This window comes from Rhodamnia argentea, chromosome 7 (genome assembly GCF_020921035.1).
Source record: "Rhodamnia argentea isolate NSW1041297 chromosome 7, ASM2092103v1, whole genome shotgun sequence".
NCBI classification, from domain to species: Eukaryota; Viridiplantae; Streptophyta; class Magnoliopsida; order Myrtales; family Myrtaceae; genus Rhodamnia; species Rhodamnia argentea.
The window spans coordinates 16,399,262-16,471,350 of NC_063156.1; the positions used below are offsets into that span (position 1 = coordinate 16,399,262).

The 72,089-nt window shown below is 38.8% G+C and overlaps 2 protein-coding genes and 1 long non-coding RNA gene across 3 annotated transcripts; 2 read left to right on the forward strand and 1 right to left on the reverse strand.

Annotated features, from left to right (window-relative positions):
- Positions 1 to 11,159: 11,159 nt before the first annotated feature.
- On the reverse strand, positions 11,160 to 11,705 carry LOC125315988. Its single transcript, XM_048282626.1, has one exon. The coding sequence runs from the start codon at positions 11,703 to 11,705 to the stop codon at positions 11,160 to 11,162; it is 546 nt and encodes a 181-aa protein (XP_048138583.1).
- A 14,800-nt stretch (positions 11,706 to 26,505) lies between these two features.
- Positions 26,506 to 27,718, forward strand: LOC115748675 (aquaporin TIP1-1). The gene is made up of 2 exons (XM_030685244.2): positions 26,506 to 26,983; positions 27,093 to 27,718. Exons 1-2 carry the CDS (start codon positions 26,600 to 26,602, stop codon positions 27,465 to 27,467), a joined length of 759 nt encoding a protein of 252 aa, XP_030541104.1. The 5' UTR covers positions 26,506 to 26,599; the 3' UTR covers positions 27,468 to 27,718.
- A 9,145-nt stretch (positions 27,719 to 36,863) lies between these two features.
- On the forward strand, positions 36,864 to 55,507 carry LOC125315947. Its single transcript, XR_007199275.1, has 3 exons — positions 36,864 to 36,874; positions 47,111 to 47,115; positions 55,349 to 55,507. It is a non-coding gene; the product is annotated as an uncharacterized LOC125315947 (long non-coding RNA).
- The last annotated feature ends 16,582 nt before the right edge of the window (positions 55,508 to 72,089 follow it).

Consider the following 72,089-nt stretch of genomic DNA (forward strand, 5'->3'; position numbering starts at 1 on the left):
ATCTCGGGATGGACTGAAATCTGAAATCAAGGATCGAGTTGGTGCTCTGAATCTCAAGGATTATAATGAGTTGTATGAGAGGGCCCCGCTTGTGGAAAGGAATGTGGCCAAAAGGACAATCGCATCCGGATCGCGATTTACACCTCCCGATAAGGATAGTTATCAGTTCAGGAAAAGGCCAATGATAGAAGAAAAGCATCCCATTCTACCTAATTAGAGGAACGCTGTGGGGAAGCCGGCATACAACACTAATAGTGAGTGTCGTTTACGTAAGCAGAGACATGAAACAACCCGGTGCCCTTTTAGGATGGGAACCTGCTTTAGGTGTGGTTAACATGGCCACCATGTGAGAGATTGACTGTGAAGACCAATTGGAGTGCAAGTACCGCCACCACAAGGAGGACAACTGCGAGGGAACGCTCCGCGAGACAACTTAAATCGATTCCTAGTGCAAGAGCGGATGTATGCTGTCACCCAAGAAAAGGCGAGGGACTCATCGACCGTTACAAGTGTGGTCTTCTTGCACGATCACGTAGCTTATGTATTGTTTGATCCGGGAGCTACGCATTCGTTTGTTGTCGAACAATTTGTCAAGTTAGTAGGGTTAAGTCCAAAACCATTAGGAACGGTTTTTATGATTTCTACCCCGCTAAAAGATAGTGTATTGTTTGCGATAGGATGTCCCAATTGTAAGTTGATTATAGGTGGTCACGAGGAAAAGATAGATTTGATTGTGCTTGCGATGTATGACTTTGATGTCATCATTGGTATGGATTAGCTCATCGAGCAACAAACTGCTATCGTAAGGCGATTCGGTTTAACCCGTTGGATGAAGTTAGCTTCGAGTTTGTTGGAAACCGAGGGGGAACCTCAACTCCTTTGATTTCGTCGCGTGAGGCGACTTGTTTGTTGGATAGTGGTTGTCAAGGTTATTTAGTGACCGTGATTGATACGTTGGTTGAGGAACCAAGGATGGAGGACATTGTTGTGGTGTATGAGTTTTTTGATATCTTTCCGCAAGCTATAGGTCTATAGAGATTCTATGCTCATCATCTTATAGACACAAGGGGAGTTGAAAACAAAAGATTCCAAGCTTATTCCTTATCACAAGTTCCTAGAAGAACCAATTAAACGATTCAATGAAATTTTGTTTGAATACACGATGAGAAGTTGAACCATTATGCAGATGCTTTGGCCACACTATCATTCATGTTGCAAGTACAAAATGGCATTGATATTGAGCCCCGGAAAATGGATATCCTAGATCAACCGGTATCTTGCATGGTGGTTGAAGAAGGGTTTGATGATGAACCCTTGTGTTATAACATTAAGAATTACCTCCCGAAAGGTGAGTTCCTACATAACAATCAACCGGAAGATAAAAAATACATTACCAAGATGGCTTCCAAGTTTTTCCTCGGCGGACAGATTCTATACAAGAGATCCTTTGACTCAATCTTACTAAGATGCATAGATGCCAAGGAAACCAATCTAATCATGAAAGAAATCGACGAGGGAGAATGTGGACCATACATGAATGGTCACCTCTTCGCTAAAAAGATCATGAAATTCGATTATTCTTGGTTGACCATAGAGTCAGATTGTAATCAACATGTGAGATCCTGTCACCAATGCCAAGTATATGGCGATAGAATTAATGCACCTCCTAACGAGCTACATCAAATGTCCGAGGCCTAGCCATTCTCTATTGGGGCATTGACATTATTGGGCCAATTAATCCGAAGGCTTCAAATGAACATTACTTTATTCTAGTGGCAATTAATTATTTCACCAAGTGGATTAAGACCAATTCATATGCTAATGTCACCGCTAATAATGTGGCAAAGTTTATCAAGCGAGACATCATCTCAAGATATGGAGTTCCCCAAGTGTGACGCCATGGAAATGCGACCTCTTGTTGATAATACAATTTAGTTTATGGATTGTCTGTGAATTGCGGTTTATTTCCTAAGATTGAATCTCGAGGGATTAGGTAATGGAAATTGATAATTTTCTGAATCGTCGATCGAATTAGTTTAGGATTCGATCGATTGATCGTTTCATTTTAGGATTGAAATTCCTAAACTTAGATTTCATTCTAACCTAATTGACTTGAGATTTGACGAGAATACCGTCCTTAGAATTGCCAATTGCCTAAATTGCCCTTGGAATGACAACTAACTAAAAAACCATTGACATTTTAGGAAAATGATGATTTTGCCCCTAGGCTTTATGAACTAGGAGACAAAGCATTAAATGAAGTGGGCCCCACCTTATCAAGTGAACCCTCTCTAGTCAAAAAGGGGTAGCCGATCACCTTATCTCTTCCCCCTCCTCAACTACCTCTCCCTTCCTCTCAATATCCCTCTCTGTTCACTCTCTCTCTTGCTCACTATCTCTGTCTCACTCTCGATTTCTACTGAATTGAACGTCCACCTCCACCAACCCTTCTCTGATCCCCCGAGCTTCCGTCGAACACCCTTGCACCACCGCACGCCACCAACATCACTCCGGAACCGCCGGAAAAGCCTCAATGCCTAATTCTGCTCCCCTACCACTACCGCTGCTGCTCCTTTGGTTTTGCAGCTGCTGCGCTGTGTTCCGGCATGCGCCGACCACTACCGGCCACCCATAACCTTCACCAACCTTCCTCTGATGCCTCTAGCCACCGCTGACCACCGGAGAGGCCCGGAATAACCCCGCAAAGCCGCCTCGGCCCGCTGTTCGCTTCGCCATCATTCCCAATTTCTGTTTGAGAAACCGTAGCTGCTACCACGCGCCTTTGTTGCCCCCTTGGAGTTCCTTGCACTTATTCTAACCTCCCTAGACTACCAAGGAGCCTCGCCTTAGCACGTAGGCACCTAAATAGCCCCGATTAAGTAAGGACAGCTTTGTGTGATTCTGTTTTGATTCTATTTTGGTCCTATTTGGCCTAGAATTGAGTGGTTATTACTCGTTTGAACTCTGCAATGACTCTATCGACTCTAGCAACCCTTTATTAGGTCTTGATTATGAGCTGTAGCTGTCATTGAACGGAATTAACATCCATTGTTCGCTGAATCGCAGCAGAGAATCTGAGAACTCGCCGAAGACCGACATAATTGTTCTAAGCTTATTTAATAGTGAGTTGACCTCTAATCCCTAATTGAGTCGCTAATTGCATTCAGAATTAGTGTGATTAGATTATTTAGGGGTTTAGGTAGATCGATTAGGGTCGGTTTAAGTTAAAAATTAGACTTAGGCTAAATGGCCCTAACCGAGGAGGTTAGTTGATTGCGATTGCTTGAGACTTGATTGCTCGAGTTCGGGACACTTCTATATGAATGAAATTAGTCCTCAAAGTGCTTATGTTTGCTATGGAATTAGCTATTCTTGTTATTTGCTTGATTGTCTCGATTATGCAATTATGTGATTGATTGATTTAGGATCGGTTGAATGATCATTTGGTGCTTATTGGCCCTATACATTCTTGCTATGTGTAGTGATTGCTAGTATACATTTACATGATCTCGAATGATGCAAGATGCATGTTTTAGTAGGAAAATGGCCGAGGGCCTAGTCTGTGAGCACAAATGTATGAGCATCCAACTTAAATTAAAGATAAGAATGAAATGATTGTTAGGTGAGTTGATTGATCACATAATGGAATGATGATGTGTAGCCTAGCAAGTTCGTATCGTGCCTATAGTGCGAACCACACAACTCGTCAATTGCCCGACCTTTTATGTTGTGTTATGAATTGTTGGATGCCGGTCGCAGCTTGTGACAGGCCGATACTCCTTAGGAAATGCCTACTTGAGATATTAGGTTATCACTTGTGGTTGCCATCACCGAGAGGAAATAAGACGCTGCCTGGCTTATCGGATGACGACCACAACATTGTGTTGCATAGATCCTATTAATAGATTCCAGCATTGTGTTGCATGGATTTAACCGTATCAACCATGCGAATCATCGTTAATAAATGGACTCATGTGGTGTCGAAGTTCTAATTGGTGCTATTATAACTTATGATTATTCGAGTACCTTGATGGTCGATTTGAATCAATGCAACTATATACCACATTCACTTTGCATTATGTGTGGCACCCCGATGGGTAAGTTACCTGTGGCTGATATGTATATGTTTTGCGATATATGATTAATTGATAGGATACTTTGGACGAATCAATGCCTTAGACGGGCTTAGGCGTTGACTTAATGAGATTATATCTTACCCCTTTGTGATTCCCACTTTTCAAGTTCAAGATAAAAAGGTCAAATCAACCGCATCCGGTTAGGTTGGGATCCCATCTTACATCGAAATTCAGGTTAACCGCCACCCGATACCTGGCACAAATAAGGTTTGGGAAGAACGTATCACGATCGTCTACGTGGAGGAGGAAATGGAGGATTTGGTACCTCATCCCTTCAAAGCGTGGGTTCCTCATAACGGCGATTGCATTTTTGGCTCGTGCTGGGATCGTTCTAGTTTTGTGGGTAACCCCGACGGCGAGATAGCAGATCCTAATCCTAAATACGACCCAGCTAATGATGACGTAGTTGAAGTTTCTTCTTATCAAGACCCCTCAATCTGATTGTTGGAGTTCGTAGTTTCTAGAGGTATATCTTTTGGACTAAATGAACAACTAACCTTGCCTGACGTTTGACCACTTTTTGAGGGCCTTAGTGAGCCACCCCGAAGTGTAGGGCTATATCTCGACTAGGCTCGTAGGATTGAATATGACCTACTTTTAGTATTATATTAATAATTATGTATTTTGATATCCTACTGTTATAGGTGTTTATATTTGACTATCCATGTTGTCTTACTTGTCCGGGATTTTACATGTTTTTGCATGCGAATTATACTAACATGGGTCGATACGTCACTGGGACGTTATCCATTATAACCTGAGGTGATTTAGGAGGGATGACGCGTCCTCGAGAGTCGGGGCATGACATCTTCGGCTAAAGTGGTATCTACGCAAGGTCGGACTGATCCACCCGATCATAGGTCCGGAGTACTAAGGAGCGATGGGAAATGGGATAGTTAGTGGGATTATAAACATTATGCATGTGATTGTTGTTTGTGTTTTAATGTTTTTGAGTTGTTTTCTTATTGCGATTTGCTATGGGGTGAGCGGGACTTTGTATAATACCCGTATAATAAGCAAACGCAGTAGGAGAGCACCTCGAGATAGGAATGTTAGATAGGATCTAAGGGTTAATGAAACTTGAGCAGGTGAAGGAATGTCCCATGGACTTCCTTGAAGGGATCCAAGGATGATAGATGATATCCTTGAAGCACTTGGAGATCTAGTAGGTCAACGAGCAAGGAATCAGAATGTTGCCGTTGCTAAAACACCTTAAGCAAGCCCTTTAGCCGTGAATGTGAATGAAGTCGTGTAGATGCAAAAGTTAGTGGAATCATTCTTGAAGTTGAAGCCACCTAAATTCAAGGGAGAAAGAAACCTCGAGGCTGCTACCCAATAGATTAAGGAACTTGAGAAGATATTTGCCTTATTGAGGTACACCGATAAAGATAAGGTCACTCCGGCCATCTATCGGATGCAAGGTAACGCTAGTACTTGGTGAGACGCATCTAAGGGATGGGATCTTCCCAAAAGGCACGGCCCCAAAGTAGGATGCTTTTGTAAAGGCCGTTAATACCAAGTATTCCTCGGATTGTGCGCAAGAACAGAAGCTAAATGAATTCATGAGCTTACAACAGAATCAAATGATTGGAGACCAGCTCGGCAAACCCTAAAACTAACGCTATATGACACGATTAGAAGAATTCCTTGCCTTCAATCCGAAAAGCTACCGTTGCCGTGCTTTTTCATCCATGTTCTGTCCCCGTGAATCTGCTTGCTCTTCTTCTTCACTTCCGTACGTCGAGAGTGGAGAGGGAAGAAAGAGATGAAGAGACCCCAAAACTCTTCCAATCTCTCATACTCATATATATATATATAGGGATGGGAGGTGAGAGAATGATGTGATACTAGGCCTAACCGGTGGCGGTTTGCATGTAAAATATTTAGTTAATTTCTACCAAGTGTCATTACTCTTTAAGCATACAATTCTCCTCATCTCCTTCTCATGCTACTTGTCCTAACTCTTGGGGCTAATGATTACCCCTCCACCCACTCCTTTTCCAATATTGTGTCTAGCCCTTTCGTCCGCCCACCTTTGTAGGCGTACCATGCAGATGAAGGAGATTATAGTACGTGACCATGTACATACACGATCACATCTTAGTCCCATTTGGCCCAAATTTATCACTCTCATTAGCTATGATTTTTATTGGTCGCTCCAAGTCCTACTTGCTTCATTACATTGGCTCCCACTTAATTTATTAAACCCTTGTTGAGTTAGTTTCTTGTGGGATTAGTAGTATCAACTTCAAATTGTTGGACCACATTAGCCTCCATCTCGAGCGGTTGATTTCTTGTCCACTTTCCTCATATTTCCAATCATATGTGATACATTTATATAATTCGAATTTCCCCTTTTATTAGCACTCTAGTAACGCAAGTCCTTCCGTCATTAGTCGACTTTCCAATCCATTTCGCCCTTCCCCGACCGTTTAAATTCTATAAAAAGTGAGATGTGACAGTTTCTCCCCACCTTAAGAAATTTCGTCCTCAAAATTTGAGTATGGTTCTCATGTTAGAGGTAAGTCGGAAAATCTCTTCCTTGCAGATGAGCCCGTTGGTGTATTGGCGGTGTTGCCATGTACGTTTATCAAGCGGTTCTTGATATCCCCACTAAAAGTTCCCTCATACATTCCATAAGTACTCTTTTACTATAACCAAAGTACTTTGTAAAATAACAAAAATATACGTTGCACTGCTACAAAAATATTTTTATTCTTATTATATTTACAAGATATGTCCAACCACCTTCTCCGGGGTTCAATCTTGCGACCACCACCTCGGACCATGTCATTCCCGCATACCACTTGGCTAATGTCTTGGTGGTGACTACTAGGTCCTTTTATTTTCCCTTTAATGATCTTTTAACGCTAGTTTCGATAGGTTAACATATTCTAATTTTCCCCATGATAGCCAATAAAAGAGATATTGTAATGCAAATCAACTATAGAAATGAACAGTGGATTGCCGGGTAATTTTGTACTTAAGTCTTCATGATGAAGAAGAAAGCATTGCAATGAAAATGTAGCATGTCTAGTCAATAGTCAAAGGACTAAGTTGTGTTTCCAAACAGATGAGGGTACCATGGGTTCATCAATTCCTTGAGCTCCCAAGTGGCTTCCTCTATACCATGATGATGCCACAATACCTTAATCAACGGAATGGCCCTGTTCCTTAAGACTTGCTCCTTACGATCTAGCATTCGCACGGGCTCCCCTATATACTTAACTTTCTCATCCACCTCTATAGTCTCATAGTCCAATATGTGATCTAGATTGGGTTGATACTTCCTTAACATGAATACATGAAATACATCATGTATGTTGAATAACTTCGATGGCAAGTCTATCCGATATGCCATATCTCCTACCCTTTCCAAGATCTCGAAAGGTCCAACATATCTGGGACTTAACTTCCCTTTCCTTTCGAATTTGGATATGCCTCTTATTGGTGAGACTTTTAGGAATACATGGTCGCCTACTGCGAACTCAAGAGGCTTTCGACGTTTATCCGCATAACTTTTCTGACGACTTTAGGCGGGTTTAAGCTTATCTTACACTACCTATATCGCCTCCGTTGTTACTTGCACGAGTTCCGGTCCCGTCATTTTTTGTTCTCCTACTTCATCCCAACATATAGGCGCCCCGCACTTCCACCAATACTGTGCTTCAAATGGTGTCATATTGATGCTTTGTCGATAGTCGTTATTATAAGCAAATTCCGCCAAGTGTAACTTTTCATCCCGATTACCTTTAAAATCCAGATTCAGGCTCGTAATATATCATCCAGGATATGTATAACCTTTCTGTTTACCCATCCGTTTGAGGATGAAAGGCGGTCTTGAACTGAAGTTTAGTTCCTAAAGCATCATGTAGACTCCTCCAAAACTTTGCCGTAAACCTTGGATCTCTGTGCGAGGTGATACTCACGGGAACTCCATGCGGTCTTACTATATGCCAAATGTATAGGCCCTCTAATTTCTCCAAGGAATAATTTGTCCTCACAGCTAGGAAGTGCGCGAATTTAGTTAAACGGTCGACTATAACCCAAATTGAGCATGACCCTCGAGGTTCTTGACAATCCTTGTATGAAATCCATAGTAATATGTTTCCACTTCCATTCGAAAATTTCCAAGGGTTTCAACATTCCTACCGGCCTAAGGTGCTCTACTTTCACTTGTTGAAAATTCAAACATTTGGAAACATACCGGCAAGTATCTCTCTTCATTCCGTTCCACTAGTAGTGTTGTTGAAGATTTCGATACATTTTAGTACTTCCGGGGTGAATACTATAGTTACTTTGATGAGCTTCTATCAGAATTTCCTTCTTCGGACCTCCGCCTTCAAGAATGCAAAGGCATCCTCGAAACCCGACAATTCCATCTTCAAATATAGAGAAATCTAGTCTCTTACCCTCTATAACCTTATCCCAAATCTTAGAAATCTCGGAGTCCGCCTGCTGTAACTCCTTGTCCCTTTGTATCAATTCGGGTTCGATCCTAAGCATAGAAAGGATACTCGCGAGTTCCTCCACTTCAACCTTAAACTCCTTGTTTGAGATTTCATTTAGCACTTCCCACTCCATACTCATTAAACTTGCCTTATGTAATGTAGATTTTTTGCTAAGAGCATTCGCTATTTTGTTTGCCTTGCTAGGGTGATATAATATCTCGCAGTCGTAATCCTTTATTAGCTCTATCTATCGCCATTGCCTCATATTCAGTTCCTTTTACAATAATAGATATTTCAAACTCTTATGATCTGTATATATTTGAAACTTTTCTCATTAGAGATAGTACCTCCACATCTTCAATACGAAATAACAGCCGCCAACTCCAAGTCATGTGTCGGATAGTTCAACTCATAGGGTCTTAGTTGTCTTGAGGCATACGCAACCACTTTCTCGTGTTGCATCAATACGCAGCCCAAACCTTTATGTGATGCATCGCTATATACCACGAATCCTCTAGATCCCGATGGTATCGTTAGTACGAGGGTAGTAGTTAACCTTTTCTTAAGCTCTTGAAAACTTTGCTCGAATTTCTCTGTCTATTCAAACTTGACTCCCCTTCACATCGGTTGAGTTAATGGACTGGCGATATAAGAAAATCCCTCTACAAACCTTCGATAATATCCTGCCGGACCAAGAAAGCTTTGAATTTCGGTAAGAGTCATTGGTCGTACCCAGTTCATTATAGCTTCAATCTTGGGTGGGTCAACAGAGATTCCTTCATCGGTGACCATATAACCAGGGAATATAACCCGACCAAACCAAAACTCACACCTACTAAATTTGGCATATAACTTATGGTCTCGTAGCCTTTGCAACGCCATCCTCAAGGGTTCTTCATGTTCTTTAGGCCCGTTTGAATATACCAGGATATCATCAATAAAAACTATTATGAACTGATCCATGTAAGGCTTGAACAACCTATTCATTAAATCCATGAATGCCGCTAGAGCATTCGTCAAACCAAATGGCATAACTACGAATTCATAGTGACCATACCTAGTCCGAAAGGCCATCCTAGGGATATCCTCCTCCTTGACTCTCAACCGATGATTGCCTAATCTCAAATCAATCTTCAAAAAGACCGATGCTCCTTGCAACCGATTAAATAGGTCATCGATCCGTGGTAGAGGATATTTATTCTTTATAGTCACCTGGTTCATTTGTCTATAATCAATACAAAGACAAAGGGATCCATCCTTCTTTTTGACATATAGTACAGGCACACCCCATGGTGACGTACTTAGCCTAATGAGACCTTTGTTTAACAATTCCTGTGGTTGTACCTTCAATTCCATGAGTCCGTCCATGCCATCCTATACGGGGCTTTAGAAATTGGTTCGGTTCCCGGAGCTAACTCAATTGTGAACTCAACTTCTCGTTTATGAGGTAAACCTGGCAATTTCTCGGGAAAGACATCCAGAAATTCTTGGACTACTGGAATCTCCTCTATCCCGACTTCCTTTTTAGTCAAGCCTTTAATATATGCTAGATAGCCTTGACATCCATTGCCAAGAAGTTCATGAGCTTCAATGACGGAAAAGAGAGGTACAACTACACTTGCTCCGGTCCCTAAGAATTCGAAGCTATTCCTATATGAAGGATTAAATTGAATCACCCTCTTGAAGTAATCTACATTGGCTCGCAACTCGCGTAGCCAATCTATTCCTATGATTACATCAAAATCAGACAAATCCATAACTATAAGGTTGATCCCCCAATCTTGCTCGCCTATAGTAATCTTACAATTCTTGCATACTAAAGAATGACTACCCTATCCTTCAAAGGCGTAGACACACTAAGCAGTACTTCTAGTAATTCGGGCTTTAATCCACATAAGTCGGCAAATCTTGTAGATATGAGGGAATGAGTTACTCTGGTGTCAAATAATACATAGGCATCCTTATCACACGTAAGAACCGTACCTGTAATGGTGGTCTTGGAAGTCTCAACCTCTTCTTGCATCATAGCTTGAATTTTTCCTTAAGCTGGGAGCCTCTATTGAGCTTCGGGAAATCTTGTTCCACTGCCTTGAAATGGTTGGGTCGGTGGGGCATGTTGAGGTTGTTGCCGTTTTTATGGACAATCTCTTATCGGGTATTCCACATGTCCACAATCAAAACATTACCTCCATATAATACATGGTGCATTACCATATGCTCTTCCACATCGACAAGCAAATTCCATTCGACGCTTAGCTTGTCCGGTCGTCCGACCACTTCTAGTCCCTCAGTAATTCCCAAAATTATGTCTCTTATTAAAAGTATTAAATGGTATGCCAAACTGTCTCGGCCTTTTGTTATCACACCTCTCATTATCCCGTGAGACTTGGCAACTCAATCCCACCTTCTCTTCAGCTTCATTCTTCTCCTTCATAAGTACTTGCTCCACCGGTTGAGCTCGTTCATAGAGTTCGGAGTAGTTCCCAATCCTCAAAGGCGCCAACCGCTTCTGAATGTCAATCTTGAGGCCACTTAGAAACCTCTTACACTTGCATTATTGAGTTTCAATTAACTACGGTGCAAACTTGGATAACTCGAAAAATTTCTCTTCATATTGATCCACAGTCTTGTCACTTTGAATCAAGTTCATAAACTCAGCTATCTTTTGATCTCTCACACAATCGGAGAAATATTGTCCATAAAAGGCATTAACAAAATCCTCCCAAGTTACCTCAATTCCATTAGGAAATACTATTTCCTTACTCGCATTCCACCAATGCCGAGCATTGTCTTCCAGTTGATATTTAGCCAGGGCTACTCTATCCACATCGTTACAGTTTACTAATCTAAAAATCTTCTCCATGCTCTTAATCAATTTTTCGGCTTCTTCGGGTTCTCTTAATCCCGTGAACTTCAATGGTTTCAGCTTCGGAAATTGCTCGACTAATCTTTGTAAATGGCGGTCGCCTCCTCCAGCATTAGCACCAACTTGAGGTTGTTGTGCTTGGTCTCCTAATACTGCACCCAAATGAGCCAGAGCTTGTAGAACCTCATCAATCCGATTATTCGCCCCTGCATTCATGCCTTCGCTAGATGATAATCCTCCAGTGCTCCTCATTGTAAACTATAGCTTTTGCGTATCAATCCATATTCACTCAAGATCAATACAATCAGCTTTAACAAATGTTACCCAAAACCTATAAGTAACCAAATGGTTCTTGGTTTCACTATCAAGAAGACAATCACAAGCATTAGGGTTTTATCACGCATGCTCTAACACATCAATTCCTAACGCACCTTATCACTCCATGTATCTTGTGCTTTGATACCAAACAAAGTTGTGGTGTCCCAGGTCACCACTTCTATCGAATATAGGCTTTCTTGACGTTGGTATAATTATTTATTATTGTAATCAAGCATAAAACCATCTATACAACTTCGAAAGCATGAATCAGCACAAGAGCAACTCAATCTCAACAAGAAAACTTAAGCATCAATTCGGCCATGTAAGTAAAGACTAACTACCCTTTAATTATTCACTACATTGGCCGTGATTGGGTTTTCCTTTTACATATAAAATATAGTCATGGACTAGCATAGCAATCACTCTTGGTCTTGAACCATTGAGCCCGAACCAATCGGATCGAATTAAAAGGTGCAATTCCCAACTTAAACTAGAGTAAAGAGGGACATCGGAGGATTAATACCGCTAGTACCATTCACCAAAAGATCATTCAGCCCACATGTACACATGCATGAGTTTTTGTACCCCAATTAGGTCAATGAATTGGGAGGGTTTTAAAGTTCCTACTCCCCATCTAACAAAAATCGCACATTCCAAAAAGTGTTGTAAATCGACTTCCCAATCTTCAGTCATCGTCCAAAAAGTTAGTCTTCAAGTCGTGCTCCACGTCGCCTAGTCCTCGGATGGATTGGTCATGGTCAGCTCCTCCTCTCCATTTGGTTCGGATGGTGCAATGGGCTCCATAAGCGCGTCGAAGATATGCTCGAGAAAGGGGCCTACAAGCTGCTCCCCTACTCAAATATATAAAGCATACCAACGATACAAAATCACTCCTAATTGAGCTCCCTCATCTACCCTCAACGTAGATACATACATAACCAACTCGATATGGTAAACGTCTAAGTGTATCAAGTCATGATATTCGATAACATAGTCAACGGGAACACCGTAACGCGTAACTGGAGCTGTTGCCATTTACACTTACACTAATCTAAAAATGTAAACCACAATGTGGGTTAGCGTAAAGCTTAGCAAGGAAAACATCCAATCGCGTCACCCCTAATCTGGCTCACTAAAGTCACTAGCATCAGCACAAAGTTACATGTTAGGGAAAACATCAAATAGGTTACTATAACAATTAGATGTACTCATTGGCAATGAACTATGTTAATAATCCACAAACAATAAGAAACACCTCGAGAACAGACATGGTAGGCAAAATGTACATATGAACAACATACACATGTTATGCATAGTTTAATCAATCAACTTTATTGCACCGGTCCCATTGACCCAAAATCAGCTTTGCTTGTCATTCCTCTACTACGAGGCTCCACAAGTGTAGACCGTCACATTTGCCTTGCACACAACTCGGGGGTCCCATCTTCTCTTTCGGGACATAAGCAAGCTTATACAAATTCTCATTTACATGTTAACAACTTGTATTATGCTTGCCGTGAATGATAAACTTTGCAATGTCAATTTATTGCACATAACAATCCAGCATGCAACCGTAGACGTGCCATTGAGCAATGAGTGTTAACGGCGTCAAGACAACAAGTACGTAACTACAACGTGAGGACTTCATTATAATGTGTCAATCATGTTCGCATACTTCTCGATTCAGCCTTAGCAAGGTAATGTGCAATACTAATTAGATTCCCAAACACTTCAAGGAAAGACCACATATCGATAAGCATGAACATCACTAAACCATTTCGAGACATACTTGCATGTTAAACTAGGATTAACCAATCGATTAGCTTAAACAACATGAAACTTAGTCTAGAACTCCCTTGACATCTCGGTGACACCAATCAAGGTCACGGCCGGTAATGCTCGCTCTCAATTATTCCCGAAATGCTTGCGTTCCTACTCTACAATATCATCCAATCCTAGTATTTCTCAACCAAACCCACGTCCACCTACTCGGATTATATTCCATTTAGCTTAAAGAGATTTAATTCATCTCTAGTAACTCGTTATCCTAGGATTTCACCAACCCAAACAGTTTCTACCTTGCTTTGAAAAACTAGAGCACTTTCCCCATGCATACCAAACGAACTCTCGGTCCCCCTTCCACCATGAACCCTCACGACCAAAACACCCTTCTCTCTTTGACCAATTACATTCGTGCATTCTCTAAACTGAGTTCGAAACAACCGCACCACTCATCAACCCTAATTTCCTTATTTGCACAACCTCTAGTTAGATCACCATAACCACAACACCAAAGTGCACGACAATTCAGTCTAAAACTTAGGAGACTAGCTCGACAAACCCTAAAACTAACGGTATATGACACGATTGGAAGAATTCCTTGCCTTTCAATCCGAAAAACTATTGTTGCTATGCATTTTCATCCCTGTTCCGTCGCCGTAAGTCTGTTACTCTTCTTCTTCAGCTTTTGTTCGCCGAGAATGAAGAGGGAAGAAGGAGATGAAGAGACCCCAAAACTCTTCCAATCTCCCATGCTTATGTATGTATGTATGTATGTATGTATGTAGGGTTGGGAGGAGAGAGAATGATGTGATTCTAGGCCTAACAAGTAGCGGTTTACATGTAAAATATTTGGTTAATTTCTGTTAAGTGTCATTACTCTTTAAGCATACAATTCCCCTCCTCCCCTTCTCACACCACTTGTCCTAATTCTTGGGGCTAATGATTACCCCTCCACATAATCCTTTTCCAATATTGTGTCTAGCCCTTTCGTCCGCCCACCTTTGTAGGTGTACCATGCAGATGAAGGAGATTATAGTACGTGACCATGCACACACATGATCATATCTTAGTCCCATTATGCCTAAATTTATCACTCTCGTTAGCTAGGATTTTTATTGGTCGCTCCAAGTCCTACTTGCTGCATTACATTAGCTCCCACTTAATTTATGAAACCCTTGCCAAGTTGGTTTCTTTTGGGATTGGCTGAATCAACTTCAAATTGTTGCACTACATTGACCTCCATCTCAAACGGTTGATTTCTTGTCCACTTCCTCATATTTCCAATCATATGTGATACATTTATATAATTCGAATTTCCCCTTTTATTGGCACTCTTGTAACGCAAGTGCTTCCATCGTTAGTCGGCTTTCCAATTCCTTTCGGACTTCCCTAATGTTTAAATTCTATAAATAAATAAATAAAAAGTGGGATGTGACACTGTTTCTGTCCTTAAGAGATAGTCATAGGCTGCCTCTGTCCTTAAGAGTCATTTTATGGTCGGACCTACCATACGGGTCAAATTTTTAATTCACCTTAGGTATTCTTATAACGAATCCTTAGGTTTTCCTCATTATGGTCGGATCCACCATACGGATCAAATTTTTAATGCACCTTAGGTATTCTTATAATGAATCCTTAGGTTTTCCTCATTATGGTCGGACCCACCATATGGGTCAAATTTTCAATCCACCTTAGGTATTCTTTTAACAAATCCTTAGGTTTTCATTCTACTTTCACAAATCAAAATCATTCGAACAGGCGGCAGGTAAGTTTCGGGTAAATTTCTCTCTCTATCTTTCTCTCTTATATAAAAAAGGAGGGAAAAGTACACTAGAAGTGTCATAACTTTTGTACGGCGTTCACTTGAGTGCCATAACTTTCAAAACGTTCACTTAAGTGCCATAACTTTTAAAAATCGTTCACTTGAATGCCATGTTGACGTGGCAGCCGGAAAAGCCGACGTGGCAGCCGGAAAAGTTCTTGTAGAGGCCGGAAAAGTTATTGTAGCACACCGGAAAAGTTACTGTAGACGTCGGAAAGGCGACGTGTCACGCCGGAAAAGTTCTTGTAGCACTCAAGTGAACGATTTTGCTCCGACGTAGCACTCAAGTGAACGATTTTTGAAAGTGATGGCACTTAAGTGAACGTTTTGAAAGTTATGGCACTCAAGTGAACGCCGTACACAAATTATGGCACTTCTAGTGTACTTTTCCCTCAAAAAGGAACATAATGCAATCTCCCTTGAACTACGAACTTTAATCGAAAAGGTATGTGAGGTAAATGTCATGACTTGTTTTTACTTTTCCCCCAGTAGAGTCGATTGAAACTCGGTTATCACCTTGTCTTTGAGAGTAACCTTTATCGAGATCCCTCTCAAAAAGGGGCAACTTTTGACACCCGATTTTTAATCAATTAGTTTTTAGAAAATTCGTAAAAAAATTCATAAAAAGTAAAAAAAAAAAAAATACAAAATCAAACTTTGGAAACCTTGGCCAAGCCAAAGGAAGCATTTTTGGACAAAAATAATTTTTTTATATTTTTTACATTTTTAAATATTTTTCAAAAATATAAAAATGCTTGGAAAATCAAGAAAAATAGCATTTGAGGCCACAAAAATATACGAAAATAGTCAATATTTTTATTTTAATTTCCTTTTCATTTTGGCCTCTTGATATTTGAAAAATTCAATTCAGGACTATGGGCTACTTCATTGAACATAATTCTGAATTAGTTGAAAAATACATTTTGAGTCATTTAAATTTCATTTTTCTAGTTTTTACAAGTTGTGACATTTTTTCAAGTCCTTTACATTCATTTCCACCCCAAAAATGTCATGAAATTATACAATTGCACGGATTGGGCTTAATTGCATAAAAATCTTTCAATTTAGTCTCTGGATCTTGTTTAAACTAAAATTAATCAAAATCGAGGGATCGACATAGCAAAATAGGCCCACTACCCTATAGTTTTTGACCTGCTGAATCGATTGGTGGGGGTAGATTGAACCGATTATGCTATTTAGGGTTTGACTTCGCCAATTTACTTTATCAGGTCAAAATGAGAATTTGGGATTTTTATATAATTTCACACGAACTCTTGGGGAAAATACATTTTTAAATAAAATTCATGTCCCTGAATCCAATTTTGTGATTTAATTTGAAAAATTTTAAAGTCTTGAGGGTCAATTTGGGAATTATAATTCGGTCGAGTGCATTCGGTCGGACAAGATCCGACCCAACAATCCAACGACCCTTCTTCCCCAATTACCATTTCACGCGCAGGTTCAAACGCTCGAAATGGAGTCGAACCTTCATGTCAAAATTGGTGACTCTCTTGGCCGTGATCGGAGCTTCCACGGGGTAGGCATTAAAGCCCCCGACGGTCCGAACCCATCGCCGCCACTCTCACCGCTTGGGACCACCGTTGCCTGGGACCACCGGAGTGGCGCCGGCGAGCTCGATCAATGTCATGGAGATGGAAAAGTTAACATTTGCTAGAACTATCCAAATTGGATGTTAATTCTCACACGCCGGAGACACTAATGGAGTTGGACGGAATCTCACCGATTGTCGGCACCATTTGGACCATTTCGTACGTGAGATCACATGCGAAGTAAGGTCGGCTAAGCCTCGTGCACGCGCGAATTTGGATTCAAATTGGGTATACATGCTTCACACGTTTTTGGACGAAGGGAGGGCTCATTTTTTATTCATAGACAAAACAGAATAGAGAGAAAAAGAGAGAGAAGGAGAGAGAAGCTCTCGCGAGCACCCTATTTCGCCATAGCCAAAGCTTCGAGCTTGGACTATGCATCTTCGTCCTAAGCATTCCAGATCAAACCGAAGCTCTAAATCACATTCAAAAGCCTCATAGAAGCTTCGGGAAGCGGTCGCACCAGCTCGCGCCGTCCGCAACCTTCAAAAAAGGTGAGTTACGGTTTCAAGTTTCTTCTTGTGCTCGCATGGTATCTCGCATTCCCGATCATGATTCTTGAATATTTTTTAGGCAATTTATTCCTTGAGCATCATCGCACTCTATTTTTGCATCGATTTCGTGAGAAAACCCCAAGTCGATACCTTCGCTATAGCTGAACCTGTCGAGCCTTGGCCGCCCAAATCTGGCAATCGCAAGCTTAATCAAAGCTTGAGGTAAGTCTCCTAAACTTCTTGTGATGCTATTCTATGAGTTAATTGCTTGGATTTGACCTTGATCACATGATTGAGTTGCTAATCTTGAGTTACGTGGGAGCTCGGTTAGACTAGTTCATGTTGATACTTGTGGCTAGAATTCATATATATTAAACTAGAGGATCGGGCAATTAGAACAAGATACGTTTCAAGTCATTTGGCCAAGGTTTCGCCGTTGATTGGCACCGAAGAAACCTCGGCCATCCATTTAATCGTATGCTTCGCAAAGAAAATGAAGCCGAGTTGGCATGTTGACGGGTCGGAGGTATGACGTGGTGCCACGTAGCTTGGCGGTAGCGAGCCACATTAGCAAGTCCGTTAATTCTGTTTCTAGTATAAATAAAAAATAAAAATGATCGGACAACTAAGGTGATGCCATGTATCGAGATCCGGGTATTTTTTAAAATTAAAAATGAATTTTTTGAATAATAAAACTGTTTTCAGAAATTAAAAAATAAATTTTTTTATCGGACGGTCGAGAATTAGTCTCACCGTCTGATCTTGGCCATCCATTTTAGTAATTAGATCGGACGATCTAGGATTAGTCTTTGCTAGATCCGAGTTGTTCATTTTAGTAATTAGATTTGAGGGTCGGGTTGCTATCACGTGGTTCAATAGGAATCGAAGGATCTGTAATTAGAATTTTAAAATTCTGGGAAATAGATAAAAACTCAAAAAAAATTAAAAATATATATAATTAGAAACGGTGTCGTCTAGGTCGCGTTCAAGTCGAGTCGGATCCGGGTGAAGCACCGGTTTGAGTGGACCAGGTTGACCGGGTCCAAAAAATATTTAAAATATTAATATATATATAAATATAAAATAAGGAAAATTTAGAAAATCAATAAAAAAAATTAAGCAAATCATAGAAAATTCCAAAAAAACTTGGAAAAAATGAAAAAAAAAATCAGAAAAATTTCAAAAAATCACAAAAAAAATGGGAACTGGCCACATTCAACCGGCCCAACCCTAATTTTTTATTTTTGGATTCCCGAGCCTTCAAAAAATGATCATTTTACTCCTCTGGACACTTGATCCTAAATTTTTTTCCGAACTAACCCCAAACTTTAATGGGTCATTCTCTAAGCCTTTAGGGCTATACTAGGCATACCATGTGACCAATTGATTAATTTCTTGATGTGTTTTATGAATGTGTTACTGATTCCTTAATATGTGCACTTTCAAAATTGATTGTGATTGATAGAATAGAAAATTCTCTTCTGCATGAAACCCCCATAGATCGTTAGACCTACCTCATCTCCAAATGCATATGTATGAATTCTTAGATTAGGAAATCACTCAACTTATGTACTGAAAGGGCGTCAATGACAATCTTGACGTAACCAAGTCCCCGAATCCACTTCTCTGATTTTCGTACAATCGAACGGACTCTCCCAACAACTTGATAGGGTTTCCAATCATACCCTCCAAAAAATGATTGCTGGCGGCTCCGTTAGCATGCACACTATGTACATGTCACCCAACCACACTAAGGTCGATCCCGATTTTAATTCCTTCCTCCGTTGTGATTTGTGGGCCTTGAGAGCGACCCACGTCTAAAATCCATATCATTACGAGTATGGACAATGACGACCCATTAACCCACTTCGAACTCAACATCCAATTCTGTTCGGGAGGGTTACGACACATGTTCGACCTTATCATATATAAATCATATACTTCATCTTGATTCTAATCAAGGCGACATAAATATATTATGTACCGAATTTGCTCTTTCAGCATCTTTCATACATACCGTCTCATCTCAACTCGCTTACAACAGCACTTGTGATGATTGCTCGTATGAGCAAGCCAATCATTGCTTGATGGCATACCTTTCAATAACATATGTGTGTACGTGATAGTGTGATAAAAAATTATACTAGAGAATGAAACATCAATTCATTTAATAATAAGTATAGTATATATACACGATGTAACAATCCTTAACAAGATACATATCATATTCAACGCAACCCTAGGGACATCATGTGCGTCAAGAATACGTATCTAGGAACAGCCTTAATGAATGGATTAGCAACCAGCTTGTTTATAGAAATATATTGTACAACCGCTTCCTTTTGTGCTATTACATCCCTAATGAAGTTATTCTTTATATCAATATGCTTCTTCCTACCATGATACTTAGGATCTTTTACATGGGCAATGGCTGCTTGACTATCGTAATAAACTGTCATTGGTCTTGGAACATCGGTAGCTATAACTAAATTTTCAAAGAAACGTTTTAGTGATACTGCTTCTTGCACCGCAACCGAGCATACAATAAATTCAGCTTCCACTATAGATAGAGATGTGCATGTCTATGTTTTGCTACTTTAAGGAATTGCACCTTCATTAAGCAAGAACGCATATCCGGATGTTGACTTGCGCTCATCAAAGTCTCCTCCCCAATCGGTATCAGAGTAATCAATTAAGCGTAAATTACCTCCTTAATAACAGAGTCGATAGTCCATCATGCCTTTCGGGTATCTCGGGATCCTCTTCACTGTTTTCCAGTCTTCTTGGCCAAGATTTGACCAGTAGCAACTCACTATCCCCACATTTCGACATATGTCAAGTTAAGTACACATCATAGCATACTCTGATATTCCCAATAGCACTAGAGTAAGGAACAATTTCCATTTCCTTCTTTTCTTTTGGAATCTTAGGACACATCTTAGAGCTCAGGCGTCACCTTGATGATAAGGATAACAATGGGATTACAATGCTGCATATTGAATCATTCAAGAATCTTTTTAATACAAGACTCTTGAGATAAAGCAAGAAGGTATCATGACCGATCTCTTTCTATCTTTACTTCCAATATATAAGCATCTTTTTCCACGTCCTTCATTTCAAAAGTGGAAGACAACCATTCTTTTATGGTGATAACTAAACCCTTATCATTCCTAGCTAACAGAATATCATCCACATAGAGTGATAAAATCACAAATTTATCCTCAGACCGTTTGACATACACATAGTGGTCTTCTTCAATCCTCATAAACCCAAAAGAAGTTATAGCTCGATGAAAATGAAAGTACCACTGTCTAGTTGATTGCTTAAGGCCATATATTGAACATGAAGCTTGCAAACTTTTCACTCTTAGCCTTTAGTTATGAAACCTATCGATAGTTTGCCATTGAGAAATGTTGTTTTTACATCCATTTGATATAATTCCAAATCTAAATTTGCGTCTATAGCTAGGATAAGGTGTATAGGGGCAAACCTTACAACAGGTGAAAAGTTTTCTCCATAATATATACCTTCTAGTTGAATATAACCTTTTGCCACAAGGCAAGCCTTATACTTTTCAATGGATCCATCCGCCCTACGCATGATCTCCAAAATCCATTTATTTCCAATCGCTTTGTGTCTGGGTGGTAGATCAACAAGTCCCAAATATGGTTTGTTCTCATCGACTCCATTTCATCTTTCAAAGCATTTTTCCATTCTTCTTTATCAAGAGATGAGAGAGCCTCTTCAACTGTTTTAGGCTCAGTATCGTCTTGTGAAGTAATCATAACCGTTTCCCCTTCAATCTCGGTACGATTACGGGGAATGCTTGTACGATTACTCGGAATGCTTGTACGATTACTCTTACGTAACGGAACTCCTTGTGAGTTCGGTTCACTAGACGATGCAACACTCCCACTAAGTCCGCAGTGTTGAGGTAAATCATTATTTTCCTCATCAACGTTAGTGAGTGTGTTATCGGGATCTCCCATCTCATATAATCAAAAATCCTTATTGATTTCACTCTTGCGAGGAAAATCGTTCTCTAAGAACGTGACATCTCGTGACTCCATTTCGATCACACTTCCATCAGCCTGTTCACTTATGAACATAAACCCTTTGGAGTGTTCAGAGTATCTAATAAAAATAAATTTCTTCTCTCTAGGACCTAATTTTTCATATTTATAGGAAGAGTCATGAACATATCCCGCACATCCCCAAGGTCGTAGTTTGTCTAAATTTGATTTTGTACTAGTCCATAATTCAAAAGGAGTGGAAGTGACCGACTTAGAGGGTTTCCAAAATCTTTTGCTCTTCAAGGATGTCTTGAACCTTTTGGTGCCAAATATCATAATTGTTACCGTTTAGTTTTTCACCCTTATTGAGATCGACCACAATGGTCTTAGATGCAGAAGTCATAGTCAATGACAATTCTATATTGACAAAATAAGCGTAGAATTAATACCAACACATCTTTCACATTAACACATATGATTAATTTTGTAGCAAAAAGCAACATAAATAAATGATAAATCGACAAAAGGCACTAAAATGAAAGTTCACTATGTTCCCAATCGGATTACGTGCTACAATCGTCTCACTATGACGCATTTAGTTCATTTCACGCAAAATTTAAGTTCTAGGTGAGAATTCCATTTAATTCTACCAACCTATGAACTCCCACTAGAAAAGATAATCAAGATACATGATCCATTGATCATGTCCTATTATAGCCATAAAAACATAGCATGATGCGAATCCATCTACAAGTAATTCATGCATCGTTCATAATCAAATGCGGAATACAAGATAACATAATCTCTTACCATTGTTCAAGTTTGTTTTGAATTGAATTTGTAAGCACGTAAACTCTTATATATGCTCTCTATGGATCATGCAATACATTATCATAAAGTGGTCATTTACATGTAAGCAATATTCTGTGTTTCAAAAACCATAAGAAAATACAGCTAAAAATGCAATAACACCCAAAAAGTACGTGTATTTAGGGTTTTTATATGCATTGTATACCTTTAAAAATTTAAAATATATAAAATATATATACCATAAAGTAGAGCATTTCAATACGAACACGCAAGTACCAAGAACATCCCAATCGGAGCTCCCATGTGCTCGTATGCACGATCTTAAGGCTAGGGTCAGAATAGTAAAATTCGACCGACTAGGGACAAATTGGGAAAATCACCTTGCTGGGCAAAAAAATTAACAAATTAAATTAAATAGGCCCTCGCGCGCGTGCTGAGCATGTGCCTCAAAGGTTCTCCGCTGGCGCATATCGATGCGCCCATAGTGCACGCGGGTGCGTGCACTGCACGTGCTTGATCTGCACATTAGCGCGTGCACGACACACCCTGCGTCTCTTTCCATGTGACGTTTCAATCTTTTTTTTTTCTTCGCAGCTTCTGGCCGCGCGTGGAAGCGCATACGGCGTCACTCGGAGGCCTATCACCAATCACTTTTCTCGTCTTGATGAGATCTATCACACCATGTGATTAAAAACAATTTTCACCAGACCAAAAATTCATGAAACACACCAAACATAACTATTTTCTATAACCGCAAGAGGTATCTCTTTGCACCCGACTCGTATGCATTCATTCATATACAAATATTGTCGTATTAAATATGCAGAAGGTTCGGGAAAAACGATTTCCAAAAACTCTATGGAAAACAAGACAAGGATACTAACCAAGGCTCTGATACCAATGGTAAAATTTAACATTGAGAAGTACGAGTAACCTCTATCGACGTTCGATTGCAGATAATGTCGTTAAATCACCGACGCGCCTTCGATCAAATCTTCAACCCACGATAGTCCGAATATAATCGCAGTAGAAGATATTCACATTTCACAATGTAAATGCCGATCGATTCTCAAAATAACAATGGATTGCCCTTCAATTTGTTTTGTATGTTCTTGAGAGACAGCAAGAGAGGAGAAGTAACGTACGTTCCTTTTCTGACATTATTCAACGTTCAATGTCACCCTTGTACCCTTCGGGTCCTATCCATATCTTTGATAGATAAAAAGGCAATCGTTCGAAAGGCACCTCTTCGTGGGGCCCTCTCAAACACACCTCTTCATCAACGCAGCACATCATATACGTAAATATAACACGTCCTTTACCATTAACGGATTCTCTCCTTTGCCAATGCTCTTTTCCCTCATAACGAAAACCTCTGTGCCAAACACACAAGTATCGTCCATGAGATACCCATTGATTTAGTCCCTCTCTAGACTATGATCTTCGTTGGTGCCTTTTTTAATTGATGTTAGTGCTCGGTAGGACCGGTTCTATGGATCCAATCGGGAACCGATGGCTCGAGTCTTGGGTAGATCCATAAAACGAGCAGGTAGCTCACGGTTTGTATTTTGCGGAGCTGGTACTTAGTAGACTGTTCTCTGTTCTAGGGTGTGTACCACCTATCCTGGAACCGATCACCTCTATCAGCGATTTTCTATCAAAATTAGCCGGATGAAATGAATTGGTATAAATGTAAAAAGGTTTAGGATTAAATTGATCTAATTAAAAATTTTAAGACTAAATTAGTATCAATGCAATAAATTTATAACTTTTTTTGCATTTTTCCCCGTAAATCTAAGGTATACGACTTATGGTAGAAATTACATGTATACCATTAGCAGCAGTGTTTTCTTCTCTACTTTAACATGAAAATTATATATATTGATGCCGTTAGCAGTAAAAAAGCTCTTGTAATTTTCTCTATTAGACTCTATAACTCCATCATACAATTACGTCATGCGTAAGTACTTAAAAATAACAAACTAAGCAAACTGCAAAGAGCACATTGGAACGTACATTTAGTAGTAGAGAAGGTACGATTAGGGCTAGCTTTATCAAGCAACCTCGATGCAAATCGTGAGCGTTTGCCTTGTTTGGGTGTCCAGGACCTATGGTGCCAATCCCTTGTCATGCTTTCGTTTATTTAAGCTTTTTTGAAATGAAACGTTAATCTCGCTGGACATTCTTAAGTCGATCTATCCACACAATACATGAAACCGTCCACTGTCTATTTTGCCCAATCAACTAAAGTCAAAAATTGATAGAGGCACACATGGTTCATCCCACGTTTGGCCCCCACAGAACTCATCCATTGCGATGATTATAAAAATCAAAATGGCTCGATGTACTTAATTAAACTTGCAATATTTTCACCTTCTTATTGACTCTTGACACCCCACCAATCAGATTGAATTGACTACATTTTCCCATGAGAGTCTTATGTTAATCAAGATTATTTCTTACGTTTTTTGTTCTTCTTTTTTCACTTTTGCTAATAGGCAAGACTAGCCACATCCCGTTTAGACAACTCTTACCCGCCTCTTCTACTCATTTCATTTCCTCCATGTCTGGCTTCTTCCGAACTTATTCTTCATTGTTATAATTTGAGCAAGCGCTAATGATATATCCAAATACATAAAGGTTAGTTTTATTTGCAAATTGTTCGCTTTATTTCCTTAGATTATTTTCACGATAGTGAATTTTTTTACTATGATTTTGTTACAAATTTATGAATTTACTCAAAGATTGACTATTGTGGTTCATGTATGCATTATCCACAATTTACTCATCTTTGATTGCATTGTTTTAAAATGTATATGTTGACGATGAAACTACGAATGGAGAAAATAGCAATCAATCATCTCAACAAGTTCATTTGAAACTTTAATAGGTAATTTTCTAACACAAGAGGATCTTTTGAATAATGTGCGAATATATCTTCGTGCTCAAGGTTATTTTGTCCCTCTAAAAAGGTTAAAGAGAGACAAGTATGTTTTTCTTAGTTGTAATATGGGAGGTAGTTATCATGATCGACATATATTTCTATTGCACTCCACAGAAGGAAACCGGATCTCAAATGGATATGCTTTGCTATTTTTTTTTTTTTTTTTGGTAGGATATACTTTGCTTAAAAAGAAGAAAATAAGTCATCCAATAATAATTAAAAATTGGACTATTAGATTCACCGAATAAAATGACAGTTGAGTAGTTAAATACACCGATTATGGCGTAATGACATACATCAGAGTTGTAATTAAACGAAATGCGTAATAAAAGTGGTAGACGATTGTTTCCGCTCTTACTTGTGCTTAAGTTAGTTTTAAAATAATAGTTTCCTAGTACAGAAAAAAAAAATACAAGTTTTTGACAAATTAATTAGCTTTTTTTTTACGAAACACAATAACCGCTAGCTATTTACCAAATAAACTATTTTTGGGAAAAGAGTTAAACCAATTTTGTTATAAATGGAGAAATAAAAAGGAAAAAAAATAAGAAAAAAAACAAAAGAAATGGTTTCAAATAAAAAATGGGCCCCACATTTATCTTTATAAACGTTGCTTGGGAAGATCATGTAGAGTTTCGTTTTTAGTAAAATTGAAATAACAAAAAGAAAAGGACAAAAATGGTAAAAGAATAAATTCAAATGTGGGATCAGAGATAATGTAATCAATTCACTCTAAAAAGGGAATTTTTCAAGGGCCGATAAGTGAAAAAAAAAAAAAAAGAGGAACAAACCAAAAAATGAAGAAAAAAAAGGAAAGTAATGATCTTCCTCTTAATTATTTTCCCAAAACAATGATTTTCCTAACGTCAATGCTTATCAGGAATCATCCAATTCTCTCGATGACGATTCCGATCTTTCCAGAGAACAAAGGCAACCAGACGAAAAACAAAAACACTACAGGTGCATCCGACGTGGCCCTTATCCTCAGCGACCACGTGTCATGTCATCCAGCCTTTTAGTCACTGACTGCTTCGCTGTATGGGCTCTCCACAGTAATGACTGGGAGATGTCCTTACCCACGATCGCCAGAAAATTGCAAAATAATTCTATTTATATTATTATCCTTTCAAGTTCCAACCTGTCCGCCAATCACGATCCAATATATGTCCTCGATCCCTAACTGGCTACCGGCAATAGCCGGTTCCACTCCCCCTCACGAGTTCAATATAAGCGGTCTCTCTCCAGTGAAATGTGGAGACCAGTCCTTGGTGGAGATTTGTGAGCGAAGCCGTAAACACTTGCCCAAGCCAAACCAAAAGCGCCACCACAACCACCGTCCGTACGCCGGGAAAGATGCCGATCAGGAACATTGCCGTCGGCCGGCCCGAGGAGGCCTACCACCCCGACGCCCTGAAGGCGGCGCTGGCCGAGTTCTTCTCCACCCTCATCTTCGTGTTCGCTGGTGAGGGCTCCGGCATGGCCTTCAACAAACTCACGGACAACGGCTCCACCACCCCAGCTGGCCTCGTCGCCGCGGCGCTCGCCCACGGGTTCGGCCTCTTCGTCGCCGTCTCCGTCGGAGCCAACATCTCGGGCGGCCACGTCAACCCCGCCGTCACCTTCGGCGCCTTCGTTGGCGGCAACATCTCCCTCCTCCGCGGGATCCTCTACTGGATCGGCCAGCTCCTCGGGTCCACCGTCGCTTGCTTGCTCCTCAAGTTCGCCACCGGCGGATTGGTAAGAGATTTTCCTTCCCCATATATGCTCACGAATTTTCTGAACGCGATTTTGGTATTGGCCGGTGCCTCGAAATGAGCGGTGCGTCTCGCTGTTGTTGTATGTGCAGACCACGTCGGCGTTCTCGCTGTCGTCGGGGGTGAGCGTGTGGAACGCGTTCGTGCTGGAGATTGTGATGACGTTCGGCCTGGTTTACACCGTGTACGCCACGGCGATCGACCCGAAGAAGGGCAACGTTGGGATCATCGCCCCGATCGCCATCGGCTTCATCGTGGGCGCCAACATCTTGGCCGGGGGCGCCTTCGACGGGGCGTCGATGAACCCGGCCGTGTCGTTCGGGCCCGCACTGGTGAGCTGGACCTGGGACAACCACTGGGTCTACTGGGCAGGGCCCCTGGTCGGCGGCGGGCTCGCCGGGCTCATCTACGATGTCTTCTTCATCAGCCACACCGGCCACGAGCAGTTGCCCACCGCCGACTACTAGAGGAAGTCCGTTGCTCGCGTCGCTTCGGACAGTCTCGACGGCTTCTTCTTCTTCTTCTTCTTTTCTGGGTGTATTTAATTTTTCCCATGTCTTTCTGAGGATCTTTCTTCTGTGTCTGGTCGTCGCTTCGTCTTCGTCATGACCGCCGTTTGTTTCCCCCTTGAAATGCTTTTTCTGTGAGTCAGTCGCTCTAAAGGCAAGGGGGTGTGGATTTGTCTTATTTTGTTCTAGTTGGTTCATTTCTTCCTTCACAACCTCCTCCTCCTCTTCTCCTCCTCATCCTTGTGCCAGTCTCAGGTGTGTTCCAGTATGGAAGTTTGACCCTTTTTCGCATAAAAAAACGTACAATATTTCAAATCTTATAGAAAAATTATTAAGAATTACTTATTTTTTTCAACTTAATCGTCCATAAAAAGGCCTAGAACCTAGAGGAATCTACTCATCAGACAAAGATGTAAATATGGAAAGACGTAGATATGGAAGTCATTAGACAGAAACTAAAGCGACTGTAGAGAGTGGTGGGTACAGTAATAAGAGTCATTCCGGAGGGTCTGCAGAAGTGAAAGGGCCGGAACAGACAGTTGTCTATTTTGGTAGCATGTGCCGAAAGATCATCTGAATATCGGGCAAAGTAGCAGGCAGATTTTACTTTAGCAGGCAGATTTTGCATCAAATCAAATAGTACCTAACTTATCATGTTCACATAAATTTTCACTGTAGCACGAGGTGGTTATTTACTGTTTTTGCACTTATCTTTAATTTTGTCCAGAGAGCTGTAACTGTATCTTTCACAAGAAAAGGGAAAGAAAAATTATCTTCCGCCATTTTTCGGGGATCTGCTCTTCAGTGAAACCTTCAAGCCTCGTCCATCCTATGAAGAGTTTCTAAAATCAACTTTTTTCTAAGAGATAATGTTGTGTTATTTTGATGTTGCAACAACGTAATAACAATAATGATAGGAGGATTTCACCAGTCGAAAATAATGCTTAGCTCATAATTTGGGTCGGAGATCCGATAAAAATTCATGATGGGACATATCTATGATGGTATTTCAAATTGAAAGGATCCTATTATTATTATTGTTTTGTTAGCAAGAAAATTCTCATTTCGTACTAAAAGAATTCCGTAATTTCAAGATAAATATACAAATCTAATAAAGTAAGTAAATTTGAAAGATAAATCAATTAAGTATCGTTTGTAAAGATATCCATTCATTCCAAAAAAACGAATCTTTCGTCGTACCAAAGTCTAACGGCCGATTACCGAATCTCGCGTCAATATCCGTGAGGAGCACATACCGAAATTTTCCTCTCCAATAGCTATGGTTTTACCAAAATTTGGTGAGCGCTTAGATACGGCGTTATGACCTATTATGGTGGGTTCTTGTTTGGAGGAAATTTTCTTTAGTAGTAATAACTCTTATTGCGATTTTACAAGATATGGACATTATGTACGGGAAAATTACTTAATAAGTCCAACAAACCTATTATATGGCCGTTAATTTAATTCTGAATTTTTCAATTTTGTCAAATAAATCTTAAACATTTGCGTGAAATTTTAATATGGTTCTTTACGTTAATTTTGTCAAAATCACTAGCATGGTGATTCAGTCATAGCTAACTGTTTTATGTGTTACACCGCCACGTCATTCATTCCCTGTGAAAATTTGAGAATTGAATTTGTATCCATATAATAATTTTAGAACTAACTGGATAATTTTCTCAATTACGAACATGTACACCGAGTAAAATTAATCGTGGGCTATTTGCATATATTTTTTAGAAAAGTGTGTAATATGAATTACGAGAAGCTTAGTATAGGTATGAATTATGATATGGTTTCGACGAGTCACGTCACTACCTACTTCTAATCATGGCCCATAATTTGGATGCACATGCATAATTATTCAACATACTTCGAGTGTGTGGGTTGCTGTGGTCCTCAAAAGCAGTTCTCCAAAAGTGTGCCTTGGTCCACAAGCCGAAAACATCCAACTCTAGTCCATTCATTGAAAGATTTGAACACGACACCTCTTGAAGGATTGGAGATCAGCATGGAGAGACCAGCTCAATTTACCGGCCGTCGATGATATTAGGGTTAATTCCTCTGGAATTCAATAAATATGGCAGGTCAACCTCACTGCCGATTTGAAAGATCAAGGCCGACGTTGGCGTTGAGCATGAGCATGATGCTACGTTCAACTGTGGTCGATGACAACTAGTCAATGTTGGAGATAAGAACTATTGGCGACATCGAATTCTTTCAATCGACACGGGAAGTCTTTTGGGAGGGTTGGTCTGAGGTTTCGTTGTTTTTCATTTATTTATAAATATTCTACAACCAATAACGTAAAGGCGGCAATGCATTGTAATTTGAAAGGATACGTTTGTCAAAAATTGAATCTTTTTCCTACACAGTAAATAGTCGTTTAAAAACACAATTGAAACTATTAGAAATCAAATGACCATACATATTTGAAAAAAATATTTACCCTAACTTTGTTCTAACAATGATTCTATGATTGAATTATACCACGTTCACAACTTCTTCTAACGTGCTTGTTATTCCTTCTCCTTTTCCAAATTTGAAGGATATATATGAAAGAGAGATTCAGCTAAAATTCTCATAACACACCCCAAGACAAAAAGGAGAAAACTTCAGAACATGCTTCTGTATTACCTCTCTCCATCACTGACAGTCTTTTATTTCAGCTTGTGGAGGTCATTGGCGGGGCGGTGAATCATGGGCTCCACTGGAACATCGTCTTCTCACTATTGTGACTGATTCTTTTCTCGAAAAAGAGAAATTCCAAATATGATTTTCTAGTGAATAATTCAGACATGTTCTATATCGTGCATAGAGATTCCCTTAGATGATCGACATCAAAAGGCAGAAGAGCACTTGGAAATTTTTGGACCCAAATTTACCATAATTGATACCGACAATTATGTGATTGGACTGACCTTTTATTGGCTTTGTCGTCTCTCTCGCTCTCCTTGCTTGTTTGTTTGCTTTTTTGCCTTTTAGTGGCCGGAAAGCTTGGAAGCCGGGAAAGATGTTTCTCCACACCCACCACTAGTTTTGGGCATGTCCATATAGTTCATGTGACTTTACATTGAATTTAAACTTAATCTTTATGTATTTTTAAAGAGTTGAGGTGTTCGATATTACGTATGATTAATGCACGCAAGTTGATTATATGCTCATTTTGCTCGAAGTGTGCCGAAGTATTGGTTGAGTTACTTGACCAATACATTGACTTCATTCTTTGAAAGAAATGACTTTGCCCAAGTGCTTCTGAATTGCTAATGTCATTTGTAGTTCCATTTGCATAAGGGAGTGATCCCGTTTGGTCGAACTAATATGATGTAATTAAACTTCGAGTGCTGAATTTTAAATGCTCAGCTCTATGGGCCGAAATTGTAAAATTCAAATCTATTTTATGTTTACCCATTTTTAAGTGCTGAATTAATGTGGCTCATTTGATAATCATCACAATCACATCATTTTCTGGTAATTTCTGTATGTGTTTGCGCTGATGGTAAATGAATGAGATTAAACATTACTATGATCAAAACTATAGAAAAAGATTAAACTCTACTTTTGCAAAAGTATGCTAGTTATTGGAAAGACAGGTCAATATCAATCCCCCCAACAGTGCTCAAGATGCGAGAATCTTAATCGAGAAAGGACCGCTATGGAAAGTTTGCCCAAATGAGTGATGACAATTTGTATAAGTGGAAACACGTGCATGGATAAACAACCAAGCTTTCTCTACAAGCTTAGTTTCAACTCATTCAAAATAGCTTGTGTTTCTCACTTTAATGAAATAGCACATGTGATATTTGAGCTTGGCTTACTTATTCCTCTCCTTAAGGAAATTACAACTTTGTTTCGACGGGGTTGTGCATTACTTCCTACATGGATTCGCTACTCTTGGGTGATGTTACTTTATCCTGCAGATAAAACAATCTTGAGGAATTCAAAGGAAAATCTATTGTCTATCTCATGATGAAAAACGGCTCGAACAGAACACTTACCATTGCAATGCATGGGCCTGTAATTGGGCCGGCCTTGTGAATGAGCCCGGTTGTGCTGGCCTCAGTCAATCAGAACCAAAATTTGAGGGGGGAAAAGGGCAACAAAAAAATGGCCCAGAATAGCCAAAACCATTAGGATCGATGTTGTGTTCGGGTTTTGAAAAAAAAAAAAAAACACGTCGTGTTCACGCAGAAGATTTTGACTCAGGAGTGGTTCCCCACTGAGGACATTTGTCCCTCACGGACGAGCTTGTCAACAACGTTAATAAAGGATCCAAGTGTTGGGACTCGAGTAACATGCATAGGCAAATAAAATATAAACGCAGCAAAAGTAAATAAAAACCTATACACGTATCTCCGGAGGCGTAATTCGTGCGTTTCAATCGAAAATCATGTTAAACGAAAGATGGTTAACGAGTTACCTCTTAAAGCGTGCATGAAAAGAAAAAGGTTCAAACGTTTTATCCGAACCCCACAAGTATTGAGCCTCTAGTTCGGACACACTACCAATCACGAAAACGAACGGAAGAACGAACACGCGAAAGTTACCACCTTAATTGTGCTAGCAATTCGTGGTGACAATTCTCCACACGCTCGATTTTCGGTCACTGCAAAAACGTAAATGCAGAGAGAGTATTTTTTGTTTTCTCTCACAAATGCACGCCCGAGTGAAAACCGTTTTTCACTCGTTTTCCCTTTCCTTTTTGCAGACCAATCTCTATTTTTTTTAATGAAAAAAGCGCCGCACGATCATCATCGTGAGAAGCACCCACGATCCGATCGTGGGCGCATTGCACAACGACGGGAACTGACGTTGCCGTGCATTGTGCATGGGCACACAATGAGCAACATTTGCTCATCGTGTGCCACGCACATGGTCAGCATTTTGCTGACCATGTGCATGCACATACTTTTTTTTTTTATAAAAAAATAATAACCATCATTATTATAATAAAAACATAAAGGCTATACAATAATAAATGTGCATGTTGGACATATAATATATGTCCACGTTGAGCATACGTGTGCATCATATGCACGTGCGCCGATGACCAAAAAATAAAATTAAAATTAAATCACATTTAATTTAATTTTAGCCCGACTAAAATTGGTATATCGTAATTGCAAACATATTTGCAATATTGTCTTTCCGTTCATTGTCGTCATGTATTGATTAAGGTGTGTGACATTCCTAAGTTCATCATCGAGTTGGCGATAAGACATGCACTAACACTTGAGTACTTTCAAGAGAATTGATTATCTCGATCAACCTCTAGGTCCTACAAGTCATGAGTGATATCTAGCAATATGTCATGGCTACCTAGACAGTGTGAATGCTTTAAGAACATAATGAACCTATCGGCTTTGGTTACAGTGTAATTCAATCCATCTGTCTTACTATATCCCGATGGAACAAAGACCATGGAATATTTGTCAAGTCACCAATTCGATCATATGCACAAATCTAATTGACATGCATTTATATGAGATATGAACATTTCATTCTCGATCATAACCCCGGCCGAGGATTTCAATACATTGTCATAATTAAATTGCATAGGATATCATACCTTGCATGTGACAAGGAGACAGATTCCATTTTGCGCACACGTGTGACTTCGTATGTGCATGAACTGTGACCATCAAGTACAGAGACGGATCGACGAACCATCAATATGCGTCCTCGTGAACCATAGTCATCCAACACACAAGTCAACACTCTGCCTCAGGTCTAAGGATTATTTACATAAGACCAAAACATGAACGATTAGACATTGACCACGCTAAAAGCTTCCATGTCGCTAATCGTTCAATGTGTGTCACGTTCGGTGAACTTGTCTAATACAAGCACCTGTGTTCTAACTCGGGCATCGCAATACCCAATGACTTGTGACTCATCATTCCCTTAAGTATCCAATGCTCAATGGTGAAGTTAAGAACACACCGGTCTCAACGGGATCATTGTTATCCATTCAATGATCCATCAACCAGGAACAGTTTAAAGATTCAATCTAACTGTGAACATGTCACACATATTCTCAACGTCTCAAGAATAGGTACAGCCACAACTAATCTTGTGGAATTTATTCATATAAGTAAATAATCGGACCAAAGGAATAAATATGTCTTTGCCATTAATTAAATAAGAAATTGAAAATACAACTGAAATCCCTAAAATGTAACTATTACATAGTCGCTTTAGGGCATATCTCTAACACCAAGTCGCTTGTTTGTGAGTTCAATATGCTTTTTATATACACGTGTCTCTCTCTACTTATAAGTTTAAGTTTTTTGGTTAGACATTTAAATAAGCATTATCAGGAGAAGGCAAGCCATTAACCTTATAAGAGTACCAAATTATTGATTAAAGCTTTGGGTAATGCCTGAGGTAATTCGGTAAATTTCTGTCCTCCATTTAATGTTTTTCCAATTAGGACTCTCTTCTTCGAGGTAATGTCTCCTATTTGTCCACTAGGTACATTTGTTACTGCCTATAATTTTCACTTTCAAGCTAATGGGCTTATAGCGATGATGGAAGTTAGCTGATGTGTGGGTGGAATTAGAGGATGTTGAACGTATTTGATGGGCAAAGTGTATGGAATCGCTGGCTGGGAAGTGTTTGATGGAGTGCGTTTAGACGGTTAGAAGATTAAAGCCAGAATGAGGTAGATGAACCAACGTACAAAGGAACAATCAACCAATTAAGAATAAAGAATTCAAGGCTTACCACGACAGAAATGGAAATAGAACCGAAATTGAAGAACTTCACTCACTTGACGAGGAAATCTCATGTATTCTCAGACACAAATTCAATCCATACATTTGAGAATCCACCTCTACTTACAAAAGAGCCAAGACATGCAAACTAGCCAAACATTAAAGATATGTGAACTAGCAAACATAGTAAAGATTTAGACACAATAGAATATGTTAAAACACATGAGAACTAGGACTTGACCCACTGACCTTGCACATCAACTGCCAACCATGCAATCTCAATCTGGATTTACACTTCACCTTCTAGAAGCTCTACGTGGACGATTTGGACCCAATGTACCGTGTTGTTGCCAAAATTTCCATCTGCTTGTATGGTTAACAAACGGGCTTGATTACTTGATAAGGCTTGAGTTGGGCTTGTGAGTTGAGCAATGGAATTTCCATACTCATGTTTCTCCCGGATCATTAGCTGATTGTTAGACTCCATGGGGACTGTTGGGAATTTACATTCCTGTTCTACTTCAATCTAATTCGCGGAAACATGCCCAATTGAATCACTTGAATCAACGATAGTGCAAAGTATATCACGAGGACATACCTTAATTATCATCGATTAAAAGCTCCCTTTTGCGATCTCGGAGTTCCGTCGTCGAACGTCAATCAATTGAGAATCGGGAGGAGAGTTTACGTTTTGTGTCTTTTGATTTTTGAAAGTGATTGAATGAGTGTAGTTAAAACGATAGGGAGGAAGTCAGGTTTATCATCTGTTGAAACAACATGACTTTACACGTTGGTTTCCTGTAATAATCGCTAAGGGAAGATGTTGTTGCCCGCATGGGCGCACACCGTAACCTGTGGACCCCGTTCAATATAATCCAATATCTCCCACTCGCCCATGCAAGGCAAACAACTCCCATCTGCCCACCGAGGGCTAAATACAAAACTCCTTTTATTTTCGCAAAGTTCATATTGGCAAATAACCCGTGCGACTAGCGTACTTTAAGAGCTCGTTGTCACATATCTATTAGGAGTATATGACAGCTAAAAAAAAATGGACATGAGCACAGATAGATTTCAGTATGCTGTACCCTAGATCGATCGATCACATACATATCTCTCTCTGGATCTCATTCAAAAATATGATACGTTATATTCACAGTTATGATCACACTAAATAATTATAAGCGACCGGTCCGTGAATATAATCCATGACGTGACACAAATCTCTAAATCGATCTTCCTCATCCATTAAACCTCTTAATCTCATTTCAGCTCACTTTTCTAGAAATGTCCCTTTAGATCGAATCAATTTCATGACCATAAGTAACACTGTGAGATAGCGAACATTAAATAGAGATCTCGAGAGTAACAAAGAGTCAAGAGGGTACTAAAAATAAGGAATTTTATTCTCAAGAGTCTCACACGGCATAGAAAAGTTGAGATCTAAACTTTTGCCAACTCTCATTGGTCGACTATGCATACGTAATACGAAATACGTATTACGGTATTTTTCTCCTTCCCCATGGAGCTTATGTCTTTTCATTTTAATACCGTACAGATGATTACTTTCGATACACTCGGTGCCTTACTTGAGTTCACGTAACAACTTCAGCCAAAAAGTTTCCATCGGAACTCTCATCCGGCATTGAAGACGGATAAAGTGAAATATGTGGGTTATTTCACTTTCGGATATTATAATATGATAAGTTCTCATCTTAACATTCTGTTAAGGCGGCATTAATATTTTTAAGCTTGAGCTCTCAATTATCACCTAGATAATAAGCTTAAAATTGTTTTATCTCTATTCAACACACGGTAAATAGATGCGATTACCCCGTGTGAGTAGGCTAATCTCACATATGTCCAACATACCTTTTAAATACAATGCACAAAGCATTAACATGCATAAATATCAAATAGACTTTCATATTGACAAACAATATCATCAATCATTATTATTCAGGGAAAAATACAAATATTCAATACATTAACCTCTACGCAGTCCTAGAGTCTTTATATGACTTAAGAAAACATCTCTAGGAATTGGCTTTGTCATAGGATCTGCTAACATACTATGCGTAGATGCATATTGTAAGTTCACTTTCTTTCGTGCTACCATGTCCTTGACATAGTTATACTTAATGCCTATGTGTTTGGTCTTGCCACGAAACTTAGGATCTTTAGTGTAAGCCATTGTTGGCTGACTATCACAAAAAACCTTCGCAGGTTTTACAGCATCTTTAGTAACACCCAAATGATCCAAAAATCTTTTAAGCCAAACACCTTCTTGTGCTGCCGCCGATAATGCCACGAACTCGACTTCCATAGTGGATAAGGCTATACACTGTTGTTTCTTACTACTCCACGATATGGCACCATTATTCAGTAAGAACACATTTTCAAAAGTGGACTTCCTCTCATCCAAATCTCCTCCCCAGTCAATATCAAGTATAGCCTTCAAGGTGCAGATCACTTCCTTGATATATCAGAGAGTAATCAGCGGTTACTTTCGGATACCTCGGGATTCTCTTAACGGCAGTCCAATGTGCTTGACCTGGATTGGTTCGGTATCTACTAACCGGTTCAACCGCATAATAAATATCAAGTTTGGTACACATCATAGTGTACATGAGGCTTCCAACAACACTAGTATACGGAATTTTTTTCATACGGTCTTGCTCTTGTGGAGTCTTGGGACACATTTTTCGGCTCAATCCTTCATCTTTTGCAATAAGAGTATCAATGAGATTGCAATCTTGCATACAAAATCGTTCAAGAACTGTATTGATATATGTCTCTTGGAAAAGAGACAATAACTTTTCGAACGATCCCTAGAAATCTTGACTACGAGAATATACGTAGCTTCACCCATATCTTTCATTTCAAAATTGGAATATAGCCATCTTTTGACTATCTTGACAAACTCTATATTACTTCAGGCAATCAGTAAATCATCAACATATAATGATAAAATTACAAAGTGACCTTTGGACCTTTTGATATATACGCAATTATCTTTATTAATCATATCAAAATCATATGCCACAATGGCATTATGAAAGCGTATATACCATTGTCTTGAAGACTGCTTAAGGCCATATATCAATCTTAGAAGTCGATATGCCTTTTGTTCTTGACCTTCTTTGACAAACCCAACGGCTGTTCCATGTAGATCTCTTCTTCTAATTCTCCATTGAGAAAAGCGGTCTTTACATACATCTGATGTAACTCAAAATCCAAACTAGCCACTATTGCCAAAATAAGGCGAATTGAGGTGAATCTAACCATAGGAAAAAAAGTATCTTTACAATCAATTCCTTCCTATTTGTTATATCCCTTCACCACAAGGCGAGCCTTATATTTTTCAATCGAGCCATCAGCCTTACGCTTTATTTTGAAAACCCATTTATTCCCAATGGCTTTGCGTCTTTTAGGAAGATCAACCAATTCCCAAACATGGTTTGATTTCATTGACTCCATTTCTTCCTCCATTGCTTTCATCCATTTTTCCTTATCGGGGCAAGATAGAGCTTCATTCACATTTCTTGGCTCATCTTCTTCTAGTGGAGCTATCATGAAAGCTTCCCCTTCGATCTCAAAACGTCGATGAGGAACGCTTTTGCGACTAGTTCGTCATGGAGAAGATTGTACCCTAGGTACTTCACTTTCTGTTGCGCTCCCACTCGGATCAAATAATGGTATCGATTCATTAAGTGGTTGCAATTGAGACCGATTGGTACTTTAACCCCTCACTTCTCACATTGCTCCCACTTGGATCATTATATCCAGCAGTTCCATTATCCCGATCTAATGTATCAAATAGGGAACAATCTTCACCTATTTCGTCCTTTCTTGGAAAATCATTCTCTAAGAATGTGACATCTCTAGATTCAAATTCAGTCATACTTCCGCTTTCTTGTTCACCTACGAACACATATCCTTTAGAGTGTTACGAGTATCTTATGAAGATACTCTTTTTGCCTCTTGGTCCTAATTTTTCATATTTATGAATGGACTCATGAGTATGGGCAGCACAATCCCAAGGTTTGAGAAAGCTTAAAGCGGGTTTTCAACCTATCCACAATTCATATGGAGTAGAAGTGCCCGATTAGGAATGCATTCGGTTAAGTACATAGGTAGCAGTTAATAAAGCATCGCCCCAAAAGGCAATCGGTAAATTAGCTTGTGTCATCATGGACCTAACCATTTCAAGTAGGGTTCTAACTCGTCTTTCGGCAACACCATTTTGTTGCGGAATGTATGGAATAGATAACTGTCTATTTATTCCATTTTCATCACATAGATTTTTAAACACATCGGATAAATATTCTCGACCTCGATCGGATCTCAAATATTTTATTTTCTTACCTAACCGATTTTCCACTAAGGTCATAAATTTCTTGAAGCAACTCAATGCTTCTAATTTATGAGAAATCGGATAGACATATCCATATCGAGTATAATCATCAATAAATGTGATGAAGTACACGACTTCATGCCTTGCCCTTACATTCATTGGGCCGAAGATGTCGGTATGGACTAGTTACAAAGGAAATTCAGCTCTCGTACCCTTTCTAAATGGATTTCGTGTTGTTTTCCTAGCTAGGCAATATTCACAGATAGACAATTCAACTTTTTCAATGTTGCCTAATAAGCCGTCTTTGGCTATTCTCTATTGGCCAATGTGACCATGCCTAGCATGCCAAATATTCACATTATTTTTACTAGAATTGAAAGATGCAAATAGGGAATAACACACATTCACACTAATATTTTCAACATCTAATACAATAAAGCCATTCACAAAGTAACTTGAACCATAAAATGTTGTACCTAACAACAAATCCATACCACTATTATGGAAATTCATATTGAAACTAAGTTTGATTAACACCAATACGGAGACTAGATTTCGATGAATCTCTGGAGCATACAAGATATTGTGTAGGAATAAAGTGCGTCCACCATACATGTTAAGTTGGCAGGTGTCAATCCCTTTCACTTCCACTTTGGAATTATTTCCTACATAGATCCATCTCACTCCACTTGGAATTCGTCAAAATTCCACAAATGTACTTCTATCTCTGGCTACATGGTTTGTGGCGCCTAACTCTACAGTCCACGAAGGAAGAGATTCCATCAAATATACAGAACTAGATACAAAACTAATACTTTTAAGTGTGTCCGGGGTTTCTACCTTCTTCGGCTCAGTATAGTCGCGAGCAAAGTGACTCTTCTTGCCACGGTTATAACATTTCATCCTTGAAGTGTTTTTATTCACGGGACGCTTCCCTTTGCCATTCTTCAGAAACATTGGTTTCTTACCGGATGGTTCCGCTCCTTTACTTGCCCTCTTTATGAATTTACCAAGATGCTTGCGTTTGAAGCCCAAAGCTCCATGTGAGCTAGATCCAGCCACATAAACATCGGAATGTATTTTGGTTGCCAAAAGGCGATCCTCTTCTAGCTCTAAGCGACGCATAGCATCTTCGAAGGTTTTCACATTCTCATTGTGGGTCGGGTTGACTTTCATATGCTCCCAACTATGGAGCAAAGAATGGATAACTACATGTACCTGCTGTTCATCGGATAATATATTACCAGCATCTTTCAGCTCACTAATCATGTTTGACATCTTCCCCAGATGTAGCCTTATATTATGCCCATGTGGCATCTTATATGTGTTAAACCCGATGGTGAGCTATCTCAACTTAGTGATAGAGGTCTGTCCAAATCTTGCCTTCAATGCATCCCACATATCTTTAACATTCTCATGCTGTCTGAACTCTTGCATAATGTCATTACCCATACTACTCAGCAACGTAATGCGAGCAATCGAGTTCTTTTTCTTTCGGACAATGAAGGCTTCCTTGTCCCTTCTATGTTGTGCGGTGTTACCATCTTCTGGTTCGGTCATGATAAGGTTTAGAACTTCTAGTGCCTCAAGCTCTTCCAGCACATACTGGATTTTCATACTCCAGATTTCATAATTCTCTCCATTTAATTTCTCTCCTTTGTTGAGCTCAGCAATAATATTCTTTGATGTCGTTGCCATAGTATCTGAATATTAGACATTTTGCACGATTTTAAGTCTTTATTCAACAAATGCAATTGTATTTATGCATCTTGATTATATTGATATATTATTTCAGAAAAAATTCCAAAATCAATGGTACACTAAGTTCCCCATCATCATCTAGATATTCTAATCTAAAAATCCTATATCAATATAATCATCCATATATGTTCATCATATAGTTACTAAAAAAAAATAATGAGCACTCCCACTCGGATATATATAACATCATTGTATTAAACATATGACATGTTCATAACAGAATATATATAATTAAAAATATAATATCCATAATGAACATTGAATCAACAACAAGTTCCTAAAAATAAATCCTAACTCAACATAGAAATAAAACTATCAAGAAAAATCTAAAGGTAATTGCGCGTTGTGACCCTTATATTGGTTTGAAGATTGACCCGGGTAACTTCCCTTATCTAAGAAAGAGAATCTATAAGTTCTCTTGGAGGATTTTCAACTATATTAGGAGCCCATATCGGCACCTTAGGAAAACCTCTATGAGAACCTATGGTCTTACGCCAAGGCGCGTTGTGCCTACGCCAAGCCCATTCATCCCAAGTGATGACGTCTTCGTTACTCCGACCTTTATGAACTCTCGTAAGAAATGTAACATAAACAACTTATAAGTAGTAATGGAATCTATCTAATACACTTGAGTCATCAATCCATGCCATTCCTCGGGTATAGAATTCCTTAGAGCATAAAAAGCATCCATATAGGTTATAACACATCCAGCCCAAATAATCTCTTGGATCTTGTTGTTAACCGTTATCACATGGGTTATAATGTCACATACATTATCCTATCCGTAATGAGTCAATTGTTGAATCATTAAGGGCGAGTACTTGCTCGGGTTCCCTTGGTCTTCTTGGCGTTTTTGAACTTCGCCTTGCCCATATTTCCTTAGGTCCAAGTCTTGATGACATTGTTCCCGTAACGAGTGCAGAACAAAGTGGATTACTAAAATCCATCAATCAAGCGATAATTACGAACATATCGTAACCAATAATACTAAAATCAAATATCATACAAAACCCAATAGATTAACCAAGGTTTTTTTTTTTTTTGTCAACGGTCAAACCGGGTCAACCAGGTCAAGGTCAGACCGGGTCGGGTTCAAAACGGGGTTCGGGTCACGAGCCGAGTCCGGTCAATCCAAAATGGGCCGATCCAAATTTATTATTTTTTTTTAAAAAGAGTTGGATTTCGTATTGGGTCGGTTCGGGCCCAATACGCCGAAGTGGGCCGCAGCCACGTTAGCGACATGTGGGCCGGGCTCCCACGTACGCGGTATGTAGGACACGGGCTCGGTCGCTCACGTGCCGCGCACGTGGCGCTTGGCCGCCTACGTACGGTGGCCTCTCCGACGCATGTCGACGCGTGACCAGTTGTCCAATGTCCTCCAGCGACCAAACTCCCGTCAAAATTTCCGTCTCTTCAAGACAAAGACAATGGTATATTTAAAACTCAAATTTGATGAACAAAAATTGACATAAAAAAGGACGAAACGCCACGGCCTTGAGGGACTCCGTCCCATCGTGGCAGGTGGCGCCCATACGGCGGCGTCCGGCGGATTGTCGAGGCCGACGACCACTCAAATTGATCGTCTCGACGAGCTCGTTGTAATGGTATATTCAATTTACTTTTTTTTATGAACGAATCACAACTAAAATGCTATGAACAAGAACGACGCGATTAAGGTTAAAAATTCTTAAAACATACCAAATCATCACAAAAACGATTAGAAATCAAGTAACATACGCTCCGATACCAATGTTGGGAATTTACATTCCTATTCTACTTCAATCTAATTCACGGAAACATGCCCAATTGAATCACTTGAATCACCAATCGTGCAAAGTATATCACGAGGACATACCTTAATTGTCACCGGTTAAAAGCCCATTTTTGCGATCTCGGAGTTCCGTCGTTGAACGTCAATCGAGCGATAATCGGGATGAGAGTTTACGTTCTGTGTCTTTTGTTTTTTGAAAGTGATTGAACGTGTATAGTCAAAACGATAGGGAGGAAGTCGGTTTTATCATCTATTGAAACAACGTGACTTTACACGTCGGTTTCCTGTGATAACCGCCAAGGTAAAGTGTTGTTGCTCACATGGGCGCACACCGTAACCCTGTGGACCCCATTAAATATAATCCAATAGGGACTAATGATGATAATCCTTTGTTGATCGTTGGCTTCCTTATAAGATTGACTAAAAAATTAAGGTGAAGAGTCTTGATGTATAATAGGAAAAGGATATACTTTTATTAAAATGATTATTGTGGTCATATATGAATTGGAAGAGTTCTATGTGAAACCTGTGTATTTTGCCTTATTTTCAACACGAGGACTTACATGAAAAGCTTGGGAGTTATGTCGCAACCTACAAATCGAAAAAATCTTAGTTTAACGGATTATTAGGTTAATTAGATTAGTTAATCTAATTCGGACTCTCCTAAGTCCTACCAAATCGCAACTTAAGTTCAATTACATGCAAAATTTATTAATTTGGAGCCGCCACTAGTCTTTTGTGGTAGATAGATTAGAAATCTAAATAAAGTATTTGGGAGAAAATACTTTATTTTCATGCGAACCAAAGATTAAATGGATTCGGGGACATAATTACATTAATTTTCAATTACTGCCCTTTCGGTACCCTATTTTTATGAAAAATCCTTAGTTTGATTATTTGAATTTTTTTTTGCAATTTTCTCTTGTTAAACGCATTGCAAATGCAATCTAACTATATGATATAAAAATGTAATGACATGGCAAAACCATGCTATATGCGAAAATTAGCATGTAAAAATAACATGCAAATATGATGGAAAAAAGTGCATGAATGGCATGTATATTGACATGGCAAGAGTGCATGACGTGGCAATAATGACATGGCAAAATATGCATGACATGGCAATTATGGCGTGGAAAAATATGCATGATATGGCATAGTGATGTGCGACTATATGACATGCAATGACATTTTTTGGGTATTTTTGTGCATTTTCAGATTTATGAAAAATTGGGATAAAAAGCTATCCTAAATTGAAATAACACCTAAGTTAATTCAAGAAATTGATTTCTCAAAGTCTCAAATTTTATTAAATGTTATTTTCATGTAAGAAGTATGAGAAAACATGATTTAACTTAAGAAAACATGACATCTTTTTTAGATTTTTTTGGGAATTTATTTAAACTTATGAAAACAATGAAATTTGAAAATAAATAAATAATATTTCCCATAAAACACCTTTACATCCGAAATTTTTATTTTATTCACAACATTCTCCGAGATTGGGGCTAGCAAGTGAATATATTATAGAATTACTGTCGTCCCTATATACATAGGGCAAACCTTGAAATTCTATTTAGGAATTGTCAATCCACTCCTCAAGATCAAGGATTTGATGTATAATTCACACGTATAGGCACAATCGTACTTCGATATCGAAGTCATATGTTGCCTTTAACGTACATTTTCCGAGAGATAAGGCACAATTGGGGAGCACGTGTTATGGGCAAGATTATTTATTTAAGTGCAAATCATATTGTCACATCCCGACTCTCGAGCACACAACATCCCTACCAAATCACCACAGGTCATGAAGAATAACGTCACGGGCACGTTATCGACCCAATCATTTTATCCTTTTATTACGCAAAAGGAAACGTACAACTCCCAGACAAAATATCAAATAAGGATAGAAACGCATGAAAGCAACATAATCATTCAACCAAAAGACATTTTTCAATTCATTAATACAAATAGATGATTGTTAACCCTACAGAGCTATCGGCCTATACAACCTCATTCTTTGAGGTGGCTCTCTAAGATCAACAAAAAGATACCATGGTCGGGAAGGGTTAATCTCTCATCTACTCTCAAAAGAGAGGCCGCGTCACCCTCGGCCTAAGCATCAAAAGGGCTCTCGAAAAGGGGATCGTTACACGCCTAGGATAAAGAGTCCTGGCCGGAAGAGGGTATGGCCATGGAGGGCTCAAACTCCATGTCGAACTCGGGGTCCACTACCTCCCCGTCAGGTGTATCTAAATTCATTGGATCCCAAGCGGGGACGTGAGGGGTCAAGTTAGGTGACCCCTTAAATCCATGAAGCGGGTTGAAGAGCTGGTCCTCATCACGAAAGAACCAGGTTTTGAAGAGGTGCACCACTAAGTGAGGCAACCTCTCATCCACCCAAATTATCGTGACGTGGTGCTTCCGGACATCCTCCGTGCTCATGATCGGATAGTGGATGATATAAAAAGATCGATCAATAGAGACGCCGAATCGGACATGTCTCTCCATTACTTAGGACTTGAAAGTGTTAAACAACGGAATGAGAATAATCTCGGTGAGTCAACGTCTAAGCTCGGTTAGGGTGTTGATTTCTCAGAGCATTCTATCAACCAAACACAAAATCATAGTGTATACATTAGTTACATGCAAGCTTACCAGCCTTCATCATACACCATGCAATGCTTGACTTGATCGAACGGTCACATCGGAGAACCAACTGGCATGGCATCACGTCAACTTGCATGCATAGGACACCGGATAAAGTCTATTTATTAACAGCTAACCCACACGATCGGCGTGGTCGGCGTACACCACTATTGTAGCCTAACACTATGAGTGGCAGTGTGACATTCTGAATTTCCTACCATTTTGAGACTATTGAATGAAGAATATCTATCGATGTAATTTAGTTTTATTTCGCTTAGATATGATCAATCCCGAGTACACTAACCAAAAAGGGAAAGGCTAACGCACAACAAGGTACATGACCTAGGAAACTCGAATAGGAATTGGCATTTTGACCATAAGAATTGCCGAGGGAATATTTAGAACCGGTAAAGGTTGATCTAAGGGCGATTATGGAATCCATTGCTACCATTATACGATTGGAGCATGGGTGATTCCGCTTAACCATCATATAAATTTGCGAGACTTTCCTAAATCGAACTCTAACGATCGAGACCTAAGGAACTAGTGATAAACCTTTGCAATGACATGACACAAAAATGGCCATGACTTGAGTAAGCCTAAGAGTGATGAAAATCACTAAGTCGATACACATAACGTCGTTGCAAAAGCCGTCTGTCAATTTGAGATAGATCGAAGTTATGTTCGAAAGAAAATGAATCGGGAGATGGAATCTCGAAATTGGGACAATGGAAATGAAGAATTTCAACATTGGATATGAATTGGACATTGTCTCATCGATGGTAATTTTATTTGGAAAAGAAATCGAAATTTTGGGTGACAAGTGTAAAATTACCATTTTACCCCCTCAAGCCTTAACCTTGCATTAAGTTACTTGGAGGGCATTTTGGTCATTTGGCTTTCCTCCATGGCTATCGAAAATGTGAGAAGAAGAGTGGTCAATGGTAGTCGATGGCTTCAAGATAATTATGAAGAGAAGCCAAGTGCCAATTATTGAAAATTAGCCAAAATTGACCCATTTTGAATTACTATTCACTCTTTGACCACACCAATAATTAGTGGATTTACACTTTCTCTCTCCTCACTTCAGCTGAACACACTCTCTCTCTTCCTCTCCACGTTCTCTTCTTCTTTTTCTTCAATTTCCTCACGAACAGAATCTGTTCTGCTCAATTGGCTGCTGCCTACTCCAATGCCCTTCACTGTTCCAGCCATAACTTCTTCTTCCGATGTCTCCTTGAGGTAAGACCACCGCCATTTGAAATATTATCATCTTATCTTTCTAGGGATATATCATAAGCTCGATTTGGCCCGGTAGTTTTTTCCGTTGGTCTATTTGAATGGACAAAGGTCCAAACGAGGCAGCATCTGACCCGGTTTGAGAGAGAACCTTCTTGCATCGGTTTCAAGAGCTCATTTGGCTTCCAACTTGCGATGAGACCTTCTAAACATGTTGTACTTGAGTTGGCTGAGTTAGGATTGTAAATTTAGTTGAGATTTGAGGAGTTTTCATGGTTGATTTGAGGTGATTTCTGGAGGACAGAATCTGACAGTTTGTGCGCCTAAAGGAATCATATTGATTAGAGGTCTTAAAGGCATTATTTTGACTTCAAATTTTTGGTGAACATGCTAGACATGTAGATTGAGGTTTTGGCAAGTTAATTTCATGATAAATTGAAGCTTGGGATTTATTTATGGACTGATTAATATGAGGAACAACAAAATCGAAAACTGCCATGTTTTGGAACTGAGTAAACCGAATCAATTAGGGAGTGTGGATGGTGTCGCCTCATCTTAAATTCATCGTTAAGGCACCTTAGGATGTTAATTGATGTGTTGGCAAAGCATTGGCACAATGGATTTGAGAAATGAATGAGTTTCGATGAAATGACGTAATTATTTGACTTAAATAAAAAAAAATTAGGAAGATAAATTGTTCTTGGAAATACAAATTTTATGCAGTTAACAAACGTATTTTTTATTTCGGGAATAGAAATTTTGTTCAGTTACTAAACGCGCTCTAAGGAATGGAATAAAAAAAAATTAATCTCGAATAAAATTGATTTTTTGAATCGGAATTATTGCCAAACACAAAATAGTCGGAAATATAATCATGACGATGTGACTCGAACTTGTGACCAATCAAGTTGGAAAGTTCTAGCCAACAAGTCTATTCTATTTCATTGGATGGCCCATCTTTTGATGATCTTATACTGTAATTAAGTAAATTAACTTTGAAAAACACGATCATCTTAAGGAGCATTGGTCTTTATTGCAGTCAAAAGATGGACCTACCAAGAGGGTAAATAGTCAAAAGGTGCCTCAAAACGGAGAAAATATTCAGTGGTTGTTAAGCTCCACGTCAATTGCACATATGGCACAGAAGAGCAAATGTGGATCATTGAAAATACGACACATGGCGGTGAGGAGAGAGAATCGAAAAAGAAAAATTTAGCCCACTCAGATTTTCCTCTATCCTCTGTTGTGCCTGTGCTGCTCTACAACATCCCCCGCAATACTCCAACATTAAATGCCATCCTCCTCTCTCTCCTCTTTTCAAATTCCTTTCTCCTTCTTTAGGGTTGAGGCAAATCCGAGCATCAGAAACGTCGTTGAGGCAGTTTTTGTATAACACTGCTAACCATAATATGATCCCCGAAACACCTCTGATCCCGAAACGGAGACCTCTCTTCAAGCTCTCGCCTTCTACCCCACCGTCCTCGAGCTAGGTCTCTTCTTCCTCTTTCAAAGTACTCGCTCAAACCGAGAGAGCCGATGGTGGTGAGGTTGCGGAAGCGGACCCCCCTACTTCTTCCTATGGTGATTCTCTTGACCATCGTATGAGGGCCTCGATTCCTTTAAATGGCAATGACCCATTTATTCGTTATCAAATGTACCATTATTTGTATATGCTACTTAGTAATAATTTGATACGGTCTCTATTGCAAAGTTACTTCCTTTTTTCATTTGGGTGTTTTCTTGATCGATTGAAAGTATACAATCACTATATCCAATTAGCCAAATCTATGTTTTTGTTTCCTGTGGTGGAAAAAATTTGAAGTCTTTCGAAACTAGCATTTTGAGAATTTCACATTAGAATTTGTGCATCATTAGTACTTTGAAATGGGTCATTTTATCTAATAGTTTGAACCATGGAGATTAGATTATAATTTATTGGCTGCTTACCTCTTGTATTTGTTTTCCTTCTCAAGGATCACTCTCTTTTGCTCATACACAACTAGATTTTCTGGAGCAACTAATCGCTTCTAGTCCGAGCACAACAGTGAATGCCGAGTGAATTTTTCCCTTTTAAAGGACATTCAGGTACTGTGCATTTGTTGCGAATATTGGAAGGAGGAACCATTGCTAACTTTGAATGCATGTATGGTGACTAGGCTACAAGAGGTAGATAAACTTTAAGCTTAAGCCGGTTTCTATATGGACAAACAAAAACTCTTGCACTGACTTACATTTTTACTATTATTCAATAGATAATTTCTAGTCGTCGATAGCTAATTCGACTTGTTCTCGATAAAAATGGGTATGACTTCTCTATTTTGATTTTAACTTTGTCTAGAGTTGTTGCGACCTAAAATGAAATTTCCTAGGTTAATGGATTATCAGGCTAATTAGAAAACTAACCTAATGCGGACTCTCTCAAGTCCTACCAAATCGCAATTTAGGTTAATTCAAATGATTTTAACTTTGGAGTCGCTACTAACCATTTTTGGTAGGTTGGTTAGAAATATAAATAAAATAGCGGGAGAACTATTTTATTCCTACGAACCGTAGATTAAGGATTCGGGGACTTTGTTACATTAACTAATTAAAGTTAATGTCCTTTTGATACCTTAATTCCATGAGATGTCCTAAATCGACGACTGAAGCTTGATTGAATTTACTTTAAGCTTGTACAAGGTTTTTTATGTTTTCATTTATTTAGAATGAATGCAATTATATGAATGAATGAATGCAGTGAGACTATCTAAAATGACGAGATATGCAAAGCATGCAAATTTAGAGTCAAGTTACCCTATATGCAAAAGTTAACTACTCAAATTAAGGCATGCAAATGATATATGGCCTTTATGTAACAACAATGGCTTTAAGCAAAAATCATGGAAGACATGGATGGTATGCAAGCAATCATAGAAGCGAACAAATTAAATGTGTAAGTTTAATTTATTAGCTTTAAGAACATGAAGACTAAACATGATTTCTACATAGCATAACACATAAAAATGACATATCAACTGATGCATGGCATGAATTTCGGAAATTATAATGAATGATTATACAATTTTCGAAAATATGGTAGGTGATGCATTGATACTTGAAACATGACATATCATATAGCATGAAAATATGCATGGATGATATAAGATATGCAAAGGAAATATGATATGATAAGATATGCAAGATACGATATGGAATATGCAGAAGATAGGAGATGAGATATGGATATGCATGATATATGCAAAAAAAATACGTAAGATATGTATGAGATATGCAAGACACCATGAGCTGATTTTTTTTGGGTTTTATGATAATCGAAATATGCATAAGATCAAATATATGCATGGATATAAATGATATATTAAAAATATGAAATGCAAGATATGATACACGAAAATATGAAGTGGATATGCAAGACATGCATAAAATTCGAAATATGCACAAGAATTATGTGAAACATCCAAGATATGCTAAATATGCAATAAGATAATGCGAGATAAGCATGACAAATTTTTTTGATTTCTGTCCATTTTCTTTTGAATTCTCGGCCAAATTAAGGGTATTATGATTTGATTCTCTTGATTTAAATCTTCAAAAAAAAAAAAGATCCAATAAGATTAGGTTTCTAAGAAACCATATCTTCCTAAAACTTTAATTAGATAAGGCTTCTAAGAAACCGTATCTACTAAATTTTTAGGTATCTTAAACATATGGAATTAAATCAAGACATGTCAACCAAGAGGACATATTCCAAGTAAAGAAAGATAGCATCAAGATCGACACAAATATCCACATCTTGTATTTTTTCGAAAATAGTGATATTCATAAATCTAAATACGGTTTTTTGAAGATAGCGAATCGGATCTAAACGGCGATAGATCGGCTTAACTAAATTCTCATATTTACTATGTTGGAGGGTCGTATCCGAAAAGTGACGGATAAGTTTATCCAACTCAACATAGATGTTGCCTATTAGGAAAATAAAATTTCCTCATTTAGATTTAGAATTTTTTTTTAATTCTGAAATATGTCCAATGAGTCCAATTAAAACCCAATTTTTGAAATTTGTGATAAAATTAGGGTTTTGATGTTTAGATCATACAAAAATAATTGCTTCTCGATTTTTCGAAAACCCGCATTTTTGCCTCATTGACAGCATCATACACATGTAAAACAGCAACCAAAAAAAGTCCAAGACTCACCATTTTTAGCTCCCGCCAAATTCTGCACGAGTTAGTGGCTATGAATAACACAAAAAGGGCTTGTTTCGGACAAAAACATGTAATCAGTGCAGAAACAGCAGCAAAACAGCAAGTAAAACACTCTGAAACATGCTTGAATTAACCCTAAAAAGTGTAAGAGTGTTACCTTGAATCGCTCAAAAAAATCTGCACGCACAAAAGCTGCGAATTCACCTCTAAGCCGTGTTGTTTTTGACTCCAAATAGCAATAGAATAGCCCCCTAAGAGCAGCAAAATTACTTTCTGGACTGCAGCTCCGAACCGCAGCAAATTCTGCATTGAATAGTGGTTGAATTGCACACGAATAGAGCTGGAAATGCCTGGACAGCACCTAAAAAATAGGTTTGGTCAATGCTGTGTTTGGATGCCCGATCGGTGATGGTGCAGTGGACTATGGCGCACAGGATTGGTGGTGGACAGGAACTCCTTGCTCTCCCTTTCTCACATCAAATCTTGTGACTCACCGGATGCAGAAATTTTTCAAGCATAAAATTTCACGAACGTAATGAATTGCCCCTCTCAAACCCCAGGCTAAGCTTCTTATTTATAGAGAAAATTGTTGCAAGTTTGGGGCCTAAAGTTTCTTAATTTTGTAAAATAGTCCCAAGTATAAAACATGACTTAAATCAAGTCCCAAAGGGCTAAAATACATCAATTTGACTTCAATTTAAATCAGAATTTTCTGCCCTCTCCTATGGATTGAGCTTGCTGAATTTCACATCTAATTTTGGGCTCAATTGCACAATATTTTCAACTAAATATGCATTTAAATTAAGCCTTTTCCCAAATTAAAACATTAAAATGGATAGAATTAAGCTTAGAATAAAGATTCGGCACACACATTCTTACCATGGTAAAAAATTTCATGATGCATTTCAGTCGCCTGTCAAATAGAGCACAAACCCGTACCACCAATCCCAATAATGCAAAATGTAATGCGTTAATGAGAAAAAATAAAATATGCTATGCAAGAAGATTATTTTGTTGTGAGAATTAAACTTAATTCTCATTTTTATGAAATATGAATGATTTAAGGAAAGCCAAAATGTAGGTGTCAACAAGAGTTTATCTTTCTTCTTAGAATGATTATATTTTTTTTTAAAAAAAATTCTAGAGGCTGCAAAGGATGATATCATCGTGCATAATGTTGATAAAGAATTTGAATTTAGAATTGGCATGACATTTGCTAATGAGGATGAAGCTCGTAATGCATATAATGCATATGCAATTTGCAAGGGATTTGTAGAATTGGCATGAAATTTGCTAATGAGGATGAAGCTCGTAATGCATATAATGCATATGCAATTTGCAAGGGATTTGGAGTACGAAGAGGACAAAAATCAAACAATAGCAAAGGAATATTGCGAATATGCACATTTTTGTGTAATTGTGAAGGATACTCCCCACCAATCCTACCTTATGAACAAAGCGATGTTTATAGGACCGTGAAAAGAACCGGATGTAAAGCTTGCATTAAATTCAAAATCAAAGATGTAGTTTGTGTAGTTACCAAATTTGAGGGGGTTCATAATCATCCATTCATTGACGATAAACAAAAACATCTCATATAGTCATATCGGCATATAACATAAAGTGATAAGAGTACTTTCACTTCTTTGGCTAGGGCCAGTATAAGGGCTGCGAAAGCGTATTCATACCTTAGTGGTGAAGCGGGGGGACAAGAGAATGTTGGCTTTACTTCTCGTGATTGTCAAAATTTCTACCAATCAAAGAGAAGGGACCTGATTAGTGCGGGTGATTATCAAAGGCTCATCAATCATTTTAATTGCTTACAAACATATGGAAGCAATTTTTCTTATACTTTTCAATTGGAAGAGGACCAAAGACTAACCAATTTTTTTTTTGTCTGATGTTGTATCCAAGCTAGACTACGAAGCTTTTGGAGATGTTGTGATATTTGATACTAGTTACCGCACAAATAAATACAATATGATATGTGCACCTTTCGTTGGCTTGAATCATCATTGGAAAAATGTTTTATTTGGATGTGCATTTCTATTAGATGAAACTACTACTTCTTTTGTATGGGTATTTCAATCCTTTTTAAAGGCAATGGGTAATAAAGCACCCAAGACTATTTTCACCGATCAAGATCATGCTATGGCAAATGCCATTGACACTTTTCTTTCGAATACTATTCATCGTCTACGTATATGGCATATTGGGAACAATTCTACGCATCATATAGCACATCTTTTGAGATCACCGAGCTTTCATGATAAGTATTGGCATAAGCTTTTATATCAATGCGAATCTAAACTTGAAACGGAGAACATTTGGAAAGCTATGTGTCACGAGTAGAACTTAAGGGACAACAAGTAGTTGGATAATTTGTATCGCTTGCATCATAAATGGTGTCTTGTATTTGGTCGGGATAATTTTTCTACGGGTTTTAGATCCACGCAAAGAAGTGAGAGCACTAATAGTGTCTTTCAAGATATGGCATGTAAGACTATGACTTTGTCTAAATTTGTTAGTCATTATAGAAGCAAGAGAAAAAATGTGCAATGCTAAAGTTACTGATGATTTTGAGTGTGCTCGAGGAAAGCCGCAAATTATGGTTGTAAATAGTGGAATATTGAAAAATGCTGCACATGTCTATAGTCATGTCATTTGTAGAAAATTCCAGGCTGAGTTCTTACATGCTATGTCTGGACATATTCCGAGATCGGATACAGATGAGCCGTTGCACACTTATATATTGGGCGCTGAAAGTAGTGAAAGAAAGTATATTGTCCATTTTTTTCCAAGCAATTCTACCATTGCATGTAGCTACAAGTTATTTGAGATGCAAGGATGTGTATACGGGCATGCTTTATGCATATTGACACATGTTGCAAATGTTACAAGCATTCCATCACAATACATTTTGAAGAGGTAGAGAAAAGTTGCAAAAGAAATTAGTCTTTGTGATGATGTTGGAGAAAGCTTTCATGATGTAATAAAGTCAAAGACATTGTGCTTGAAGAGGTTGATGCAATTGTCTTTCAGTGTTATGAGCATCGGTGCGAATCATGATATTACGGAGAAGATGGCAACATCAAACTTGTTACTTCTCCGCTCCCGTATCACGAACAAAATGCAATCTCTCACAGGTAAAGATGATGTTCATTTCTTGTTGGAAAATGATGAATCTGAATATGCAGAAAATTGTGGAATTCAAATACTCGATCCCCTTCGAAGAAGGCTAAAAGGTGTAGCAAATACTCGGTTGAAGAGCACTAGTGAGAAACAACAGAGAAAGGAATCTTCATCAACAGGAGGGACTTGACCCCGGGTGCATGATGTGAGAAAAGGCCTTTCTTTCTGTTTGTGGTTCATTGATGTGTAATTATGTGTTGTTGGTTTTTATTTTTCTTTTTATGATTAAAGCGCCTAGCATTATTTGATGCTATTTACCATGAAACAACAATCAAATTTGCCATTTTCTTTTATGTTATATATGTAGGTCTATCCAAGGATGTTACCAAGGTGTCTTCAAATGTCTGCTTTAAGTACTCATGTCCTTTGTCTAGCTTAGTTTCCTCTCCATTTGCCTACTAATGCTATAACTCTTGCTAGATCGTTGGTTCCACTAGTCTAAAAGTTCCTTATATCATTGGTTCCACAAGTATCGGCAATTAATAGGAAAATATGGAGCGTTTTCAGCTGCAATTTAATTTGAAAATGGTTCTATTTTGTTTGGCAACTAATTTCTCTTTTTTCTAGATGAAGACAAGAGCATGCGTTAATGGTAGGATATCAACAAAAGGCAGGAAGAAACAATTTAGACTTAATGCTATTTTTTTTATATCAAAGCAACAATTTATGTTGGTTCTTGCCGCAACCAAGATGAAGCATGGATCACTAGGCATACGTTTAGCTTTTTGGCGGGAAGAAATGAGGAAAACACGCCTTCTTCATTCGTCAAGTAGAGGGATTTTTTGCTATAACCTATCTTGTCATCTTACATTTTTCTAAAGTTGCGGAAACTTGGTTCCGCCTTGCTTTTGGGAGATGACAATGTTGGAGTAGAAAGAATTACGTACACATAGCCTATTGATGTATGTTGGAGTAGAAAGATTTACATACGCAAACCCTATTGATGTCTACATAACACTGCATAGTTTGATGCATCAATGTGAATTCAAAAGGTTATCAATTCATGGCTGCTGATAAATTCGTTGTTTAGATGTTCAAGTTAGCATCGGGTTTATTGTATCTGCCTAATGACTCAAAGCGGGGCTTGATAAATTCATTGTTCGGATCGTTATCAAGAGCATTATTCAAGGGCTTGGTTTCAAGTCCTCTTGTTGTGCATAGTGATGATAGGGTAATCAAATTGAGTCAACCCGACATAGTACCAATTTCAAACGCGAATTCACTTCGACTAGATTATGGAATCAAGAAAGGCAATAATTCATTATCCTCTAAGTTTCTTTAAAATCATAGTAAGCCAAGTTCTACACAACCATCAAGATTGACTCCTGTAATAACCTATATAGTAACATAGAAATCACAATTCCAAGGAGGAAAGATAAGATGACTCCATATATTATTAGTAGTGGCATAATAAAGCCTATTTTTCCTCTAACTTCTTTCAATTCTCCTTTCATGATTGTCCATTCTTCATTTTTGCTTGATGCCTCTCCGGAATTGATTGTGTCCACATTTTTAGGTGAATAGATCCTGCATTCCTCAATATAATCTTCAACCCATTGCACAAACCCTCGACAATTATATATCCGAACAAAAAAAACATAGGGTAAGAAATATCAAGTATTCATATGTCACTACATGCACAATATAGTAAATTGATACACTTACCTTACAAGTCAAGGCATAATATAATCTTCCTCAATTCATCGGATTCTTTTGCACTTTTTTAATCGTGCTTAATTTCCCTTGAGGACATGGTCATATCTTGGATGGAAAATCAACCGACCAATTTGAAGATCTTCGAGATGTCACACTGAAACAATAATATAATATAATCAAATTAGATTAGATAATCAAGCACAACAATCTAATTGTAAGCATAGTTAGTGGAGAATATAAGAAAATGTACTCTTTGAAAGGAGAAAGACCCAACCCTTACTTGACAGTTGCAGAAGAAACACTATGTAAAAGATACAAATAGCTATGTGGCTCTAACAATAAGCTCAACAGAAATGGGCATGGTTTTGCTATTGTTCATTGGAGAATGCTGATTTACAATGAATTAGTTGATTACAAGTTGTCCACCAAGTTAAGCAGCATTAACTCACATTTTCTTAAGGTCAGCATTCTTCTACAAATTTTTAGGCATCTAGTATTATCTCAATTACTCAAATCCTATTATTGACATACTAAAGATCCAACTTATCCATGCAATAGTAGCGTAACATATTATGATAAGCAATGTTTTACGCTGCTTGCACCCAGCAGTTAGAGGGCAGCACTGGATTACGTACTCTAAACCTCAATAAATTCTGAAATGTTGGGGATGTGGGAACCTACTTGATGACTGAATGTCCGAGAAGGCTCTAGAGGTAGCTATAGCGGGAGAATTTGAAGCCAAGGACGAGCTCCTCTGTTCTGCAGACGTGATCTGGTGCGCTCTCACGCTCAAATTTCTGCCGACGGCAACGCAAGGGAAGAAATAACAGCGTGGTCTAGTGCATGAAGATTTCTGTCGAAGGCAACGCGAGGGACGAGCTCCTTCACTCCACAGCCGTGGTCCAGTGCATTTGAAGGGGACACGGCGTGAACAATGACGGGCTCCTCTTCAGCAGTTCAGTCCATGCCTTCCCAACTCCTATCCCCTTCAAACATTTCAAAATCGCACGTAGGCTGTAATCAAAATAGCACACTAGATCACGTACTGTAAACCTCAATCGATTCTGAAATATTGGGGATGTGGGGACCTACTTGACGACGGAAGGTCCGAGAAGGCTCTGGAGGTAGCTGCAGTAGGAGAATTTGAAGCTAGGAACGAGCTTCTCCATTCTGCAACCATGGTGTGGTGCTCTCTCACGCTCAGATTTCGGTAGGAGGCAGCGCAAGGGAAAAAGTAACAGCCGTGGTCTGGTGCATGAAGATTTTTGTCGAAGGCAACGCGAGGGATGAGCTCCATTCCACAGCCGTGGTCTGGCACGTTTGAAGGAGAAACGAATTTGATTGCCTCGACGATGTCCCTCCCGCTCAGATTTGTCTCAACCCTAAAGAAGGAAAAAGGAATTTGAAAAGAGGAGAGAGAGGAGGATGGCATTTAATGTTTGAGTGTTGCAAGGGACGTTGCAAAGCAGCATAGGCGCAGCAGAGGAGAGAGGAAATTTGAGCGGGCTAAATTTTTCTTTTTCGATTCTTTCTCTCACTGCCACGTGTCATATTTTCAATGGTCCACATTTGCTCTTCTGTGCCACATGTGCAGTTGATGTGGAGCTCAACAACCACTGAATTCTTGTGCAATTGACATGGAGCTCAACAACCACTGAATATTTTCTCCTCTAAACGGAGTCTTCGTGCGAGACTGTGACTTTTGTCCATCTCAAGGCGTGCCTTTCCATGCAAAGTTTCCAAAAAAAAGTCGTGGGCTCCGTGTACTTTCACAGTTTATTCCATACCACACTCTCAACTTTCTTGTTTAACCGGGAAAAAAGTAGTCTTAGCATCGCTCGGTAAATGAGATGAGTCGTTTTACGCAAATTGGAAGTTTATGTCGTTTTGTGGCAAGACCAAAATGGAAGTTCAATTGTCCAATATTTATAAACTATTCAAAGTTCGAACTGCCATAAATCCAACGGTGAGCGCTAAGGCGTGATTGCAGTACTCATTACTCACACTATAGGAATGCGATGATAACCTTTTGGTGGGATTGATTCACGACACACAATTTGTATCATTGAAAGCGCTAGTATTGGAGTTTAGTAATTCTACGTGTTACCGATAATCCAATTTGCATGTGAAAGAAAGTATGTTAAAATATGTCACATCGCTTGTATATAATATTGCAAAGGGTCCTGTGCTCATATGCTCTCCCTTCACGTGTTGCTTGAAGTTTTCTAGGTTGGACTTTCTCACAAAAGCATGTGATGTCCCAAATGCTCCTTTTAGGGTACACTTCTCTCGTTTTAACATCAAGAAACGAAAATTGATTCAGTAAATTATGAGGTGCAATATAGATGAATGATTAAGACATTCAAATACTCGTTTAGAGAACATATTCACTTTTCGAATTAATTTTGAACCCCATTTTCTCTCGCTAGTATTGCTCTCTTTTGTTTGTTTATACTGTATAGGTGCGTAAGTAGAAAGGTGTCCGATGACTAAAGCTTCACACTTAGCAAAGAGCAGAGCCAAGAAGAATTCTGGATCGAATTTGTGTTGGCTATTGCTAGATGCCTCCAACTCTTCTTTGGATATCCTTCCATGTGGGAGATCTGTTGACTTTTGTATGACAGCGACTAAGTTGACGTAGAATTTGTTAATATTTACCCTCCATTTTTATAATTGATTTCACCGTATTGTTCAGCGGAATAGATATTATCAAGGCAAAACTCAATTTGTCTTGAATATGGGCAGAAGGAACCAGTAAAATCTCTATTGGCCAGGATTAAAAGATCAATTGAAATATTTGAAGCATGCCCAGCATTTATTTGCTCAGACGGTTGATGAGCTGTCTAGGAAAAGGCAATTAAATGCCTTGTTCTCACGATGTAACCAACGGCTATACTTTCACTCCTTTCCTTGTTAGAAAATATTTTCTTAGTAATGTCTTTAAGTGAAAGATTCCAGATAATGGGTTTCTCACATACAAACTTAATGCACTACAAATGAGGACGATGTCCATATTTGTAACCACTCCTCTGAAGGAAAGGGTGAAAAAAGTGACCAATAGGTGTTGAATTTATGTGATTCAAGCTTTCGTTGATCATGCATGTCTTTATAGGTAAAAAGGATGTGTAGAGGTCCACAGAAGTCTCACACCTGTTACGAAATTTGAAAATTTATTTCGTAGCGTCACCTAAACTTTAAGATCCGATATTGATGAATCTGTCACTGTAGCCTTGTTGATAAGGTGTCAACCGTCCATGTACTCCACTCCACACGAGATAGCAAGGGCCAAGATCGTAAATTAGTCAAATATTCATACACAACATGATTCGAATTTGGGACATCCTAAAAGATAAATTGAGCACATGACCACTGAACTAACCACGCTCCACGATTTTTATCGCTCATAGCAGACAAAACATCTGTAAGTACTACAGAAACATCTGAACTTCCGAGTAATTCAACGTTCTTTTTTCTGTTCTGCTGGGATCTAGGATCGGTTCAGACATTCGCTGTTGAACTGTCAACTGGATGATGATCTGTATGCTTCCTAAGTGATACTCCCCTCTTCAGTTCTGGAAGAATGCTTAGAGCAGAACCAACTCTTTCATTTCCATGGATAGGAGACATGACCGCACTATAGAGGCTCTAAGATTCAGGCATGCGAAAAGGCATGATCTAATTTCCTTATCTTTGGACAGTGAACTAGAGAAGTCGAGTTTGCAACATAACTTAGGTAGAGATGGTATCAGATATTTTATTATCACGAGTATATTTAGATATAAGTCCACTTGTGAATGACAGTAAAAACGACAAGGAATTTTTTGGGTATAATAGAGGATAACGAAAGTAGAAATGGAAGGGTTTTAATTTCACTGAATGGGAGGTTAAGCAATTGGGTAGTTGTATATGCACAGTTCTTGAGATTCCTCTTCCTGTTCCACTTAGTTTGTGTTGAGGTTTCCATGAAAAACGACTTGTTTAATTAAGGCCGCCATAAACAAGAAGAATCAAGAATTGAGTTTACTTAATGCCTGGAGTACACTTGATAGGTTGTGCCGAAGCAGAGAATCGCATGCCCATAATGCATTTTCAGATATGCTAAGACACCTCCTACATCATAATATCAAATTGACATGTCACAAATGTCAAGTTTAAATCAATGTTAGATGCAAACACGGAGCTCTCAACTCTTCTAAGAGGCTTCGGAGAACTTAATTGGAGGGGACCCTGTGCAAAAATGCTTTTCCTTTGTTCATACTTTATTGTTCAAAAACTGTGATCTCAAGGTATGAACTATTTGTTCAGTCTCTCGTCTTATAGCAATTGTTTTACTGCCCAGAGCCAGATGGGCCAACTTCGAATACCTAGTTTCCTATCAATTCTCTTAGTAAAATGGTGATCTTCTTAGGAAGTCATGCAGATTTAGATCAATCGCAATCATAATTTTACTCATATGAACAACTATACTTGCATGAACTCTTCCTGTTCTCACCCCCGACATTTCTTCGGTTAAAATAGGACATTGTCTTCCAGTCTCCACACGACCGACAAGATCCCAATGCTGGAAAGTGTTGTATATAGCAATATCACCTAGAGGGGGTGGATAGGTGATTCTAACCAGTTTTAAAACTTAAAGCGGAATTCAAACAGTTCCAAAACACAAACTAAACAATATTGATAACGTAACGTGCAGAAGAACTAAACACAGTAAGAAGAGTTTAGAGAAGGAGAGATTACACGAGATATTTATAGTGGTTCGGCTTTAGCAAGCCTACATCCACTCTCCTACGATGACAGCCGATTGGCTGGATTCCACTACATGAATCAATGGAGGTTACGAGAGATTTCACTCTTAATTACTCTTACGGAACCTCTCAAAGATAAAACGTTTAGCTATCTAGAACAAGTATGTGAATCTGAATAACTCAAGCACTTTGAAATTGTATGTTCTAATCTGACTCTTGTTGTCACCATGGATCTTCCTTTTGTACTCTTTCACCTTCAAACTAGCCATTGGAAAGGTCTTCAAAGGATCGCTCTTCAATCATTGATTAGACGTCGTCAATCGTGATTGAACAAGACTGTATTTGGGAAGATATAATAACCGTTGGAGTTGAGTCTGAACACTTCAAATTCAGTCGCCCATACAACTAAATCTTCAATTTTCAAAAGTAGAATTGATTCAAATAATCAGCAAACCTTATTCCTGGAAGGTAATGTCTAATCATAGATATTCTCCCGATCTAATTGGAAAATAATCTTGTCAATCAAATGTTACAAACTTCCACAAAAGATACGACCAATATCGGAAACTTGTCAAACGTGAGTCTTCGAATATGTCTCGAAAGATATTAAAGAATTTGAACATTATTCAAAATCATCCTTCTAAAATAAGACTCTCTAAATCTAAACAGACTTTGAATAGTGACTCTAAGTTTCAATGAAGTCCTTGTCGACGCATCACATAAATCTTAAGAAGAACAAGACTTGGGAGGCAATAACCTTCTCCATCCGAACAACCTCAGAAGTAAATATATGACGACTACAACTTGAGTCTGATCGTCGGGTTTGGATCAATATAAGATTTTGTTCACATATTCACCTTGCAATAAAACATTCATAAACATTAAACAAATTCTTTATGAGAAAGGATAGTTTTGTCGGAATCAAAATATTCAGAATGAATGTTTTTTTAACATAAAGTAATTAATAATCCACCGAGTTCAGATTACCAACCAATTAATGTGTAAATCGTTTTCACGGTACTGAAGTAGCTGGCCCCATTTGTATTTTTTCTCCCCTTACATGGAACAATGGCAATACGTAGAATAGAAAACTCAGTTGCAACTGGTGCATGAGGTATTAGAACTGCTAAATCTTCCTTTCTAGGACTCATTGCCGTAACATTGTGTTTAACGGGATATGAATGCCATCCTGTGAGAAAGATACACGAGTTGTGTAAATCTGGGTCAGATCTACTAGCCGATCGAAGCCAGCCTGATAAAGTTGAGCCGTGGACATCACTTCACTATTTGTGATGTCATTCAGAAAGTGTCCATGTAGAGGTTTACAAGATACTCTTCTTCCCGCCAGCTCTTTTTACACAAGCTACACTTATTGTTTTGCTGTACATACCCTACATATTCTTCCATGTATATACACATAGCTAATGTTTTCTTCACAGACCAAGAAAAAGAACTTGCTAATCCACACATTTGCCATGCACAGCAGTGGCGAATGAGCATGGAGTGAATGCGATAGAGTTGAGCAAAGCTTTCTCTATGTCTTTGGTTATGCATCTTTGCACAAGCGATACTATGCACTCCATGGAAGCAGCATCACAGGGCACGATGATAGGACCGTCTCCCGACAAACCAAACTCCTCTTCTGACGTCTTAGAGCTCTTGAAGGATGTCGCTGCGGAGACACTGCAAAGGAATCGTGAAACGCCCTCCATCACTCGTGCAGATGACAAAATGGCCCCCCTTTGGCTCTGGTGCCGATGATGAATTCAACGCCACATTAACTCCAAGATAGGAAATTCATTTCCGGCCTAAAGCGGTTAGTTTATCCCACTTCCTCGCCATCTTGGCTCATCATTCTTATGCTTCTCAACTAGTTTTACAGTAGAAAGCTTCAAAGCAAAGGAGTATTTCTGGATTGTGCGCTTTTAATGCTGCAGAACTGAATGCAAATGAAGGATGGACACGCCGCATTGTACGTCAGTTCTCTGCCTTGTGATTTGCAATGCCTTAGCTATGTAATTCATAACGGAGATATATCTTGCAATGTGACTATTGGAGGTCTACAAATTGCCCTGGAAGCCTGAAAGGTCGGACTGGCCTAGTAAGCTCAGAACCTTTGAGTCTTTGACCTTTGGCACCATGCGTTGGGTTCTAAGTGAGCTTTCTGGATTTTCACTTACATTCCAGTCGAATCAAAGTGCGTCTCGCTAAAGTCGAGGTGTATGAATTCAGTTTTTTTTTTTTTTTTTTTGTCTTGTTAAAATATAATTCACAATAACAACATTCCAGTAAACAATTGTTTTCCTAACAAAATTGGGGATTTGCACCAAATTGGTCTAGATCAAATCGAGTCAATCAGCTGCGGTTAAGTTATTATGGCTGGGTCAATCAATAACAGGGCTTAGCAAACCGTCAGTCCTTGTTCCAATCGGGCCGAAAATCCCTTGAGGCCTGGCTCACCGGCCCCAGTTGCAGTCCAGTGACTACGTCAAGATAATGGAGATTACATACTAAATATGTTCCTGAAGGCTCGGTTTTTTTTTATTATTATTTTTTTTTTTGGTCAAAACTGAAGGGTCAGTTTATTTAGCTAAAAATGTTACATTTCTGGAAAATTATTTTTTAGAAAAATGATAATATTTTGCAATATTTGACTGAAATCTGAAAAAGAACGAAAAATAGTTTTTGTCTTTTGGAAAGGGAAATTTAATTTGATTTTCTTAAATAAACATAACTATTCAGGCGCTAGTGACTTGTGCTCGGATTCTCGGCACTCGGGCCCTGGTTCATGGAGGGCCCGACTCTCAAGCCCAAATGTCTAAAACCCAATCCCATCGCTGACCAGCAAATGGCTTTGGTGGCCAGACTCCACTTCTGGTGGCCCGTGACCGGAGCGATTGGAAGTGCTCCTTTTTTTTTTTTTTCTTTTATAGTTAAAGACCAAAATCTTTTGCACCTTAAACAATTGATAAGGAACGTCATATGAAAGAAAAAAAAAATCGCTTGAAATGGAATTTATTTAGGTATTCCTTACCGAACGAAGTAGATGAGGATCATGGTGACAATTTGGTTTGCCTACTTTTTTACCTCTCAAACATGATACAATTCCCACGGTTCTTCTCTCTCCTTCTTTTTACCTCAAGCTTTAACAGTCATGCGCGATAGCTCAAGGGTCACTTGATTTTCTTTTCTGGTTCTCTTGAAATATCTTTTCTGTTTAGCTAAGTCATTTGAGGTGTGTAACGCCTTCCTGAAATATGGTGGATATATGATTAGCGCAGCTCTACAAGCCCGTCACCGTAATTTCATCTGTATGTTAGAATTGTAAAACCTTTTCATATGATGTGGCAAATGCCAATGACATCAATCGATCAGAAGTTTGCTCAGGTATAGCTTGACTTGGGTCCCAAAGTTGTAGCCAGGAAGTCTGCACTTCGTTACTTGTAGTTTCTTCTGATGAACTCACGCTACGACAAAGAAAAAATTAAATTCGAAAACTATAATGATAATAAGGAGCATTGGTCTTTGTTTCGATCAAAGTATGGGACCAACCAAGAGGGTAAATAGTCAAAAGGTGCCTCGGAGCAAAGTCTTCGTGCGAGACTGTTGCTTGGACGCATTTCAAGGCGAGTCTTTTCATGCAAAGTGTCCAAAAAAGTCGTGGGCTCCGTGTCCGCGCACATTCCCATGTTCTTTGCACATTTCCCTCCATGACATACCCTTAACATTTTTATTTAACCGAGAAAAATAACTCTTAAGATTTCAGTTAATGAGATGAGTACTTTTACCTAAAATGGAAGTTTATGTCGTTTTCTGGCAAGGCATAATGGCATTTTTTTTTTTTTTGGTCAAAACCAAAATGGAAGTTCATTTGCGCAACATTGATGGACAATTCAACGGTCAAACTGGCACAAACCCAGGGGCGAGCTCTGAGGAGTGATGATAGTACTCACAGTATATGACTGACAGAAAAAATTACTGCAAAATTAATAATCATATTGCATGTGTCAATTCAGTATTAAAATTTTTAATTTGACTAATTTTTTATCCTAAACATTTTGATAATTTTTCAATTGAAAATCTTCATACTAATGTTAGCCGAAAATCGGCGAGGTGAACGCAAATCATCCGTTATGCATGGGACAACCGAAGGCTTGAGTGAGGTCATCGCGACCTCACGGGCTACGAGCATGGGCGAAAGGACCTTGCCATATCTGTGTGAGGGCCTTTGCGACCCCACTGACCACGAGTGAGGGAAGCCCTCGCCCGGTGGCTGGTGACTTCGCCTATCAAAATAAAAGAAAAAAATAAAACAAAAAGGAAAATTAATAAATTCTTTTTGAAAAAAAATGTAAAAATTGTCCCCGTTAACCCTAGTCATGACACATAGGACTGTCGTCGTCCACATCAGCGATTTTGTATCGGAATTAGCCGAAGGGACTTGAGTGGTAAGTTGTTTAAAGATTTAGGACTAAATTAGTTAAATTGAAAAGTTTAGAATTAAAATGATACAACTACAATACATTTTAGATCTTTTTTATAATCTTTCCAAATATTATGATCCTCAAGATTTTATAGTTAGATGGAATACATATGTGTCATTCGGTGTAGACGTGCCAAAATAGATGTTGACGGAAATCGATTGGCGCCGGGGTGATCCAAGTTTCGGACGATTAGGGAGAGATCAACATACATTCCTGGAATCGAAATTACATGAGAGATATAAGTGCTTGGACTTAAAGGTGCAATGAAACTTGAAAACCACGAAAAAATCCATTCGATTTTTGGAATTGCTCGAGTGTCTTCCAATAAGATCATCTTCAAAAGTCTTCACTCCCATACTCTTTAAGCTAGCTCTTCTCGTGCGCATCATTTAAATTTCCCTCTGTTGGAATTAATTGATTTGAATTAATTAATCCATTACCGTTGATGTCCATGAGCCCATGATCATGTGATGTACGCCCATGATAAACTGATAACCTATGGCGGTTATTGGAGGGTAGTTATCGGAGGTTACCAAAAGGAGGCGGTATCCTTTATTTGAATAAAGAAAAGAATAAAAAGAAAAAACATACGTCAGTTTTCTCAAGGGTTCATTAATTCACTTTCAAATGCTGTCAAGAGTAGTAATGCTCCATAGACTCCCTTGCACTTGAACGGATAACGATTCTAATTGTACATCATAGGCACTTAATCTATAGACAATGGATACGTTCTCTCATGTGATTATATCCTGATTAGTGATACAAGTTTGTGGTTCTAATGAACATATTTTATATGTTTTTCTGCTCATTCATCATTTTAGAATTGAAATTTGTTTCCATCACCCTCACTTCGACCTACGTTATTCTAGGTGGAGCTCTTTTCCTTACATGGTTCTAGGTCGAATTCTCCACAAGACAAATTAATTCCATTGTTATATAAAGTCAACACTTAATCAAAGTGGAGGAAACTCATAACTTATGAAAATGGCCCGGTGGAAATATGTGAATCGAAAATGGGTACCACCAATATAATTAGATAGGAAATTTCCGATTTTGTTAAGTTAAAATACTATATTTGGAAATGACTCACTATAAATTGAACATATAGACCTATGTTATCACTAAAAGTCATGGGTGCCTAATTTAGGATAGAGAAAAATTTCTATTCTATAATATGTGAAATGGCAACCACTTGCTAGAGAATAGTTAATGACATCGAGTGTAATAGTCAAGTGTATGTTGAGAAATGCAACAAATGGAATGAACAACGAAATCAAACTCTAAGACCCGATAGCTCTCTCTTTAAGGAAGTATTTGTCCCACAACGTTGCTGATAGTTACCAACAAAGATCCTCCATGATGTAACATAGTCTTAAATGAGAATATTAAATAGCAACTCTAACATTTCTCCAAGAACTCTCTAGAAAACAATTGGAAAAGAAGGCTGTAGCTTTTTTAGAAAGGAACGAAAATATGAAATTGAAGAAGTAATAAAATAGACATAATAGTTGAATATATAATGAAAAACGAACACACCTTTTGGCATCCGAAAAGTAGTTAATTCTCAAGCAACTCTTCGTGTCTGAAAACAGTTTTTTTGAAAGATGACAACTTTTCGTATCAAAAACTACTAACTCGAACGAAAGTAACTCTTCATGTCCAAAACTGTCAAGTCTGAAGAGTTGCAACCATTAGACATAATTAATCATTTGAAATTAATATTAAAAAATAACCACAACTCCTAATCGAACATTCACACTATCGCTAGAACATAAAAGTTGATTTTCTTAAATTTAATTTCGAAGATAAAAATATAAAATGCTTGTTGATTAGTGCCAATTATACACAATATGGTGATTTAAGTATCCGTGACCGAGCAAACATGCAAAGTGCACCTAATAATCGTGCACCAGCACCCGGGTACAATAGAGTATAGCCCACTTGTCCATTTCTTTATTTAAAAACTATAGTAGCCTTCTAATTAATAAAGTGACTTGTACTCTTTCTTCCATCCTATCGGGGATACAAAAAGGCGCAATTTTGTTTGTTTTACAAACAAACTTCAATAGTATAAACGTTGGGATAATTTTTCCAAAAGTCCTAAACCTATTGTATTGCAGTCAATTCAATTCTAAAATTTTCAATTGTACCATTTAGTCTTGAAACTTCTTGCGATTTACTAATATAGTCCTTTTGGTCTATTATAGCGAGAATTGCTGATGTGGACGCCGATTGACTTACATGACATGATTAGCGCTAACGTGGATGATTTTTGAATTTTTTAAATATTCTTCTAAGAAATATTTTCTTTTCTTTTCGCCAATGGCCAGTCTTAAGTGATGGCTAGTAACTGGCCATAGGAAATGGCCAGCAAGGGCTGCCCTTGCCTAGGTTGGCCTTACCAAATCTAACCAAGGCGGCCCTCGCTAACCATCGCTGGAGATCGGCCACTATAAAAAAAAAAAAACAAGGGAAAAATAGAAAAAAATTATAACAAATTCAAAAATCATCCACGTCAATGCGCAACCATGCCACATAGGCTATCCTGCATCAAAGATAGTAATTTCCTGACAAAATTGGTTGGAAAGACTAAATTGGTAGATCATTATTAGGTTTAACAATAAATTGACACAACTAAAAAGTTTAAAACTAAATTGGATTTCAAAAAATTTCCCCTGTAACCACTGAATATGGTGACCAATCAGGGGTGATTGTGAATAACCTCACAAGGCCTTGGACCTATAATGCAAAATTTAAGAAGTTACAAGTTTATTGACATCTGATTTTTAATCAATTTTTTTTTAGAAAAATCTTTCAAAATTCATAAAAAAAAAAATTCATAAAATTGCAAAATCAACTTTGGAAGCCTTGGCCAAGCATGAGAAACCAATTTTGAACAAAAAATAATTTTTCATTTTTTTACATTTTTTTTAAATATTTTTCGAAAATATAAAAATACTTGGAAAATCAGGAAAAATAGCATTTGAGGCCACAAAAATATGTAAAAATAGTCAATATTTTTATTTTAAATTTATTTTCATTTTTCCCTCTTAAAATTGGAAAAATTCAATTCAGGATCATGTGTTTCTTCACAAACGTAAACTCGAATTGGGCTTAAAAAATTCAATTTAGGCCCGCAAGCTTCGAGCTCGGATTCCTAGAGGTATAGGCGGTGCCGAACGACGCCAACCACCTCCGTTGGCCTCGTTTCGACCTTGGGAACAAGCCAAGCTCAGTTGACTCCTCTACAAGCTCCGAAACAGGTGAGCTTTGTTCTTGTTCCAAGTTCGGCATGAATGGCAATCTTCGAGTCTACATAGTTTCAACGAGAATTTAGATCAAAACTCACTTAATTCATATCCTAAGCTCGATCATGTTCTATTTTTTGCATCAAACTGTACTGAAAACACACCGAGTCGATCTCCACACCTCCGGCGGACCGAACCTCGCAACTCCGCCCGTGACTTACACAAACCTCCCCGGGCCAATCTGGGCTGCGGTAAGCTCCCCGGACCTGCAAAAACCTACCTTATGTGTTTGGTAGCTTGGTTTTAGGTATGCTACTCGTTGGGGATCCGCCATGGCCGAAAGCACTCGAGCTTTACTCATTGCAATTCCACTGTTATTTTTGCTTAGTTTTAGGATATGTTAATGAGGAAGTTGTAAGGATTTGTTTGGTGTAAAAATCATAGGTTTTCATAGAGGATTTGACGTCCAAATAGGGCTTCCGGCAAGGCACTGGCGATTCTCGCTAGCGCCAATCATCTTTCCCAACGAAGCGTTGACCGATCAATGCAAGTTGACCTGGTTAACGCTTATGTGGCGTTAACATGGCAGCCATATGACGGCCATGTCGGCTAGGCCATTGTAAAGATTTTAAAAACTAAAAAATAAACAAAAAGATCCGACATTGGTGGGCCTGCCACGTGTTGAAATCTAAGCTTTTTTCAAAATAAAAAATGATTTTTTAATATATTCTAAATTTCGAAAGTAAAAAAGTATTTTGTGATCTCGTGGCCGAGGTTTAGCCATGCGTCACCATCCTGGCCACTCATTTGAGTTTTCAAAAAATAAAAGAAAATAAAAGGAATCATTTTCAGCAATTAAAAAATGCATTAATAAAAATTGGCGAAACGGTGTCGTTTTGGTCTTAGACCGACTTGGGACCCGTATGGTTTGGGCCGGGCACCCCCGAGGCATGGGCCGGGTCAACCCGACCCGGTCCGAATAATTTTTTAATAAAAATTTTGGAAAATGATTTTAAAAATAAAAAGGGAAATTCTTAGAAAAATCATAAAAAAAAATGGAAAAAATCAGAAAAAAATTCCAAAAAATTTGGAAAAATCCCAAAAACTAGAAAAATGGGTCATTTTGACTGACCAATCTTATTTTTGGTATTTTTTCCTTCCATTTCTTTTGAAAAGGATAATTTTACCCCTTAAAAGTAAATTGTCTCCTAAATTCTTGAATATTTTGAAAAAATCCCAAAAATTAAGAAATGTATCATTTTGACTTGTCAATCTTATTTTTGGCAGTGTTTCCTCCCTTTTCTTTTCGAAATGACAATTTCGCCCCTCATGGGTAAATCACTCCGAAAATTCAGTTAAATTCCGAAAAATGTCAAGAAATAGGAAATTGGCACATTGAACTGGCCAACCCTATTTCTAACGCTCTTGGTTTTCTAATCCCTTCAAAAATGATAATTTTTCCCCTTATGGGCAAATTATCCCTTGATTTTCTCAAAATGATGATTTTGCCACTCGTGGGCGAACCGCCTCCAAATCATTCTCGAACTCCTCCCGACCTCCGAATATCCTTTTTCTAAGCCATTAGAGCTATACTAGGGATGCCATGTATTATATTGATGCGTTTTATCCACACATAATTGGTTACTTGATTTGCGCACTTTCTTTATTGATTGTGAGTGATAAATAGATATTTCCATATGCATGAACTCCTAGATTTTAGGACTCTCACCTTAAATCATCCGCATGAAATTCCTTGATAGAAAAATTATTCAACTTAGGTACCGCAAGAGCGTCAATAAAGGACATTGACGTAACTAAATCCCCGTTCTCAATTCTGCGGTTACGTATGAATCGGGTGACTTCTCCTACCGCTAGACGAAGTTTCCAATTTATCTTCCCCAAAGATCGGTGGCAACTTTGAAGCATGTATACTATGTACATGTCACCCGATCATGCACTAAAAGGTCAAAATCGTTTGTAAATCCTGTTGTCCCTCGAGGTGAGGATTTGGAAGAGTTCAAGTCGATTCTATGGATCGCCATGGATCTATAAAAAAATCGGCGATCACCTCTAAACCCCTCTCGCTCCCTAGATGGGTCGCGACAAAGTTCCCTCATGCAAATGTCTAACATCCTCATTGGTGTTTGTCACCATCGCGGCCCCCACCATTGCCGACAACGGCCGGCAAGGGGTGAGGGATGGCCGAGGGGGGTCGTCGAGCTCGGCGACCCTCGTCGAGGTCGACAGTTGCTAGCCTCGTAAACCCACGACGAGGCCGACCTCGCCCAAATCTAGGCGAGGTCGAGCCTCACCGAGGCTAGGCACGGCCGGCCTCCCCGGCCGACGGCTCGGTGAGGCTTGGCCATTGCTAGGTGAGCCCGGCCTCGCCTTGGGTTTGCGAGGCCGGTAGCAGCCGGGCCTCGCCGACCATAACGAGGCCTCGGTGGGGGTCGCCGGGGCTTGGCGACCCCTCTCGGCCATCCCCCGGCCCTTGCGTTGCCGGCAATGGTGGGAACGGCGGGAGCGAGGGCTCACAACTCTTGCCACCGCACCGGACTTCTTCTCTTTTTTTTTGTTGATTTTTTGACTTTTTTTAAATGTTTTTAACTTTTTTCTTTTTTTATTGTTGACTTGGAAGCTTCGACGAGCCACATGGATGCCACATAGGATTTTCCGTGAAGCTCGCCGGAGTTGACACTGAAATAACCGTTTCTTAAAAAAAATTGGCACTTAAGTTATTCGAAAAAAAAATATTAACATTAAAGTGAGCACCGTACACAAACTTTGGCACTCTTGCTGTACTTTGCCCTCTAGCAGCATTTATGAGATTGCAAAAATCTCTATTGTTGTCCACTCTCACTCCCTTTGCAAAGCTCCCCCTCACCTGCAAGGGTTCCCAAGCCAAGTCATGCGCACCCAAAGCATCTGCTCCAAGGGTCCTACATCGAATGGGAAAGCAGAAAACGTAAGAGAAATTGTAAATAAAAGCCGAGCCATGCGATGTCCAATGCATGCGTTTCTCAGCCCTTTGGCTAACATCATGTGTAATATTTGTTGAGCGCGGTCAATGGTCACACAATTTTTACCTAATTTTTGAAGCATTGTGATTTTTTTTGCATGTCTGTATGTGTTTATTGGTTCTATTGAACCGTCTTGGAACCGGACCAAATCGATCGATTTGATTTGGTTTCAAGCACCTCTAGTCTGATTTTCGGTTATGAAATTGAGAACCAATTCTACTTGTCCAGTTCCCGTTCTTGAGTGGGTTCGGATCGAATCGGGAACCGATCACATCTATCCATTGTTAATCTCTGCTATTGTCACATTAGCAAGGGTCGAGTCAGTCCTCGAAAAGGAGCATTCAAGTGCAACCGCTTAAAGATGTTACCCTTTTTATCAAGGTTTAATCGGTTATGAATAACGTCACAAGGTCTCCACATCTGATATGGATCTTTAAATGTCGTCCATGCACCCGTGAGCGCGCTATCTGTATTCATTATTCACACATGGAGAGAGAGAGAGAGAGAGAGAGAGAGAGAGAGCGCATTGCAAGGGGTAAAGGCTTGAGCCCGGCCACGACACGTGGTCACCAAAGAGTAAGCTAGAGAGAGAAATCTTTCAAAATGGATACTCCGCCAAGAATCCAAGCTAAGACGAAAATCATGCGCGCGCGCGCGCAAGACGCACACTAGAATTTCCCGCGTCGGGCCAATAACAGCCTGTGCTTAAGATTTTTTAAACAGAATTTGAAGAATATTAAAAAGCTAAATAATTTTGTTCTAGTATTAATTTAATAAGACAATTATAAGGAAAATTATCCAAAAAGTCATAAATATATTACACTTTTATCAATTCAGTCATAAATCATTTTATTTTGCCAATTGAGTTCTAACCATTTTCACGTTTTGCCAATTGAGTCCATCGGACCAATTTTGGCCCAAAATCGCTTACCGCAAATCCCGGTCGTCCTACATGGCACGGCCAACGTTAACATTGATGATTTTTTAAAAAAAAAATTTGACTTTTTATTCGTTCTTTTTTTCTTTTTTTCCCTATTTACATCTCTAGCCAATGAGGTCGCCGAATGACAATTGCCGGCCACTCTGCACCCTTGCCAAGATCTAGGCTAAGGCGTCGGGCCCTCGCCAAGATCAAGCGAGAGTGGGGAGGCCCTCACCTGTGGTTGGCGAGGATTGCGATGCCCTCATCCATATCGGTGAGGTTCTCTAGCCCTCGTCTACTAGAGATGTTAAAAAAAAAGAAAGGAAAAGCCAAAAAAGTAAATGAAAATGAAAAATATTAAAATATTATTAAAAATTACCAACATTAGCGCCGACCATGCCATGTAGGATGGTTGGTGTCTATGTCATTAATTTTCAACCAAATTGGCAAAACGTGAAATTGTTTGGGACTCAATTAGCAAAATTAAATAATTTATGGCTAAATTGAAAAAAGTGCCATAGGTTTAGAACTTTTTGAAAAATTATCCCAACACTTATATGAGTAAAGTTAATAAAAAAAATCATTCAATCAACAATGCCATAGGTCGAC

What these genes read in the sequence shown, in the direction of transcription:
- LOC125315988 (XM_048282626.1), bottom strand. Translation starts at nt 11,705, where the DNA reads ATGAGGAGCACTGGAGGATTATCATCTAGCGAAGGCATGAATGCAGGG.
- LOC115748675 (XM_030685244.2), top strand. Translation starts at nt 26,600, where the DNA reads ATGCCGATCAGGAACATTGCCGTCGGCCGGCCCGAGGAGGCCTACCAC. An exon ending in AGTTCGCCACCGGCGGATTG is followed by an intron (nt 26,984 to 27,092) that starts GTAAGAGATTTT and finishes TTGTATGTGCAG; the next exon opens with ACCACGTCGGCGTTCTCGCT.